The sequence below is a fragment of the Triticum aestivum genome, chromosome 7D (assembly GCF_018294505.1).
Source record: "Triticum aestivum cultivar Chinese Spring chromosome 7D, IWGSC CS RefSeq v2.1, whole genome shotgun sequence".
Lineage (NCBI taxonomy): Eukaryota > Viridiplantae > Streptophyta > Magnoliopsida > Poales > Poaceae > Triticum > Triticum aestivum.
Window position 1 is genome coordinate 418,324,947 of NC_057814.1, and position 72,089 is coordinate 418,397,035.

A 72,089-nucleotide genomic window follows, 5' to 3' on the forward strand; every position below is an offset into this window, starting at 1 on the left:
CGTCTGCTGCCTCCTCCTCATCCTCATCTGCATCCACGTCCATGGAAGCCGCAGTATCAGCACGAGAGGTAGTGTTGGCCCACTGAGGCTTGATACGGAGGTTGATGGGCTCATGCCGGATCCAACCAGGGGCCTCAAACTCATCCTGAGGGTAGACCCGCTCCCAAGTAGCCGAGATCAACTGAAACAAATAAGGTCCATAGATGGGGACCTTGCGGTTGTAGACCGCAAACCGAAGCTCATGCCACATGATATGTGAGACATCAAGTGGTAGTGTCTGAGAGTTGCGAGCATCTTCACACAGGAGCATCATATCCACCAGACAGGCATGCACCTTGTCCTTGTCCCCAATGCGTGGGAAGAGAGTGTTGCGGAAGATCCGGTGCATGATGTCAAGAAAGGAGTTGAGTACCCAAGATGACTTGCCATTGGAGAGCCTCTTCTCCACATAGTAGGGCATAAGCTTGTTCTTGTTGGCAGACTCAGGATTGGCATGAGGGCGAACACCTTGGGGTGTGGCGAGCCCCTCATCCGGAACCCCAAGCAAAGTCATGAATTCCTTCCAAGTAGCAGTCAGCTGCCGACCATTGGTCAACCAAGTCATGGTCCTTTCCTCATTGGGATGAAAATGCACTGAGGCAAAGAACTGAGCAAGGATCTCAGGATCATAGTCTTTGTGGAATGAGATGATATGCTCAATGCCAAATTGCTCCACTAGGTCTAAAGCCTCACCAAAGTATTCCCGGTGCGCCTCTTTTCGCATGTGATGCAAGTTGATCCACTTCACCTCCACATAGGTGTTTTGCTTGGCCTTGATGACATCCAGATAAATGAGATTGTACTGCTTGGTCCAGAATAGCTCATTCCCTCGAAAGTTGGCACGAGGGTTTCCATATGGATTGATCTTCCTCCGAGAGATGAACTCAGCAAGCGGTATCTCATCCATACCCTTGGCGGGTTCCTTCTCTTTGGTGGCGGTGGTCTTGGTTCTGCGTTGGGGGGCATTGGAGCCCTCTGCTGCCTCTGTGTTGCGCATACGCTTGGATCACGTGTCACGACTTGGATTGGAGCGGCGAGCCGGAGCACCTGAGCCACCACCTAAAACACACACCACAAAACAAACACGCACGAAATGCGAGAAGGATCAATGCAAAGACCACAGCAAGGCAGGTGAAACAAGTAGACATGGCACGTGAGAAGTGCCACAAGAGGGATTTGAGACAACGGTAGTATCGTGTGTTGCGCCACGTGCGGTAGTACAGCTCTAAGGAGCGGTAGTACCGTAGACACGGTAGTACCGCACCAGCAGGGCGGTAGTACCGGACGTGCGGTAGTACCGCACCTGAGGAGCGGTAGTACCGCACGGTGCAGATCTGAAACAACCATGGAGATCTGAGCACAACCGCGTCAACACGCGGTACTACGGTCGATCAAATCCATCACGGGACAACTATAGCAGGTACCATCACTACACAAAACTACTCTCCTACATCCTACTCTTGCATAGATTTGGCCTAAAATCTCAAGAACAACTTGCATCTCCCCAAAACCTAAAAACAACAAGACGAACAAGAAAAAGGGAGGGATTGGGGAGAAACCTTGTTCCATGGCAAGAGGGAGTGGTGGGGAACGATCCCACCGGTCGGAATCCGAGGAGAGCGTCCGGCGACGGAGATCCGGCGAGGACCTCCGGCGCCGTTCTTGAGCGAGAGAGAGAGAGACGGAGTGGGGAGAGAGACGAATGGGTATGGGGGAGTTAGAACTCCCCCTACCCGTGTTTAACCCCCACGCGCCCTCGACCGCACGGTAGTACCGCATATCATCGCGGTACTACCGCCCCGGGCAGAAGTACCGCACCGTGACTTTAGGACCGCTCCCCCAGGCGGCAGTAAAAGATTACTGCCGCGCTGGGTGCAGAAGTACCGTGCGCTCCTCACGCGGTAGTACCGCCCAGGCGGAAATACCGCACAGAGGCCGTAGTACCGCTCCCCCAGGCGGCAGTAAAAAAATTACTGCCGCGCTGGGTGCGGAAGTACCGCGCCCTCCCCTTGCGGTAGTACCGTGGCAGGCCGCGGTAGTACCGTGAGCTCAAGAAAAGACAGTTTCAACCAAAATAGAGAACACCAAAGCACGTAACCTTCAAGCGAGAGACCACACCAAAGAGCTAACACACTGGACACCATAAGCACAAGCTCGACACGAAGGAAGAGAGCCAAGAGACAACACAGACCAAAAACGAGACACAAACTCTCCAAGGAGAGGGCGGTGGCCGGAGCCACCTATGTTTGAGTCAATTGGTATGGCACCGTGAAGAATTATCCTTGGGCCCATGACCAAAACTTGTCTTTGAAGCACAAGTACCATAAAAAATGGCTAATGTGAAAGAGTTGATCACTTTATGCATAATGGGGGGAGGGAGAGTTCATTGAGAGAACAACACTCCCCCTATGTCCATGCCTACACCTAGATTAGACAACAAGTTGAGTGTGGTGGGGTGTGCAAGGGTTCAAGCAACATTGCTCGAATCAATGATATTTAGCTCATGCCTTAACTCGCGAAATCTTGCTTCATCCAAAGGCTTCGTGGAAATATCTGCAAGGTTATCATGGGTGTTGACATAGTTGAGCTCGATCTCCCCTCGCCTAATGTGATCTCGGATGAAGTGATACCGAATCTCAATATGCTTCGTCTTGAAGTGTTGCACGGGGTTGAGTGAAATATTGATGGCACTTTCATTATCACACCAAAGAGGCACTTTGTCACAAATGACACTGTAATCCTTTAAAGTTGTGCACAACAACTGCCGGCCGCCACATACTCCGCTTCGGTGGATGAGAGAGACACACAACTTTGCTTTTTAGAAGACCAACTTACCAAAGAGCAACCAAGGAATTGGCACCCTCCGGAAGTGGACTTCATATCCACTTTGTCTCCCGCCCAATCGGAGTCCGAATACCCTACAAGCTTGAAGTTTGCTCCTCATGGGTACCATAAGCCAAAGTTTGGGGTATGAGCCAAATATCGAAAGATTCGCTTGACCGCCACAAAGTGGCTTTCCTTAGGTACGGCTTGAAACCGTGCACAAATTCCCACACTCAACATGATATCCGGTCTAGATGCACAAAGGTAAAGCAAGGAACCAATCATGGAGCGATATACCTTTTGATCCACCGCTTTACCATTGGGATCGATGTCAAGTTGGCACTTGGTGGGCATTGGAGTGGACGCCGGCTTGACATCACTTAGCTTGAATCTCTTGAGCATGTCTTGAGTGTATTTGGCTTGGTTGATGAAGGTTCCTTCTCTTCTTTGCTTTACTTCGAAACCAAGAAAGAACTTCAACTCTCCCATGGAAGACATCTTGAACTTTGAGGTCATGAGTGTGGCAAATTCCTCATTGAAAGCTTTGTTAGGGGAACCAAAGATAATGTCATCACCATATAGTTGGCACACAAACAACTCCCCTTTGACCTTCTTAGTAAAAAGAGTGGGGTCGATTAGCCCAACTTCAAACCCACGATCTTGTAACAACTCGGTAAGGTGGTCATACCACACACGTGGGGCTTGTTTAAGGCCATAGAGTGCCTTATCGAGTTAATACACATCGGGAAATTAGGGATCCTCGAACCCGGGGGGTTGTTTGACATAAACCAACTCATTAATAGGACCATTAAGAAAAGCACTCTTCACATCCATTTGTTGCAACTTAAAGTTGTGATGAGAAGCATAAGCAATCAACGAACGAATAGATTCAAGGCGAGCAACGGGAGCAAAGGTTTCACCGTAGTCGATACCCTTGACTTGGGAGTAGCCTTGTGCCACCAATCGTGCCTTGTTGCGGATGATGGTCCCATGATCATCTTGCTTGTTCTTGAATATCCACTTGGTTCCAATGACATTGTGGTTTCCCATTGGCCTTGGCACTAATCTCCACACCTTGTTGTACTCGAAGTTGTTGAGTTCTTCATGCATGGCATTAAGCCAATCCGGATCTTCGAGTGCTTCATATACCTTTTGGGGTTCAACACAAGAGAAAAACACGTGATGTTCACAATAGTTTGCCAATTGTCTACGAGTGCTTACCCCCTTTTGAATGCTTCCAAGCACATTCTTCATGAGATGACCCTTGGTGGAGAGCTTGGATGCAATTTTGGCGGCACGACGCTCCAATTCCTCCTCGGTGGTGAGTTGAGGAGCGGTCACTTGATCATCTTGAGCGCTGTCTTGAGCTTGTTCTTGATCTTGAACTTGCTCGGAGGAGAGAACTTGACCTTGGGCATCACTTGGAGTGTCAGCACCGTCTTGAGCATGATCTTGCCCTTGGTCTTGTTCATGAGGTTGAGGGCCTTCACTTTGTTCTTCGGAAGCGTGTGGGCCTTGGTTTGGTGATGGCTCCACTTGAGTGGAGCATTGTCCTTCTCCTTCGGCCATAAGGGGTTCCTCAATGGGTAGGATAAAACCAACACCCATTCTTCTTATGGCTTGAGGAGGAATTTCATCACCTACATCACAAGTGCCACTTTGCTCCACTTGGGAGCCGTTATTCTCATCAAACTCCACGTTACACGTCTCCTCAATAAGTCCCATGGATTTATTGAGGACACGGTAAGCATGAGAGTTTGTAGCATAACCAACAAATATGCCCTCATAAGCTCTAGCCACAAATTTAGACAACCGAACACCTTTCTTGAGAATGAAACACTTACACCCGAACACCCGAAAGTACTTGAGGTTGGGCTTGTTACCGGTGAGTATCTCATATGGAGTCTTGTTCAAGCCCTTGCGGAGGTAGAGCCGATTGGATGCATGACACGCGGTGTTGATGGCTTCGGCCCAAAAGTTGTATGGAGACTTGAACTCCGCCATCATGGTCCTTGCCGCATCCATCAACGTCCGGTTCTTCCTCTCCGCAACACCGTTTTGTTGAGGGGTGTAAGGTGCGGAATATTGATGCTTGATCCCCTCATCACTAAGAAACTCATCCAAGGTGTAGTTCTTGAACTCGGTGCCGTTGTCACTTCTTATTGTCAAGATCTTTGCATTGTGTTGACGTTGGGCTTCATTTGCAAAGTCAATGACGGTTTGTTGGGTCTCGCTCTTCCTCTTGAAGAAATACACCCAAGTGTATCTTGAATAGTCATCCACAATCACCAAGCAATACTTCCTACCCCCAAGACTATCAAAGGATGGAGGCCCAAAGAGATCCCAGTGAAGGAGCTCCAAAGGCCTCTTCGAGTAAATGATAGTCGTGGGAGGGTGAGCCTTCTCATGTAGCTTTCCTTCGATACAAGCACTGCAAGCACGATCTTTAGCAAAACTAACATTCGTTAGTCCACGAACATGGTCCCCCTTGAGAAGACTTTGCAAAGATCTCATATTGACATGGGCTAAATGGCGATGCCAAAGCCATCCCACGTCAACTTTAGCCATTAGGCTTGTCGCGGTCTTAGTGGGTTGCTCTGAAAAGTTAATCACATAGAGACCGTTCTCGACATGCCCAACAAAGGCTACCTTAAGAGTCTTGCTCCACAAGAGGGCCACGGTATCAATATCAAAGAAAGTGGCAAAGCCCATGATTGCAAGTTGACGAACGGAAAGTAAATTGTATGCAAGGGACTCAACAAGCATGACCTTCTCGATCGTGAGATCATGAGAAATGACAACTTTGCCGAGTCCCAATACCTTAGAAAACGAGGCATCACCCCACTCGACATTGGTGGGCATAGATGGAATCTTGTGCACGTCCACCACCAAGTCCTTGCTTCCGGTCATATGATTTGTAGCTCCACTATCGAGCAACCATGATCCCCCACCGGAAGCAAACACCTACAAGAGATCAATGCTTGGTTTTAGGTACCCATTTTGTAATGGGTCCTTTGATGTTAGTAACAAGGGTCTTAGGAACCCAAATAGACCATTCAATATACTCATGAGGAGAACCAACAAATTTGGCATAAACATGCCCATCACTAGCACGGCATAACATATAAGAAGGATTAAAGTCGCCGGCTTTGTTGGAAGGGGTGGCTTTGCCCTTCTTGACAACGCCACCCTTCGCATTGTTCTTCTTCTCCTTGGAAGCACCCTCTCCCTCCTTCACAAAAGTTTGCTTGAGAGGAGGAGGTCATTTGGTGTTGTCATTCTTCTTCTTGTTCTTGGGTTTGGGTGCGAACCCAATCCCCTCCTTGGCCACAACTTCCTTTTGATTGCTCAAAAGGTCGTTGAGGATCTTCTCACCTTGTATGCATGACACAAGGCCTTTCTCAAGTTGCTCCTTCAACTTAGCATTCTCCTCAACAAGATGCACATGCTCACAACAAGGGTTAGTAGCATTTGCATTATCAATTAACACCATATGAGGAAAGGTGGCTTTCTCCTTAGTTAGCTTCACTTGGAGTTGATCATGAGATTCCTTGAGGCTAGCATGAACACCCTTCAAGACTTTGTGAGCCTTGTCGAGAATGTCAAACTCTTCTTTGAGTCTAGCAAGATCACACCCAAGCTTTGCCTTCTCGGAGTTTAGCACACGAGACACGACAAGAGCATGATCAAGATCTTTCTTTAACTTAGCATGATCATCGTTGTGTGACTCCTCAAGAGCCAAACGAAGACCATGCTCTTCGTCAAGAGCATTGGAAAGATCCGAAATCTCATCGGCATAGTCACGACTATGCCCCTCCATCTTAGAGATGGTATCTTCGTGAGCCTCGATCATGTCATTGGCTTCACCAAGTTGTTCCAAGAGAGCAACAAAGTGCTTCTTGGATTTACCCTTGAGTTTACCCATAAAGGTCTTAAACTCATTCTCCTCCACATTTGTCCCCTCATGTTCATCAATGCTATCCGTCGAAGAAGGATGATTAATGATGGTAGTTTTGATGTTGGGGGTTACCTTGTTGGTGGCTTTAGCCATGAGGCACTTGGCGGTGATGTTCTCATTGGGTGAGTCGAAGAGAGACATCCGTGGAGTCATCGCAATGGAAACAGAGGCCATGGCAACCGACTCACCATCTTCATCATCGTCATCATCCTCATTGTACTCTTCTTGTACCACCAATGCCTTGGGAGGAGTCTTCTTGGTGAAGTTGCTCTTGTTGGGGAAAGACTTGGCCTTGTCCTTTCGGATGAGCTTGCCACCATTGTCTTCCCTCTTCTTGTAAGGGCACTCCACAACAAAGTGGCTCACATTGCCACAATTGAAGCAAGTCCTCACTTGTTGCTTGCCCTTTACACCACTTGAATTGTTCTTGTTGAAGTTTGGCCTTGAGTTCTTCTTGCTCCAAAATTGCCTTGAAGCAAGAGCCATGTGTTCATGATAGGCATACTTCGTATCTTTGAGGTTGCTCTCCTCTTCTTCCTCTTCATCCTCTTCCTCCATACTAACCTTGGCCTTTAGAGCAAGGTTGGGCTTCTTTACTCTTTGAGAGCGAAGAACCGCATTGTCGGCGGTCTTGTCCAAGATGCTCATAGCAACGAACTCATCCAACACTTCACTTGAGGACAAGGTGTGGAAGTCCGGCCTTTGACGAATGACGGAGGGCATGGCTTTGTGGTAGGGCATCATTGCCTTGAGGAATTTGCGCTTGATCCAATTGTCATCCATGTCCTTACTTCCATGATCTCGGAGAGAGACCGCGAGTTTGGTTACTCTCCGATAAAGCTCACGAGGTTCTTCATCTTCTTTCATAGCAAACTCATCGGCTTCATCTTGCACCACTTCATAGTTGGAGCGTTGAATGCTTGCGCTTCCCCGATAGAGGGAAACCACTTGGAGCCAAGCATCTTTGGCCACGGTGTAGGGCCGGAGATGAGGAAGATCTTCGGGTGGGATTGCTTCTTGGATGATGAAGAGAGCATTCTCATTGAATTGATGATCCACGACTTCTCTAGGAGTGAAGTTACTTCGGTCATGCGGATAGAAACCTTCTTCAATGATTCTCCAAAGATTAGTGTTCACATGATTTAAATGACGCTTAAAACGATAGACCCAAGAATCAAATTCTACATTCTTCTCAATCTTAGGGGCCGGGCCGGCATGATTCAAATGAGTGGAAGGAAGCGGTCCACCATAGACAAGTGGAGGTTCCACATGGGCAAAGATGTTGGTGCCATTTTTACCACTAGAAGAAGGAGCTTTCTCGCTAGTAGCTTCCCCCTTGTCGGAGGTAGCATCCGTCACCTTGTTGGCGGGATCACCCACTTTCAACGGTGCGGTGGAAAGTTTAAGCCCTTCTAAGAATTTATTAAACATGCTTTCGACCTCGGTCGTCATGGAGGTTTTCAATGTGTCCAACGCCACATTGAATTCCTCACGAGAGACCGCGGATCCCCCATCTCCCGTAGACGAGACCGGATTCACACCGGAGTGCTCCTCCACACTGTCTATGATGTCAACCATACTCTTCGGACGGTAAAGTCCTTAATAAAGAGACGAGGCTCTGATACCAATTGAAAGGATCGATATACTTGACTAGAGGGGGGGTGAATAGGCAACTAAATTTTTTTAGCTTTTCTTTACCAATTTAAACTTTGCATCAAAGTAGGCTGTCTAGATATGCAACTAGGTGAGCAACCTATATGATGCAACAACAATAAGCACACACGCAAGCAAGAGATAAAGCACAAATAAGCTTGCACAAGTAAAAGGCACGAGATAACCAAGAGTGGAGCCGGTGAAGACGAGGATGTGTTACCGAAGTTCCTTCCCTTTGAGAGGAAGTACGTCTCCGTTGGAGCGGTATGGAGGCACAATGCTCCCCAAGAAGCCACTAGGGCCACCATATTCTCCTCACGCCCTCACACAATGCGAGATGCCGTGATTCCACTATTGGTGCCCTTGGAGGCGGCGACCAAACCTTTACAAACAAGGTTGGGGCAATCTCCACAACTTAATTGGAGGCTCCCAACGATACCACGAAGCTTCACCACAATGGACTATGGCTCCGCGGTGACCTCAACCGTCTAGGGTGCTCAAACACCCAAGAGTAACAAGATCCACAAGGGATTAGTAGGGGGATTCAAATTTATCTTGGTGGAAGTGTAGATCGGGGCCTCCTCAACCAATCCCTAGAGAATCAACAAGTTTGATTGGCTAGGGAAGGAGATCGGGAGAAAATGGAGCGTGGAGCAACAATGGAGCTTGGAGGTGGAAGAGCTAGTCAACTAGAGGAGGAAGACACCCCTTATATAGTGGAAGAACAAATCCAACCGTTATCCACCAACTCAGCCTGCGCAGCGCGGTACTACCGCACCCGAGGCGCGGTACTACGCAGAGGCACGCGGTACTACCGCAGGGCCCCGCGGTACTACCGCCCACGCAGCAGAGACCAGAACAGCCAAAAATGCACTAAAGCAGAGGGCGGTAGTACTGCTGGCGCGGTACTACCACTCCCCGTTGCGGTACTACCGCAAGGCAGGGGCTGTCCAGGGATGGGAAGGCACGGATATAAAAATTACATCCGTGGTTACTTCCGCAGAGTTGGAGTCGATGCAAAACCCGACGCGGTAGTACCGTAAGCCAGCAGCAGTACTACCGCGCGAGGCGCGGATGTAAAAAATTACATCCGCCCCTTACTGCCACGTACTTGCGGAACTAAGTCAGAGACCACGGTACTACCGCTTACTAGAAGCGGTACTACCGTGGGTCCTTGCGGTACTACCGCACCAGCGGGCGGTACTACCGCAAGGTCCTGCGGTACTACCGCTTTAAGGAGCAGTACTACCGCACGCCCTAGTTTGGCAAGCAAGAGCAATATTTGCATAGACAAGGAAAACATAGGATGCTCCAAAGGCTAGAGGAAAGGAGGTGCAAAGAAAGATGTGTACGTGATGAATCCACCCAACCTTTCCAACGCGGACCCCCTCATAATAGTACGGCTTCCCTACGACTCAATACCACCGAAAAGAAACGAAGAGAAACGTCGTCTTCTATAGCCTTCGAGGGGAACTAAATCATCTTGTGCCTAGTCAATATATCTGAAATATTCGATGCACATGATTAGTCCGCAAAAGCATTGTCATCAATCACCAAAACCAACTAAGGGATAAAAATGCCCTTACAGTTGGCATAGATCAAGATTAGGATTTGTCACTCCGAGTATCGCAGAGGTATCTCTGGGCCCTCTCGATAATGCACATCATGATAAGCCTTGCAAGCAATGTGACTAATGAGTTAGTTACGGGATGATGCATTACGGAACGAGTAAAGAGACTTGCCGGTAACGAGATTGAACTAGGTATGAAGATACCGACGATCGAATCTCGCGCAAGTAACATCACTACAAAAAAATACACTTCCGTGATGATACGTGTTTGTCACAGTAGGTCGCGTTTTTTGTCATGCATGTACATCCATGACAAATTTATGACAGCAAGATAGTCATACCTATGCTGTCGTAGAAGTGTTCCATGACATTACCAAAATTATCATCACGGAAGTGTCCACTTCCATGACGATAAATCGCGCATCACAGAAGTGCTTTCGTCAAGGGTGAACGACGCGTGGCATCCACCGTAACGGAACGCCGTTAAGCTATCGGGTCGGGTTTTGGATCCGATAACCCGTTAACAGCCCCGACCAATGGGGATTTTCCATGTGTAAAATCATCATTGGCTGGAGGAGACACGTGTCAGGTCCGCGTTGGCACAGGTGTCACTCATCCAATGGGCGAGACGCGCCTATGATATGTCAACACGTGGACCGGCCCATCAAGTTTAAATGGGCCGGCCCAACTGAAGGCCCACAAGATTTTGCGGACCATAATGGGCCGGCCCAGCTAAAGGCCCACGAGATTTTGCGGACCATAATGGGCTGGCCCAGCTAAAGGCCCACAAGATTTTGCGGGCCATAATGGGCCGGCCCAGGTAAAGGCCCACAAGATTTTTGTGTGCCATAATGGGCCGGCCCAGGTAAAGGCCCACAAGATTCTTGCGGATCATAATGGGCCAGCCCAGCTAAAGGCCCACGAGATTTTGCCGACATTAATGGGCCGGCCCAGCTGTAGGCCCACAAGATTTTGAGGACCCTAGTAGTCCGACCCATTAACTGGCTGCCATGTTTTGGGCCAAATGCCGACCCATATTTGATCCGGTCCATTAATGGCCTGCCACGCTCCGGGCCTAATAGTGGCCCATATGAGATCCGACCCGTTAAAAGCCTACCACGTTCTGGGCCAAATTACGGTCCAGATCAGGTCCGGCCCTTTAACAGGCTTTGGGCTCAATTATGGCCCATATCAGATTCGGCCCGTCAACTGGACACTATGCTTTTGGGCCCACTTGCTAAAGGACCACTTAGTAATTCGGCCTCATATTAGTTTTGACCTGTTAAGGGCCCGTTTAACATTTCGGCCCTATATTAATTTCGGCATGTTAAAAGCCCGTCATATAGTTGGGCCTAACTACGGCCCGGTTTGCATCCGGCCTGCTCGCAGCCGATATCTGATTGGGCCAAACAAGGACCGAGACAATTTTGGCCTGTTAAAAGCCCGTGATTTGATTCGCACAATCATGGGCCGGGGTTCATTTCGGGCTGCTGCCGGCCCGTGAGCTGTTCGGCACGTTTCAGGCCCAACCTACATCGTGATTGCATGACGATCCGATATGTACCGTAATTTTATGGTTTGGCCGGTTTACTGCGAAGACAGGATATATATACAGTAAAATAACTGCAGCATCGTGAATAAGAAAAAACCTAGACTATACAATAAAGAAATTACGGCATATTACATCCACTGGGCATCAAAGTTCGCCACTATGATAATAAAGCACAAGCAGACAGCAGATTACATACACTGGGCATCAAAGATCGCCACCAGTGCAAATAAACACGCCGACAAAATAATATACAAAACCGACAGCACTTTAATAGAGTTCAAGAAAGGTTAGCCCTGCTAGGGAGCTGCAGCAAGTAGACAGATGACAGGTTTTGCACATAAAAGTATCAGTGCTGACAATTCATCACATTTCTTACTGACAAATAAAGTGACACAGTTTAAAATTGCATTAACACAATATGGTATTGTTCAGGTCAAGACATGGCAGGAAATGACATTGTGAAGGAGTTGGCAGCTTCACGACACCACTGGATTACAGATCAAGAACTCATAAGTATCAATGGTCAGTGTGCTGTCAATTTATACCATTTCAGATTGGCAAATAAAGAGACGGTTTAAATAATAGTAGAATGATATGACATTGTTCATAGTTAAAGCATTGCAGAATATGACATTGTGCTGTAGTCGGTAGGTTCACCACACCACTGGATTACGGATGAAGAACAGAAGCATACATGCAGTGCAAAAGAAGATCACTTGCTCTGTATAGTTTAATTTACATGGTATGAAGAAGGAACTTGGTTGTACAACTGAAAACTTAAATTGAGAAAGGACAAACTTTTTTTTATGAACTACATAATAAACTTTAAACAAGCAACTTGATGCAAACACCAAAAATAAACAGCTGTTGCAGTCATGCCTAACCAAATATATACAACAAAGTTTGAAGGCTTGAGATGGACAAACTTACATTATTGGTGAAGACAGGCTCTATAAAGGCCTTGTCCATGCTGATGGGGGGCAATTCAAGAAGTTTACCACAGAATCTTGTTCAAAAGCATTGCCTTTATTCTACATTTTGTTAAGAGTAAATATAGATGTGATAATATACGAAAAAATGGAGAATATTTAAGATAAGATGAAGAGTGATGCTACATAACCAAGTAGCTATAAATGTAAGTGCAGCGATACAGGCAAAAGGTACAGCCAAGAGCAATGCATAACTAAACTTCTTCAGTACCAACCTTATGGTAAGAGTAAATATAGATCTGATGTGTAGAAAATGGAGGGCAAAGGAAAATAAGCTGCAGAGTGATGGTACATGAACAACTACCTGTCATTATAAGTACACTGATAAAGGACAACATGTACTTACAAGAACAATGCAGAGCTAAAAAAACATTGGCATTGGATATATTCTACACTAATGTAACCATTCATACAGATCAGATAATTTGGAGCGAACAATTGATAAGCAAGCTATCATGCATACTGCTGTCACATAATGAACCAGGTATGTATGCAAGTACAGTGATACAGGACAACAGGTACTAACAAGAGCAAAGCAGCGGGCAGCATATTTGCGATATCCTGTCGTTCTTGTCAAACCGGAATTCTTCTTCGAGCAGATTTCCTGCAAAAAAGATCCGTAAGGCACATGCGGAAAAGTAGAAGTTCAAATTGTCATGTGATTTCATAGACAGTACCTCATCCTGGGAATGAGACCAGTGCATAACAAGGTTTTTCCATTCAATGTCTTCTAAATTTAGCACAGGAGACTTCACCGGAAATTCGTTTATAGACTTGCCATCAAAGTGTGATTTCCTCAGGTAACACCGATACTGCTGCAATGCTTCCTTGAAAAGCACAAGCAAGCTTTGATCGTCATGACTATCCAGATTGAACCTCGCCTAGTTACAACAATGTAATGTAAATCATTGATGTGTTCAATCAGCAGAAAACAGGAAAATAATAACCATGAATAATAGCACTTACACGTAAGTTGGACAGGAAGATGTGAAAATGGTGTTTGTCTTCACAATAATCTTCCCATGATGGGAATATATGCACGTAGTCCCTAACAACATTGAAGCATTGTCTTTTAAACTGGGAATAAATGGAATGGGGTTCCAATCTGCAGGAATTGGCCGTCTCTGCAGTTGGGATAGGTCTTCGGCCGGTGGACTTGTTGTACTTTTTGCTGGAGTGGGATTTTTCTGTGGCACAGCTGGTGCTATGGCAAATGAAATCGGTATACCTTTTGCTAGAGTGCAGGTCCTGTGTGGTGGGGCTAGTGGTGTGGCCAGTGAAGTATGGGTACAGTCTGCTGGAGTCGGTCCTACGTTTTGTGTCACTGGTTGTACAGCCAATATAAGTGGGGTGTTGTCTGATTTCTCCGGCACCACCACGTTTTTCAAGGACTTTGCTGGTGCTCCTTCAGGTTCGGCAATCACCCTCTTCCTTTTTGATGTCTGATGCACAAGAACAGCATTTGAGTGGAAAAACATGGTATGATGACAGATGGAATATGTATTGATAATGGATGGGCATGGCATCTCGACATATATGATGAGTAAACTAAGCAGATGGCGGTGCAACAAAGTAGAAGAAATGCAAGACAACATATGCAAGATACCCGCAATCAATAAAACATTGCCAAATTAGAACAGGCACCTTGATGGATGAACAGGATAGGCCATCTGTCTTTGACTCCTCGAGGTTAGAATAGTCATTAGGATCATATTCTGAACAATAATCAATAGGTGGGGAGCGTATGAGTTTCATTGCATCCAGAATGGCACTCAATGCCTTGGTGCCAATTTTGTAAGTCATTGCAGTGTTTAGCTTCAAGAGTGGACTGCTTCTAGTGCGACACAAAGCAGCTACACAGATCATAGTGTAGATATAACGGGAAAACCTTAAGCATCAGAGTAAAATCAGCAAAGTGGAACTTGCTGGAATATATGTGCTAGTATTGCCGGTACGGCTAGAAAGGCTTCGGATACCAGCTCTCTTCAAGTGAAGGTGCGGTACTGTTAATATCAGTGTAACTCTCAAAGGCGACACAGCTCCCCGCATTTCCTTGCTATTCTTATAGGATTCAAGTGGGCGGGCCACTACAAAACCTATTCCTATGTTTACAAGATCCTACGAATCAAAGAGGCTCAAAGTGTCCATCACAACCGATCGTATAGACCTCTACAAATGTCCCTGCTCATCTTCAGTACAAAGAACATACTGTACTACTATCATACTCCCTCCATTCCAAAATATAAGTCTTGGTAGAGATTTCCACTATGGATCACATACAGATGTATCCAGATACATTTTAGAGTGTAGATTCACTCATTTTGCTCCATATGTAGTCCATGGTGGAATCTATACAAAGACTTGTATTTAGGAACGGAGAGAGTGCATATTAAAGAAGAACGGAAGAGGAACATGGTAAAGAAGAGCAAGCATATTTTGGATAATAAAATGTTGGTTGCGCAGTGCCCACACATGATGAACCAGAGCGCATTAAGAATGCAACTCCCAGCTGTCTCTCGACCATTTCAAGCGGTTGGATGAAGATCCTACGTCTCCTAACCCTTCTTCTTCCTCGTCTCTGATTCTTCCCATACAGAACACCGCACGGGCCGCCGGCCGGACCACCGGCCCCCACCGCCTGTGTTCCTCCGCCACCCCCACCCCCGCCCCAACCCCCACCCACGTTGAGTTTTCTTCCTTCGGCGAGGCCCCACAACCACCCGAGCCCCTTCGATCGCACCGGCGAACTCCGGCGAGCTCTGAAAAATCGACTGACCCAATTTTGAAATTTAGTCTACTGTGATTTAACTAGTGTGGAATATAAAAGGGGAAAACCATAAGCATTGGGAGTATAGTGTTGAGCGTGCCATGGCGGATCTGAAGGTGCAAACCGGACAAAGGCAACTTCGACGTCTCCCTTGAGAAGTGTCACACTCTCCCTATCATTGTACATTACACGGTTTTCATTATCTCTCACGTCTCTACTGTTCTCTGGTATCACTCGGTACCTAAGCTTTCTTTTTCACCGCCACACACACAGTCTCCACTCGTCTTTCACTTTGTCTTTCTCTCTATGGGATTCTCTCACACACCCTATATGTCTCTACATATGACTCATACCACTAAAATTACTCTTTCTCTCTCCTGTAGACACAACATTTGTTGCGGTCTCCTTTTCGTCTCCATCCCAGACTGACATTATTCATTTGTTTACCGATCAGACAACCCCAACTACTGTCTCCTCTCTCTCTCTCACAGACACACAGACACAACTCCTGCTTCCACTCCCCTTCCCGACTACCGTCTCTCTCACACACACACAAAACTCTCGCTTTCGCACCCCGACTCGTATTTCTCTCACAAACATTTATCGACTAGCTAGCCTCTAGATAGGTTTATACACCCGCACACTCGTGCTTCCACCATCGCATACATGTATCTCTCCCGCTCCTTGTATCTATGTAGATTTTTCTTCCCTTCTTGAGACACGCCCTCTCGATTGTGCACACACACACTATCGCCTCATTTTAAGCCGATACCTATCGCACACACACTCCTTGTGTCTTTGTCACACATGCACTCCGTCCTCCTCCACTCTCCTCTCTCTCTCTCACACATGGGCTTTTTGCAACAACTAGCAAGATGCCCATGCGTTGCACGGAACATCAAGATGCATTTGTATGAGTAGTTTATCTTGTGGGGGAAAAGGATGAACGAGGGAAGGCCTTATTTGCAAATGTGGAGAGGGGTGTGGGTATCTTTTTGCAAAATTGCCATAGTTTCCTTCCTATCCGTCAGATATAGATCGGACGGCCTATATTGCAGGATGGCAGGCACACGATCATCACCGACAATGCTTTTTATAAGAGTAGGGATAAAAAATAGAGTTGGTGATGATGGTGGGCCTGCCATCCTGCAATGTAGGTCGTCCGATTTATATCTGACAGATAGGAAGGAAAATATGGCAATTTACCCGCACTCTTCACCACATTTGCAGGTAAGGCCTTCCCTCGTTCATCCTTTTCTCCCACAAGATCTTGATGTTCCGTGCAACGCACGGGCATCTTGCCAGTAAGAGTAGAAATTAGACATATACCACTTCTCGAATCTTGAAACCAACAACATTCCTCCCTTATCTCATCAAAACCGCCAAAGGAATATATTTTGAGTGAAACATAACATATTTTTAGTGATATACGTATTTCAAAACTAGAATTTTTTTTCTATCAAATCGGTGAATATGTATTACTCTACTTTGATCGTGTGGCAACGCATTGGCACATTGCTAGTAGTTATTATAATTTTTTGGACACCAGACAAATGGTGGAGTACATATACGAAGAGAAGAGGCGCACGCACGCAGTCGGCCTCTCATTGTCTCGCACACATGAGTGTTACGTAAAGGCACATTAACAAATAAACCCTAAAACCCTAGGTGCACGATTGCAACATTCGCGGGTACTGGGTACGTGGTGGAGCACCTTTGTAGGAATAGTCAGCTCGCGTGATAATTTGATTCGTAGGAGTTGATGGTCGGGACCACAGGTGAACGACTTGGAGCGCGGTGGCTCGCCAGTTTCCACAGATCGAGTAGCCACGTTTAAAATATCATTTTTTTAGCGGGGTTAAGAGTTCTGATTTTCAATGGCGCGTTATAAGTAGTAAGTAGTTTTTAGAACGATTGGTATGGAGAGAAAATGGAATTCATAGTACTACGTACCTCCTTGGCGTATGGTTGTATGGTTTTTTTGCGATGGAGGTTGTATGGGTTTATGTTGCGAGATGTTGAACCTGGTAGTTCTAGGGCAAATACTATGGTTTAGATTTAGATGCTGGTTTTCAGTAATGAAAATCGGAAGGGGAAACCCTTCTTTGATTAAAAAAACTACTACCTCCATTCTGGTTTACTAGTCCCCATCGTACTTTGGGTCAAAGTTTGTCCACGAATTTTACTTGTAAAATGTGAATGGAAAACGAGATTTTGTTATACCCAAACAAAAAAGGACTGGAGGGAGTGATTGCTCTAACACGGACGCGACCTCTCATAGCGCAGGCATTGAACCGGCGCGCCGGCCAAGAGGGCCGCACTCACTGCAGGCCCGGCTGAGCACGCCTCCTCGCCGCGTGCAACCAGCTTAAGACTGCCCCGCTTGCCTTCATTGAATCCGCGCGTGTGCCGGCAACACGTCCTTCCGTGAGCCGGCAGGCATTTTAGAACACAAAAAATGACTAAAATATTAATTGAGTTTCTGGACTTTTAATGTGCATAATCTAAATATGAATTGCATGCACATGCTCCGGTGCACCAAAGTGGGTTGAAAAATCACATGTGTGTCCTTGGTTGAATTTCTAGGTCCCATGGAAGAAATGAGAATGAAATTCAAACATCTGGGCGTCATGACTCGGCCGAGAACATCGAGAAACTTTGATTTTAAATTCATGTAAATCCAAACTCGCCTGGAAATCATGAAACTTGGCATGGTGTCATGTCATGGCACTAACATGTTGTGGTAAAAAATTGGGCCGATTTGGAAGCTCGTGGTTCTAAGAGGGAACGTGCCACCTTTGAGTGTGAAACGATATACGCTGCCCCCCCCCCCCCGCTTGAGTTTCTTAACAAAGGCAACATAGAACTACATTAGTACCCTGTTAAATTTTGGAATTATTCCGGGTTCATTTGTCGTTTTTATACATTAATTGATTTTCTGGTCATTTAATGTGCATAAGTCAAATTTGAACTACAAGCACATGCTCTCGTGCACCAAAGTTGGTTGAAAAATCACATTTGTGTCCTCGGGTGAATTTCTAGGTCCCATGCAAGAAATGAGAATAAAATTAAAACATCTGGGCATCGTGGCTCGGCCGAGAACATTGAGAAACTTGGTTTTAAAATTCTTGTAAATCCAGAACACGTCTGAAAATCATGAAACTTGGCATGGATGTCATGTCATGGTACTACCATGTTGTGGTAAAAAAATTGGCCGAATAGGAACAGATTTTGGTATAAGCTTCTTGCAAACCGAAGCTTCTCTCAAGAAGGCTCGTGGTTCTGAGAGGGAACGTGCCACCTTTGAGTGCGAAACGATATACGTTGTCCCCCTTGAGTTTATTTACAAAGGCAACATAGAACTACATGAGTGCCCTGTTAAATTTTGGAATTATTCCAGCTTCGTTTGGCCTTATTTACACATTAATTGAGTTTTTGGTCATTTAATGTGCATAATTCAAATTTGAACTACAAGCACATGCTCCCGTGCACCAAAGTTGGTTGAAAAATTACATTTGTGTCCTCAGGTGAATTTCTACTCCCTCCTTCCATCTATATAGGTCCTAATGCATTTTTTGAGGCTATCTTTGACCAAACGTTAGAGCAATAATATATGACATGCAACTTACACAAAGCATACCTTCAAATTTGTATGTCAAAGGAGCTTCAATAATATAATTTTCATAGTATACATCTCATGTGCTATTAATCTTGTCAATAGTCAAAGGTTGTCTTGAAAAACACATTAGGCCCTATATAGATGGAAGGAGGGAGTAGGTCCCATGCAAAAAATGAGAATAAAATTCAAACATCTGGGCATCGTGGCTCGGTCGAGAACATTGAGAAACTTGGTTTTAAAATCATGAAACTTGGCATGGTGTCATGTCATGGTAGTACCATGCCGTGGTAAAAAAAATTGGCGGAATAGGAACAAATTTTGGTATAAGCTTCTTGCAAATCGGAGCTTCTCTCAAGAAGGCTCGTGGTTCTGGGAGGGAACGTGTCACCTTTGTGTGCATAATTCAAATTTGAAATACAAGCACATGTTCCAGTGCACCAAAGTTGGTTGAAAAATCACATGTGTGTCCTCGGGTAAATTTCTAGGTTCCATGCAAGAAATGGGAATGAAATTCAAAATTCTGGGCGTCGTGGCTGGGTTGGAAACATTGAGAAACTTAGTTTTTTAATTCCTGTAAATCCAAAACACGCATGAAAATAATGAAACTTGGCTTGGTGCCATGACATGGCACCAACATGCTGTGGTAAATTTGCAGTCCGATTTGCGAAGGCGCACACATTAACAATCAACAAAGTCATTTTGGAACAAGTGATGTCACGTTACAATCGGAAACACAAGTATTATTGAAACCGTGGGCGTTCTACTTACTAGTACCATTTACGTGCCGCCACGCATCCCCATTTTTTATTAGCTAGGAGGCGCCGTGCAGGGTAGCTATTTGAGTACGAGAGGCGTGCGATCAGACCCCTGCGCGTGCTTATCGGGAGGAGAGCCCTTTGACCTCCATCTGCCGTCCACCTCTCTCCCAAGGTCTCCATTAATGGCGCCCGAGCCTCTGTTTAATGGCGTGGCTATGTCTCACTCGACTGAGATTTAAGAGAAAAAAGAAAATCTGAAAGCACGGATCTTGATGTAAGATCCGACGGACCTATATAGCATCTACTACGACTTATAGCAAGACTGATGAATATATAAGGACGATTAATTATTTTTTTGATCAAAGAAGGGCTTGCCCCTTCCGATTTTCATTACTGAAAACCACCACAATTCACAAGAAGTTCAGCAAAACTCGTTGAGAAACCACAATTCAAGGGGCGGAGGCACAAGGGGCAGTGGAGCACGGTGAGGTCCATCGAGACCTTAGAGAGCTCCATCGTCGGGTCCTGTTCGGTCTGCATGATCTCGCCCTCCTCGTGCACAACCATCTCTCGACTTGGGCCGGGGTATTACAAAGCTTTACTGTCACATATTTTATACTACTTCAAGGTGCATTAAATCAACACATGCAAGTATCAAAAGGAGAGTCACGGCATGCATGCATGCGTTGTAATTAATGCATCGGTAAACGCAAATTATTGAAATATATCGAGTGTAGTGCTTTGATGTGTCGCGTCAACTCGTATATCAACGAGAAGTTTGATTATCCTCTCCCTCGCAGACTTAACTGCACCTGCCTTTGGCTGTATGACAGGTTGGCCACACACCTGTCGGGCCCACCTGTCATACACGCAAAGGCAGGAGCGTCCCTCCCTCGCCCATGAGCGTGGTGGCTGGCAAGACTAGGAGAAGCTTTCGCTACACGCTCTCCCTCCCGCACGCGGTGGACATGCAGCAGTTCAATCGGTGTCAGATGGCCAGAAGCGTACTGTAGTACTCCTCCAGTGCAGTAGTACTCCATCATTGTTCGACATCCCGAAGAGGCGAAGAGCCAAGCGCAGCCCAGACGCTCGTGTGGCAGTTTCATGTGTAGAGTAGTCTAGGATAGCATGTACCGTGCCTGTAAGCTTAAAATTGTTGGGGTCGGCTCCATGCTATGTGGCCGTCTCGAAGTTTAAAAAAAAATTAAAATAGTCTTCTGGCCCTACCTGACACCCTGGTGATTGTAGTTTGCACGCTCATCTGGTCAAGACAAGAATATATATTTTAATTTGTTTTTTTTTCAAAAAGGGGTGACTCCCCGACCTCTGCATCAGAACGATGCATACGGCCACATATATTTTAATTTGTGGTGGGTAAATGTTAGAGGTTGCAGCAAATATATTGTACACTGCGGGTCTTTCAGCCAAGTTTAGAGGCAAGCATGTGGGGCCAATGCTATGATGTGTCGCATCAACTCGTACAACGAGGAGAAGCTTGATTTTACTACACGCCTTGTCCCTCACCCATGCGCGCGGTTGCTCGCAAACGAGGACAGGCTTTTGCTTAGTAGTACTTCTACAGCAAGCTATCCGTCCCGCTCACGGTGGACGGACATGCAGCAGTGGATTCGACACTGTAGAAGCAGTAGTAGTAACATCATTGTTCGTCTTCTCGAAGAGGCGAAGAGCCAAGCGCAAACTGAACGTTGCAGTTGCGAACATTGGAGCACGCATATAGCCAGGCTCTTGCATGAGACAAAATTGCTATGTGAGCCCACTATTGTACTAGTACGTACAACTACTTGCTAGTATAGCCCTGTAAACCAGAAAGGAGTATTTGCCCTTCTAGAGATTTCAACAAGTGACTAGACTACACCGAGACGGAGTACATATGGAGCAAAATGAGTGAATCTGCACCGTAAATAAATACGTACTAGTTCTATCGTTTTCCTCTCCGAGGTGCACAATATTGAGTATACTGACTAGTCTCTTTTTGACACGCATTTACGTTTTTTTACACAGTATAAACGCAAGCGCTCATATACACGCGCATACACTCACCCCTATGAACGCACACACGCACGACACTATCATCTTGAAATTTACAAAGTCACCATAGGCACCTCGTCGTCGACAATGTAGGAAAATTATGAGGGGGGTCTCTCCAACAGTGTTCCTTGGCTCGCACCTAGCATCACGGTGGTCGAACTTGGAGTCATTCATCTGGTACACGTGGCATCTCAGATCTGGACACAAGGTGACGTGACCTCTCACTTCCTCCGCCATTTGAAGCGGCGCGACGGTGGAGGGCTAGCATACTCCAATATTAGGTTGGCTCTATGTGATGTGGCAACTTCATATACTAACCGGATGCTGGCTATACTCCCTCTGTAAATAAATACATGGTATATTGTTTTATTCCTATCGGCGAGGTAACTTAATGTCTTTTTGCTACTTAATAGGATTACATGCAATGAACTAACCATCGCATGTGATGTTTGGTAGTCTCAAGTCATTGAAAGCATGCACGGGCACGGAGGGGGACACAGCTTCATTGACTTACTGCACCAGCCTTTGGGTGTATGACACGTGGGTCCAACGGGTGGCTGGCCAACCTGTCATACAGCCAATGGCAGGTGCAGTAGAGGGGCGAGGAGTAGATGTCCAACACCCACGTGAATTCAACGCAGTCTGCACTTCTCATATAAAGGCTCCCGCCAGTCCAATATACGAAATCCTACGCACCTACGCACCTAAGGGCAAGAGTGATCACTCCAATCGCAAGATCAGTTGACTAGAAGCTAGACCCATGGAGGCGATGAGCGCGAGCATCAGCCGGCTGTGCCAGATGGTCCACGACGCCGGCCTGCATCCTGGCACCGAGGAATGTCTCGAGGTAGTGCTTGAGGCCGCCAGGGCGAGGGTCCGCTTGGACGACAGCTTCGTCTCCTTGTTCGACGAGGTCCTCGTCGGCTTCCTCGACAAGTTCACCGTTGTCAAGAAGCTTGCGGATGACCTTGACGTACGCCTCCAGCCCACGCGCCCAGGCTCTGCGATGCCTGCCACCCTCAACAGCCTCTATGGTGACAACCTCTTCGACGCACTGGTGGCCCTGCGACTGCCCGCCATCGCGCCGAAGAATGTCCACCTCGAGGTCGCGCTCGCCGCGCAGCGCCTGGCGCAGCAAGACACCATCGACATAATCACCCACGTCTACGCGCAAATCATCCACAAGGACTACTACATGCAAGAGGAGGACGATAGGACGCTGGCCTTCTTGGACCGCAGGGCAACCTTGGACGGCATTGTTTAGAAGCACGTTGAGCTTGCCGCCAACGCCGCTGCTCCTCACACGTCGGTTGGTGACCCGGTGCACTAGGGCGTGAGGATGTCGTTGATGGATCCGTATGTATCTTTATCTTTCCGTCAAATCCATGTAGTAGTATATGGTACTACTAGTAATTATCTTACCTTTCGCATCAACTTCATAATTTTCCTACGTACTCCATGCATGAACCGTGCCAGAACCAAACTTCTCATTACTCTAGGGAAAATCATTATTTCTATCTATCGGTCGCCCCATGGAGCAGAACCAAATTTTACAAGTTACAAGTTCAAAAGGAAAAGCCTGCTGTGTTCGCGTCGCACCCCCACACGGTTTGTCCGGCACGCCGCTCAAGGGGGAATGCGTGCTGTGTTGCATTTTCACTTACAAGTGGGACCGCAGTTGAGCAAACCGACTATCGGCAAACCCCCACCCCGCCCACCGCGCGATGACTGAGACAACAGGAGGGAGAAGAGATGGCTATAGCTAGCACGGACTCCAAGAAAATTGGTGTCGGATGGGACTCGTGTGGGTGGCGTGTGCCGTACTGCGAGACATGAATGCTAGTTATGGCCCATGCCACCCCACTATATCGAGGTGCTGGTTACTCCACTATATCGAGTACGTAGAACAAATTTCCTGGAGTCCGTGCTCGGCCCTCCTCTATCTCTCTTCTCAGCCAGCCAGCAGACGCGCGGAGCCCATCGTCTGTTTGCTCATATGCGGTCCCACATGTCAGTGAAAACGCAAGAGGACCCACTGAACCTGCACATCTTTCACCTCGACGTGCTGGTGATGAAAAACAAATCCAATAAAGATCTTCGGTGGCCGCTTTTGGAGTTACTCAAGAGTAGTAAGATTCTATTTACAGTTTAACCCAAGATGCACATCACGTGGCTTCACCTACCACTATATTTTCTTGCATGACACGACCTGGATGCTGGATGTCCCACGTGTCGGCAAAAGGAGGAAGAACTCGACCAAATCTTCGGTTGTGCTCTCGGATTAGACTAGTTGTGCTAACTTAAACTTTTATTGTGTAGAATGGATGCAAGTTTTGGTATTGGGAAGAAGAGTACAATGATATATTTGTTGGGGAACGTAGCAGAAATTCAAAATTTTCTACACATCACGAAGATCAATCTATGGAGTAATCTAGCAACGAGGGGAAGGGGAGTGCATCTACATACCCTTGTAGATCGCGATGCGGAAGCGTTGCAAGAACGCGGATGAGGGAGTCATACTCATAGCGATTCAGATCGCGGTTGATTCCGATCTAAGCACCGAAGAACGGTGCCTCCGCGTTCAACACACGTGCAGCCCGGTGACGTCTCCCACGCCTTGATCCAGCAAGGAGAGAGGGAGAGGTTGGGGAAGACTCCATCCAGAAGCAGCACGATGGCGTGGTGGTGATGGAGGAGCGTGGCAATCCCGCAGGGCTTCGCCAAGCACCGCGGGAGAGGAGGAGGAGGGAGAGGGGTAGGGCTGCGCCGAAAGAGAGACGTTCTCGTGTCTTGGGCAGCCCCAAACCTCAACTATATATAGGGGGGGAGGGGGCTGCGCCCCCTCTAGGGTTCCCACCCCAAGGGGAGGCAGCCAGCCCTAGATCCCATCTAAGGGGGGCGGCCAAGGGGAGGAGAAGGGGGGGCGCCACTAGGGTGGGCCTTAAGGCCCATCTGGACCTAGGGTTTGCCCCCTCCCACTCTCCCATGCGCTTGGGCCTTGGTGGGGGGGCGCACCAGCCCACCTGGGGCTGGTCCCCTCCCACACTTGGCCCATGCAGCCTTCTGGGGCTGGTGGCCCCACTTGGTGGACCCCCGGGACCCTCCCGGTGGTCCCGGTACATTACCGATATCACCCGAAACTTTTCCGGTGACCAAAACAGGACTTCCCATATATAAATCTTTACTTACGGACCATTCCGGAACTCCTCGTGACGTCCGGGGTCTCATCCGGGACTCCGAACAACTTTCGGGTTACCGCATACTAATATCTCTATAACCCTAGCGTCACCGAACCTTAAGTGTGTAGACCCTACGGGTTCGGGAGACATGCAGACATGACCGAGACGACTCTCCGGTCAATAACCAACAGCGGAATCTGGATACCCATGTTGGCTCCCACATGCTCCTCGATGATCTCATCGGATGAACCATGATGTCGAGGATTCAATCAATCCCGTATCCAATTCCCTTTGTCAATCTGTATGGCACTTGCCCGAGATTCGATCGTCGGTATCCCGATACCTTGTTCAATCTCGTTACCGGCAAGTCTCTTTACTCGTTTCGTAACTCACATCATCCCGTGATCAACTCCTTGGTCACATTGTGCACATTATGATGATGTCCTACCGAGTGGGCCCAGAGATACCTCTCCGTTTACACGGAGTGACAAATCCCAGTCTCGATTCGTGCCAACCCAACAGACACTTTCGGAGATTCCTGTAGTGCACCTTTATAGCCACCCAGTTACGTTGTGACGTTTGTTACACCCAAAGCATTCCTACGGTATCCGGGAGTTGCACAATCTCATGGTCCAAGGAAATGATACTTGACATTAGAAAAGCTCTTAGCAAACGAACTACACGATCTTGTGCTAGGCTTAGGATTGGGTCTTGTCCATCACATCGTTCTCCTAATGATGTGATCCCGTTATCAACGACATCCAATGTCCATGGTCAGGAAACCGTAACCATCTATTGATCAACGAGCTAGTCAACTAGAGGCTTACTAGGGACATGGTGTTGTCTATATATCCACACATGTATCTGAGTTTCCTATCAATACATTCTAGCATGGATAATAAACGATTATCATGAACAAGGAAATATAATAATAACCAATTTATTATTGCCTCTAGGGCATATTTCCAACAATATTGGTAGAGCACAATTTAGTAGATGTTCTAGCACTTTTAGCTAGCATAGAGGCTAGAGATGAGACTAGTGCACTTGTTGATAGAATAGAGGCTAGACATGTCTACTTCTTTACACTCGAAGAAGAAAGAAGCACGCAAGATCGAGCCTCCGCAGATCAACAATGAATGCATCGAGAAGGCACTAATCCAACTTACAGGAGCAGTTATGGAAGTTGGATATCTTCTAAAATGTATTCTTGTGGTTCTTGTTTTCTTTGGTCTTGCTTTTCTAGTCAAAATTTTGGTGATGTATTTCCATGTACCAAAAAATCAATGATGAAAAAAAGATATGTGTTTGCAAAGAAAAATGTACGCGGCCGGGATGCGGTCGCGCGTTCGGCGCACGACCACCGCATCCGAGAAATGGCCCGGACACGACCCCATTGCCCTACCCAAACGGACAGAATCCGGGCAAAACAGAGGTCCATTTGGGGTCGTGCATTGGAGTTGGCCTTACAAGTGGGACCGCAGTTGAGGAAAGCGACTATCGGCAAACCCCCACCTCACCCACTGCGCGATGGCTGAGTTAGAGAAACGACTAGGTTGAAGAGATTGTTGTAGCACGGACTCCAAGAAATATGGTGTCAAATGGAAGTCGTGCTGGTGGTGTGTGCCGTACTCCTGGACGTGAATGCTTGTTCTGGCCCATGCCACCCTACTACTCCTAGTACTACTTATAGTAGTAGTATCGAGGATTCAAGGTGCTGGTTACGTACAGCGAACACATTAACATATGGCCCACCTCACACTGTGGCCAAATTTCCTCGAGTCTGTGCTAGGTTAAAAAGTGTTCTTTGTGAGGATGGGTGGCTGGTCTCAAGTTTAAAAATTGTTGTATTACATACGTAGACGTAGAGATAGTGCAGCATGTGAAGCTAGTACAAATAGTGTACTATTGTTGATTGGCCTCATCCGATAACCTGTTGCAATGCACGTACAATTATGTATTCGGAAAATATTTTTTTGCCTCGTCGCAGCACCCACTCAGAGAAGCGACTCGATAGCCATTCATAAATTTAGTAAGTTTATCACAGGCATATCATTTTATTACATAGAACAGGTCATCAACCCACAACAACAACGAGGATAGATTATAAATACTAAAGTTTTCATCACACAACAAATAACAAGCAATGAAATGAACTTCAACTCAACCAATCCTCGGCGTTGGAAACGCTTGCTTTGAACCACAAGTGATTCTCTGGGAAGGGCCAGCTATTGTAAATCTCGAGGCCAACGCAGGACTGATCATCTAGGCTGAAGCGGCCTACTATATCACGACCAGGGTAGGTAACCACCGAAATGTCCGACGTATAGATACAGTTGCTTCTCATAAATGGTAGTAACGTTGTGTCAACAGCAGCTGGATCGGCTTTCACCATCATTGGATAGTTTTGTCCAAGGAAGAGCGAGTTTACTCCAAGAGCGAGTTTACTCCAAGAGTACTAATAAATAACTTTGATGTGTCCCGTCAACTCGCAGAACGACGAGAAGCTTGCTTACTACGCCTTCTCCCTCGCCAACGCGTGCGCGGTGGCTCGCAGCACGAGGAGAAACTTTTGCTTACAAGCGGTGGACGTGCAGCAGTTCATTTGGTGTCAGATTGCCAGAAGTACTACTGTAGTACCATCATTATTGTTCGACTTCCGGAAGAGGAGAAGAGCCAAGCGCAAGGTCACCTACTAACCTAGTACAGTACTACTATAGCCAAAGCTGGTCCACCTTTTTAGAGCATGGTTAATAAATATAGGCGGCTCTTGCAGCGGCACATCATTTAGAGCAAGTACTCTCTTCGTAGGAACAAAGGAAGTGAAACAAAAGTTGGAGTGGATGCTAGATTGCCAATTAAAAGATGATTACATAGGAAAAAAATCCTATAGCATTCTATCCTATGAATCAAACGACCAATGTAGGAAAATTATGAGGGGGGTCTCTCCAACAGTGTTCCTGGGCTCGCACCTAACATCACGGTGGTCGAACTTGGAGTCATTCATCTGGTACACGTGGCATCTCAGATCTGGACACAAGGTGACGCGACCTCTCACTTCCTCCGCCATTTGAAGCGGCGCGCCGGTGGAGGGCTAGCATACTCCAATATTAGGTTGGCTCTATGTGATGTGGCAACTTCATATACTAACCGGATGCTGGCTATACTACTACGGTACTCACACTCCAAGAAGTGACTCGAAAACCATTCATAAATTGAGTCTATGACATGCATTCGCAACTGAAATGTACCATTCATTAAATACAACAAGTCATCAACACACAACGACAACGAGGATACATGTTGGATTATAGATTATTTCCAACAAAACATTCTAGCAAATACTAAAGTTTTCATCACACAACAAATAACAAGCAATGAAATGAACTTCAACTCAACCAATCCTCGGCGTTGGAAACGCTTGCTTTGAACCATAGGTGCTCTGGGAAGGGCCAGCTATTGTCAATATCGAGAGCAACGCAGGACTGATCATCCAGGCTGAAGCGGCATATATCAGGACCAGGGTAGGGAACCACCGAAATGTCCGAGGTATAGATACAGTTGCTTCTCATAAATGGTAGTAACGTTGTGTCAACAGCAGCTGGATCGCCTTTCACCATCATTGGATAGTTTGGTCCAAGGAAGAGCGAGTTTGTTCCAAGACTATCAATACTGAACCAGGGAGAAGGTGTTTGCGCTAGCACACTAGTATCCGTCCTGAATACCATGCAACGGGTGTTGGAATAGGTCAGGAGAGGGCGACCATGGGAGACAACACCTGCTTCCTCAGTAGTAACAGTCTGAGTGCACTGTATACAGACAAGAAGAGGTGATCCATCGGAATTAGTTGCCAGGCGCCACTGAGTATATAAGTTCTGCTCCTCCTCATGCTCGTGATCATCACCATCGTCATCTCCCCCTTGCTTATAAATTTTTTCAAGTATAGGTGGTGGAATGTTCACAGGACCTTGGAAACACAAGAAGAAGGTTAATTAGTAAAGGGAAACTTGCTAACCCGCATGCATGTGGATGAAACAATTATAATTACGGTGGAAGACAAACGTACCGAAACTACGAGGATCCCATGCAAAAACAGTGCCACGAGTGGTGGCAGCAAACACAAGATCCTCGTATTCAATTGCATCACAGTACACATCCGTGTATAGAAACTGATTTTTGAGCAATATCCATCCAGTCGAACCACGAAGGACGGCAACAAGCTTGTCGAAGATAGCAACAACTTGATAGTTCTTGTAATTCCAAGAGCGGTTGGGAACTCGACAAATTGCTATCTTCAGTAGACGACAGTCACCATGATCGTATTTGAACGTACGTAGATCATCTGTGTGCTCAACCTCAGGGCACTCGGAGATTTTTGGAAGTGGAATCCGCTGACGAGTGTACACATTCACAAGTTCCCACTCGCAATTGTACCCAATATAAACAACCCAATCTCCATTTGTGCCAGCCCAGGACTTACCCTTAAGCGATGGCATCTTGACATCACACGTATCATTATCAAGCGGCATCAACTTGCACAAGGCGAGGCCTCCGTCGTCCGCGCCCATGCGAACAGGCTTATAGCGAAGAAGATAAGGGAGATCAAACCGCTCCTGGACCCTTGGGTTCCTTGTAATGATGTTATTAGTTGAGTCGAGAATGGGCTTGAACGAACCTGCCATGCTAGCCGAGGTGATGACGTCGCACCGATCAATGAGTTCCCCCACCACGTCATCTTTCAGATCGGGGCAAGAATAACGGGGTCGTTTCCGGCTTGTTCCCTCCATGGAGAAGACGATCGAACAATGGCAGAAGGAAGGGTGAAGGCAAATGGAGGAGGGAGGAAGAGCGTGCGACAGCAGTTCCAAATCGAGAGGGAAAGGCGAAGAGTCGGTGGACGGTTGCCAGTTTGCCACGGTACACGAAGAGGCGCCCCGGCCTACACGTCCTTTCGGAAATTGTACAAAAGGACTCGCCGTCGTCTCACTGACATGTTGGAACGGGACCACATGTCAACGAAACATCGTGTGTAATTTCTCGTGCAAAATGCGATCTGGCCGCGTTGGCCCGAGGTGCCGCATTATTTCTCGACTTTATTTTTTAATGGCGTGCCGTTCAGTTTTGAAGCACGACTAACTGGTACTGTTTGCAGAGAAAATATAAACTACTCTACCACTACTCCACCTCTAGTACTAGTAGTATAAAAAAGATATATAGGCTGGAGCTTCAGAGCTTTCTTGCTAAGGGCTGCCCACTTGCTTCTCACACTATCACCCTCTCTCCAGATCTAAAAAAGACGGCCTCTCTCTCCCTCCTCACCGGTGGTCACAGATCCGCCGGGGAAGAAAAGGACGTGCAGTGTTGACGCACTCGTCGTCGGCGAGCGAGGTCACGCACTGACGACAAGGCCGTCCTCTCAGACCTAGCGCCCGCGCGGGATGGCCTCCGTCCCCAAGCTCGCTGTCGTAGTGCGTGTGGAGGACGATGACCACGAGCGAAGCCACTTCCCGCCGACCCTCAGGTATGCTACCTCTTTTCGAACCATACCCTTGTTCTATTGCCCCATCTGCCATGTCGCTGCATGTGGATCTTTTTCCACTCCACCATCTTCCCAATTTGCTATCCTCTGCTCTGCTGGTCACGCAGACGAAAACCTTAATTTGCACTATTAAAGGAAACCCTACTTCATGCAGACTAATCCATGTCTGGGTTGAATAAGGAAAGGAAGGGAGACTGTACTGTCCAAGAGAGTAGGCATCGAACCCGCATCTAGGTTGAGAAGGGGAAAATCAGTAGCTAAGGAACGAGTCTCGTGTCTCTTGGTTGAAGAAGGGTAGAAAGGCATGACAACGCAATAGAGAATGACCAGGTCGATCGGTTTGTTGTCCTCACATAGGAAAAAGGTGGCTAAACATAACAAAAATGGGACGTAATCCACATATGCTGCCTGGATATTTGTTGCTCTGGGCAACCATACCTCCCTCACCACTCTATGCGTCCGTGGAGGTACATCGTACTGGTGCGCCCACTGTCCGAATGGGCCTCGCATGCTCTTAGTCTAACTTTTTTGCTGTTAGTATAACGCCAGCAGTCAAGTCAAGCAATGCTACTGCTAAAGTGATGCCACATTTAACTAATGCCGCACTCAGTCTAATGCCACCGATAAATTTAAGCAATGCCATTTAATGTCACTGGATTATTTCAGGGTTAGCTGTTGATTGTGGATGTATTAAAGATTTTTCAACTAAGGCATTCTAATGATGTTGCACAGCCAGTATACCAACGATGAAACTTGTTACTACCTTCAGATTTTTGCACTGTTAATGCTTATAGATTACATACCTCACTTTCATGAGATAAGTTAATTTTTTTGTACAGTGTCACCAAAATGCCAAGGCGCTGATGTCATTTTATTTTGGTTAAACTGCACAAAAAATTATGAAGACAAGAGGAAAGGTTAAGAGTGGGCACCTCCTCCTCCGGCTGTTCTCTTGATTCGTTCGATCAAGTTTTTATGTTTGATCGATTATCAAGATTGGGATAGCAATTTTTAAGGTCCCCCCGAGTTCGAAATGATATTTACCTTGGAGGTACATGGTTTGCAATTTTTTTATACTGTCATTAGTTAATAATGCTAGTTACCTTCAGACTTTTGTATTTGGTTTAATGCTCATGCACAGCTAGTATACCAATGCTGAAACGTGTTACCTTTACATTTTGTATTGTTAATTCTTATAGAAATCTTCCAGTGCCAGAGTTTATTGAAATCTGTTCAGTAAAACCATTGTACTGTACCCTGTAATAAAATAACTACTCTACTGTTGCACTAGCCACTGGATTAGTGTATATTTGTAGTATTCGAAATTTCGAATGGTGTTGCATTAGCGTATGGACATAAATAAAGGGTGGCAAGCTTTCCCAGATATGTGCTCAAGAAAACTACTACCTGTTTTTCTAAATACTAGTAGACGTTTGGGTACTTTAAACTGAACCGCAAAAACCTCTTATATTAAGGAACAGAGGGTGTAGAGTTCACTCAAATTATCCCGGTAAAGCTAGTCACACCTTTGTTAAAATTAATGTTCATTATGTTATCGGAGGAGGTCTGTAAGTTTGTCTCTAATGCCTGTCGACTACATACCTGACATCATGATGTAATGTTAAGTCATTTCCTTTTGTACAGTGTCACTGAATTGTCAAGGCGGTGATGGCATTTTATTTTAGTTGAACTGCACAAAATATGCTTAAAAGAAGAGGAAAGGTCAGGAATCGATCATTCTTTCAGAAAGAACTATATATGCCTTTCTGACATCAGCCTCTGTTGCCTTATTTATTCCTTCAAAAAGGTGGTTAGAAACAGTCTTGCTACCTTTTCCCATTAAGAAATTGGAATGCTTATATTTGTGAGTCTATGCTTCAACTAGTGCCACTTTTATAGTAATCACACTTTCAATATCTATGCAAACAGGGATGCTCGAGTTTAGTGGAACTGCACAAAAAGTCCAACTGGTTCAACATTAGGAGCATGTTTTCTCCCAAACCTTTATATCCAATTGGTGGCACTATGAGCTGTTCATTAAGAAGGTACATGGTTTGCTACTATCTTGCTACTCTTTTTGTACTGTCATTAGATAGTAATACTAGTGGTTTGCATGTGAATTTATTGGCAGGGTGGACCTACATTGGAGGTGCAGGACATGATTCAATGACTGGATGCTCAATTTCGGTTGTATCGATTTCACCTCTTCCATCACTGCGAACATGGATATCCTTGGTCTGATGAAGAATAGGCGCTATATTTCTGCTCTGAACAAGCAAATCAATTCAGTATGAAATTGTCCAGGGCAAAACATGACTGTATCAAATTGTCCAGTGCAAAACATGACAGATCTAAGCGGAAGAGACATGTTTAAACCGAAAATACAAGGTGGGGTATATGTTTACTAGCTGCTTGATATTTGTGCAGACAGAGATGTCTGCCCGTTGCTATTTAGCAAACACACAAAGTGACCGCAATTTTGGTTGAACTGCACAAGAGAATAGTATAGTCACTGCATGCAGTGCCATTTGAAAATAGACACAGAAAGATTGGATAGTCACTTCATGGACTGCAGAAAAGTAGTACTGTACTATTTATTGGCCAACACTAGGTGCTTCATTGCTTTGGTCTGATTATACAATGGGCATCATTTTGCCTAAGTTAAAGTTTGTATTCCGAAAATAGTCTCGCCGTGTGATCAAGAGAAGACCAAATCATATTGCAGTGGATGTTCCTCCATCATGTGTGGTTCATTCCCATGGTTCCAGCTGTTGGTGAAACCACTTACGTTTGCAAGAGGAATTGTAGACTTCACAAACAAATTTGTCATTCAGTCTGTACTGAATGTTGGCCAAGAGAAGCATCCATGTTAGTAGGAAGAACATATGTTTTTTCTAGATCTTTGCTTTTGGAGCTACATATTTGTATATGATCTGTGAATCATTGAGATGCATTAACATGTTGATCTTATGTATGGGAATCGTACTAGTTGGTTTTAGTTGTGGCTGATCTTTGCTTTTGGAGCTACATATTTGTATATGATCTGTGAATCATTGAGATGCATTAACAGTTCCTTATATCTGTTCGCTCAGTGTTTACAAGTTACCGATCGATCACTAGCTAGCCTACTAATGCGCTCCTGGCTGTTTTAGTTGCGACGCAAGATCCGAAGTGGCAGTTTTTTGAATAGAAATGCCTACCTCTGAAGAAACTGACAAGCTGCTCTGAAGAAAATGCCATGCGAATCTGAAGAAACTGCTAGCAAAAACGTTCGCAAATGCCTTATCTCCCAGCTAAAGTTCATCAATTAATGCCCTCGGCTGCGACTCGTTGCATGCTGCTCCGCGTACTGGCTGCGAGCGATTTTGAGTGCCCGCATGCAGCCGGCCGTAATTAAGGCAGCTAACTGATGCGAAAAAAGATGCGCTTTAATTGTTGCGGGCCTTTTAAATCCGTGGAATCATTATTGACAAGGAGGGAGATGATTCGAGTGCACTCGTTTGACCGTAAGGCCGGCGTGCGACCCAGCACGGACGGGACGGGACGGCACAGTCAGAATTTCAGTTTCTCTAGTTTTCCACGGCAAGCTGGCGCGCTAAGCCATGCCTGCTTCATTATGCATTGAATTCCGATGACCGTCGCGCTACCTTCCGCTTATAAGTACTGTTTCTCGGCCTTCTATGGTGGCACCGTGACCCAACTCGCCCTATCCTCATAAGCCCCCACCGGCCCGACGTTGCTCGCCACTTATCCTCGCTCTCGCCACGTCCGCCATGCCCCCGCCCGTCCGCGATAGGCGTGGCCGGAGGCGGTCACCGCCGGAACTAGTGTTCGGTTTTTCACCGGAAGGCAGACGGAGGGAGGAGGCATTCTATCGGTCTTTAGATGGCAATGCGGAGATCGAGGACTTGTTGGAGCGCGACCGCCTGGCGGAGGAGCAGGAGTTGTTGGAGCGCGACCGCTTGGCGGATGAGCAGCGTATCGCCGATTTGCGCCGCCAGCGGGACATGGAGCAGCAGCGCACCGACGCTCTGAGTCGCGAGCAGAGCGCCCGCACGTGGGCCGACTACGTGGAGGCCGGCGCCCGGCAAATAGCCCTGGAGGCTGTCGGGCACGCACGCGTTCGCGACGCCGATTTTTACTACCAGCTCGTCAAGTGGGTTTCCCGCTTAGAAGCCGAAGCTTCGGTGGACCACGCCGGCATGGAAAGGGCCAACGCGCGCGAGCAACGCGCCCTATCGCACCTCTGGCAAGTCCGAGGCGAGGCGGAGGACGCCGGTGCCGGCGTTTAGCGTGTACCGCAGATGGCGGCCGGCATCGTCTAGTTAGCTAAGAGTAAGTTAGTACTTGTACGCTACTAGAGTATTAGTGGAAGTAGATAGTTAACTTGGCTATGATGGTTGTCAACGTGGAAGTTCAGTACTCTATATGTGGATCAGACCTGTTACTTTGCTCTGAATGTTGAACTTTCCGTTTGAACATATGGAATGGGCTGTTATTTTTTTAAATGGGTTGTATTTGTCCTCCACGGGTTTAGAGGCTGACTTGTGGGCCTACCAAGTTGACGCGTACACAACCAGGAGATGATTGTACGTGGAGAGGATGACAGCAGGGACCCGCCAAGGTCATGGCAGTACGCAAGCAAAGTGCCTCCTTATTTCAATCCAATAAAAAAATGGCTCCTCGTAATGGATTTCTGACATCTGGGTCCCATGCCATTGTCAACGTAGTCAATAAACGAGAGAGTTGCACAACGAGCGGCTGACATCAGGGACCCAGCAGCTCGCCCAGTTATTTTTGTTTTGGGTTAATTTGATAAATGCCACTCCAAATCTGGTGTTTCTAAGAAATGCCATTGCAATTTCCAAACTTTGAAAAATGCCATTTCATGCCATCCCCAGTGGCATTTTTCGAAGTCTGGAGTGGCGTTTTTCAAAGTTTGCAAATTGCAGTGGCGTTTTCCAAAGTTTGCAAAAATTGCAGTGGCATTTTTCAAAGTTTGGAAATTGCAGTGGCATTTTTATGAATCGCCATATTTGTTGTGGCATTTATCTAATTTGTTTTTGAGACGGAAGCAGGGTGTCAACTGGGCTGTGCGGGGCACTCTGGCATGTCTAGACAGCCTTCTCTTTTATGTTTACCACAGACCAGCCCAGTAGTTTTTTTTCTTTCTGAAAATGGCTAGCCCAGTTTTTTTGTGATTTGCCAAGTAAGTCGCTTTGTCAGGCCTATTGGGCTGCAAATCTTTCAAGACGAGGAGAGCTTCATTCGGCTGGACGAGAAAATGGCCTATCAGTAATGAGAAATGGGTTGTACATTTTTAAAACACATCAAACCGGCAATTACTTTCAAATTTCTTTTTTTCATTTCAAGATTTTAAATTGCATTAATTTTTATGCGTGGACAATTTGTTGGATTTTATATTGATATACATTTATTTTTAAAATCAGTTTGAATGTGACTCGAAATTTCGGGATTAAAAACAGTTCGGACCGCACCGAAATATGCAACATTTCGTATAATTTTTTAACCGTGGCCACAATATGGGCTGTAATGCTAACAAAAAGAATATGGGCTCCAAAAAAACCTTCAGAATTAGCAAATGGGCTGTAAATTATTAGAAATAATGGCAGATGGGTTGTATGCTGTTTTCCACAGATTTGAGGCTTTCCTAAAAAAAGGTTGACGCACAAGCAGTGACTGTTGGATGTCCATCCAACGGCCGTCGTGCTTCTTCAATCTCTGCTCTTCCTGCTCCAGCCGCTCAAACAAGCGCCGGCGGGACTGCCTGCTCCCTCCTCCCCGCGGCCGGCTGTGCTGCCGCGCAGGCTTCACCGCCCCACCGTACTCCCATCGCTGGCCTAGCCATCCCTCTACTCACCCACACCTGTTGTTATTCTCCGGCGACGGCAGACGAACCAGTAAACCCTCGTATAGTCGTACTCCCCTCCGCGTGGGAAACAACTGCCGAGTCTTCCCTGCCTCCGTGTCGTTCCCTTCCTAGGCCTCGCCGTCGTCCACCGCCCTGGTGCTCCCGGCGCGGCCTGGTCAACGTGGTCAACGACCGACATGCATCTGAAGTGGACTGTACGTGGAGAGGCTGACAGCTGGGTCCACGGCCGCACGCAAGGAAATGCCTCCTTATTACGCGCAAAATAATGATTCCTCCACCTGACATCTGGGACCCACCGAAAGGGCCTCTGTATTTCGCGAAAAAAAGTTACCGCCGCTGACAGCTCGGACCCACCAGCTATATCTTCGCACGCAAGGAAGTGCGTCCTTATTACGCACACAAAAAATGAATACTCCCCCTGCTAGCTGGGACCCAGTATAGTGGCAGGCTGACTTGTGGGCCTACTAAGTTGACGGGGACGGAGGGCTTTGTCAACTTAGTCAATATGCACGATTCTAGCTCCAGTGACCGTATGATGTCCATCCAACGGCCGTAGTGCTTCTTCAACCTCTGGTCTTGTTGCTCCAGCCGCCCAAAGCAGCGCCGGTCGTGCCGCATGCTCCTGCCTCCCGTGGCCGGCTGTGCTGCCGCGGAGAACTCACCGCCCCCTACTATTCCCACCGCTGGCCAGGCCCTGCGGCGACGGCAGCCTCACACCGCAGCCGAACCAGTGAACCCTCGTACTCCTCTCCGCGCGGGCTTCCACTGCCGCGTCTTCCCCGGCTCCGCGTCATCCCCTTCCTAGGCCTCGCCGTCGTCCACCGCCCTGGTGCTCTCGGCGCGGCGTGGTCAACGTGGTCAAGGAACGGCTTCCATCGGACGTGGACTGTACATGGAGAGGCTGACAGCTGGGTCCACAGCCGCAGCAAGGAAGTGCCTCCTTATTACGCGGAAAATAATTATTCCTCCACCTGACAGCGGGGACCCACCGGACGGGCCACCGTATTTCGCGAAAAAAACGTTTCCCCCTGACTGCGGGGACCCACCAGCTACATCTTCGCACGCAAGGAAGTGCGTCCGGGCAAAAAAAAACGATTCGCCCCCTGACTGCTGGGACCCACCAGCTACATCTTCGCAGGCAAGGAAGTGCCTGACAGTCGGGACCCACCTGGTCGAAGCGTACGTAGCATTGTCATTCTGGTCGCGAACGTGTACGTACATACTGGTCGATGTAGAGGCGCGCACGTGTCGTAGTAGAGGCGCGCACGTAGCATGTACACGTACGTACAGCGGCCAGTGTGCAAGAAAGAAAATACGGCCACGTACGTACATACGGGCAGGGTCTCGAACGCCTACTCGCGCATACGTACGGCCAGGGCTCGTGTACATGGCTGGGTCGGAACGGAGAAACAGCGTCGTCGTCGTGTTCATGGGGAGCCAACCGGCTGGGTCGGAACGGAATGCGTCGTCGTGTTCATCGGGAGGGCTTGGACGGAACAGCCGATGGAAACGAGGCCTGGCGTACCGCAGAACGGAGGAAACGGCCTTGTGTTCGACCGGCCACGTTTGAAACGGGATCCTGTTCATCGGGAGGGGTCTGGCGTACCGCAAAACGGAGGAAACGGACCTCCTACGGTCGAAACGGGGGTCCTGTTGATCGGGAGGGGTGTGGCGTACCGCAAAACGGAGGAAACGGACTTGTGTTGGAGCGCTACGGTCGAAACGGGGGTCCTGTTCATCGGGAGGGGTGTGGCGTACCGCAAAACGGGACTCCACGGGACACTGTTCATCTCCACCGTCGACCCCCTCCAGCCTCCACGGGCTACTGTTCATCCACCGTCGACCTCCTCCAGCCTCCACCTGCGACTGTTCATCCACGGGCTCCTGTTCATCCAGCCTCCACCACGCGCTACTCCACCGGCTACTGTTCAACCAGCCCTCTCCACGGGCTCCTATTCAACCACCCCTCCACGGGCTACTGTTCATCCAGCCCTCCACCGTCTACTGTTCATTCTGCCCTCCACGGGGTGGTCCTGTTCATCCTGCCCTCCACGGGGTCCTGTTCATCCAGCCCCAACCGGCTCGATCGATCGGGGTCCTGTTCATCCAGAGGCAACACCACGGGGTCCTGTTCATCCACCCCCACCGGGAACTGTTCATCCAAACCCCCCCAGCAACACTCACTGTTCATCCAGAGGCAGCATCGATCGGCTTCAGTTAGCAGCAGTAGCGAAGGAATCGCTCGATCGGGTTCAGTTAACAGCCATCGATCGATCGCTCGGGTTCAGTAACGCGTAGCCTGCAGTGCAATCACTCGGGTTCAGTTAGAGCCCAACGCCTCGCTCGGGTTCAGTTAGAGCCAACGCCTCGCACACACGCTCGTACGTGTACGAGAGAAACGCGCATCGCTCGGCCCCCGACCTCCCACAGTAACCGGGAACTCCCCAAAATTTTCCTCGCCCTCGCTTCTACCATGGTTTTTTCCATCATGGACGGCCCAATGAATGTCATGCAACTGCGTCTCCGGCCCGCCCAGGACGAAAAGCCAACTTTCTGTCATGATTTTTTGTCATAGAAGTAGGAGCCCACCACATCTATGATGATACCGGGTTTTGTCGCAATTATCGTCATAGAAGTGTCATATGTATGACAGAAAAAAAATTCGTTCGGCCCAAAATGTCACGGATGTGTCTTTTTTTTGTAGTGCATACTGATGACAAAGGGAATGACGTATGTTGTCATTGCGGTTTGACCGATAAAGATCTTCGTAGAATATGTAGGAACCAATATAAGCATCCAGGTTCCGCTATTGGCTATTGACCAGAGATGTGTCTCGGTCATGTCTACATAGTTCTCGAACCTGTAGGGTCCGCACACTTAACATTCGATGACGATTTGTATTATGAGTTATATTTTTGGTGACCGAAGATTGTTCGGAGTCTCGGATGAGATCATGGACATGACGAGGAATCTCGAAATGGTCGAGAGGTAAAGATTGATATATTGGACGATAGTATTCGGACACCGGAAGTGTTTTGGAATGTATCGGGTATGTATCAGAGTACCGGGGGGGTTACCGAGACCCCCCCCCCCCCCCCGGGGGGGAGATATGGGCCATATGGGCCATAGGAGGGAGGCAAGGCAGCCCACAAGGGGTGCCCCCCCATGGGGAGTCTGAATTGGACTAGGGGAGGGGGGCCGGCCCCCCTTTCCTTCTCCTCCTCCCTCTCCTTCCCCCTTTCCCCTTCCAGTAAAAGGAGAGGGGGGCGAATTGGACTACGAGTCCATGTGGGATTCCTCCCACTTGACACGCCATAGGTCGGCCTCCTCCCCCTCTCCCTCCTTTATATACGGGAGCAGGGGGCACCACTAAGACACATCAATTATTCTTAGCCGTGTGCGGTGACCCCCTCCACCGTTTACTCCTCCGGTCATATTGTCGTAGTGGTTAGGCGAAGCCCTCCGCGGATCACTTCACCATCACTGTCACCACGCCATCGTGCTGACGAAACTCTCCCTCGACATTTTGCTGGATCAAGAGTTCGAGGGACGTCATCGAGCTGAACGTGTGTAGAACTCAGAGGTGTCGTACGTTCGGTACTTGATCGGTTGAATCGAGAAGACGTTCGACTACATCAACCGCGTTAAACTAACGCTTCCGCTTTCGGTCTACGAGGCTACGTGGACACACTCTCCCCCTCTTGTTGATATGCATCTCCTAGATAGATCTTGCGTGAGCGTAGGAATTTTTTTGAAATTGCATGCTACGTTCCCCAACAGGATGTCCGGGTGAGGGAGAAAGAGCTCACGTTGTTGGGCTACATCGTGAGGGACAACAAGGACAGCCACTCCACGTCCATGGTTGATGCGGCTTGAATCTACGTCGGTATTTCCCCAAAGAGGAAGGGATGATGCAGCACAGTAGCGGTAGGTATTTCCCTCAGTGATGAAACCAAGGTTATCGAACCAGTAGGAGAACCAAGCAACACAACGTAAACAGCACCTGCACACAAATAACAAATACTCGCAACCCAACGTGTAAAAGGGGTTGTCAATCCCTTTCGGGTAGCGGCGCCCAAGATAGGCAAATGGACGCGAGAGAGTTGTAAATATTGATACATCGAACGCCAAATAAAATAAATTGCAGCAATGTATTTTTGTATTTTTGGTTTAATAGATCTGAAAATAAAAGGCAAATAAAATAGATCGCAAAGGCAAATAATATGAGAAAGAGACCCAGGGGCCGTAGGTTTCACTAGTGGCTTCTCTCAAGAAAATAGCAAATGGTGGGTGAACAAATTACTGTTGGGTAATTGATAGAACTTCAAATAATCATGACGATATCCAGGCAATGATCATTATATAGGCATCACGTCCAAGATTAGTAGACCGAGTCCTGCCTGCATCTACTACTATTACTCCACACATCGACCGCTATCCAGCATGCATCTAGTGTATTAAGTTCATGGAGAAACGGAGTAATGCAATAATAATGATGACATGATGTAGACAAGATCTATTTATGTAGAAATAGACCCCATCGTTTTATCCTTAGTAGCAATGATACATATGTGTCGGTTCCCCTTCTGTCACTGGGATCAAGCATCGTAAGATCGAACCCACTACAAAGCACCTCTTCCCATTGCAGGATAAATAGATCAAGTTGGCCAAACAAAACCCAAATATCGGAGAAGAAATACGAGGCTATAAGCAATCATGCATATAAGAGATCAAAGAAGACTCAAATAACTTTCATGGATAAAAAGATAGATCTGATCAAAAACTCAAAGTTCATCTGATCCCAACAAACACACCGCAAAAAGAGTTACATCATATGGATCTCCAAGAGACCATTGTATTGATAATCAAAAAAGAGAGAGAGGAAGCCATCTAGCTACTAACTACGGACCCGGAGGTCTACAAAGAACTACTCACGCATCATCAGAGAGGCACCAATGGAAGTGGTGAACCCCTCTGTGGTGGTGTCTAGATTGGATCTGGTGGTTCTGCACTCTGCGGCGGCTGGAATTGATTTTCGTCGACTCCCCTAGGGTTTCTGGAATATTGGGGTATTTGTAGAGCAAAGAGTCGGTTCAAGGGGCACCCGAGGTGGGCACAACCCACCAGGGCGCACCTGGGCCTCCTGGCGCGCCCTGGTGGGTTGTGCTCCCCTTGGAGCACCCCTTAGGCGCTTCTTCGGCCCACTAGATGTCTTCTGGTCCAAAGAAAATCTCCAAAAAGTTTTTCTGCGTTTGGACTCCGTTTGGCATTGATTTCCTGCAATGTAAAAAACATGAAGAAAACAGCAACTGGCACTTGGCACTGTCTCAATAGGTTAGTACCAAAAATGATATAAAATGACTATAAAATGATTATAAAACATCCAAGAATGATAATATAACAGCATGGAACAATCAAAAATTATAGATACGTTGGAGACGTATCAATGGTCGTTGCTTCGCACATCGTGACAGAGTTAGCACCAAGGTAAAGAAAGTTCGACCGTTCGAGTAACTAGCTAGTAGTAGAATTGAAATGACAATGTGAGACATTGACCGTACACTGGGGAGGGTCTAGAGGGGTGATTAAACTCTTAACAAGTAAAAGTGGCAATTTTTAGATTCTTCAAGTTAAGATTGAGTTTAGCACATGTTAATGGGCACATGATACATTTTACACAAGCATAGCAAGATTATGGGTAGTGGAAAGAGTAAAGCATGCATGTGCAAGAATGTAAAGGGATTGGAATTGGAGAGTGCAAATGTAATGGAGATGAGGAGAATTTTTGTCGTGGTTCCGATAGGTGGTGTTATCGTACATCCACGTTGATGGAGACTTCAACCCACGAAGGGTAACGGTTGCGCGATTCCATGGAGGGCTCCACCCAATAAGGGTCCACTAAGAAGCAACCTTGTCTATCCCACCATGGCCATCGTCCACGAAGGACTTGCCTCACTCGGGTAGATCTTCACGAAGTAGGCGATCTCCTTGCCCTTACAAACTTCTTGGTTCAACTCCACATCATGTCGGAGGCTCCCAAGCGACACCTAACCAATCTAGGAGACACCACTCTCCAAAAGGTAATAGACGGTGTGTTGATGATGAACTCCTTGCTCTTGTGCTTCAAATGATAGTCTCACGGATTTGGCTATGGCAGAAGAAGGATTTGCGTGAAAAGTAACTTGGGGAGGGCTAGAAATCAAGGTTCAAATGGTAGGAATGAAATCTCTTGATCTCAACACATGAGTAGGTTGTTCTCTTTCAGAAAATGAGTAGTGGAAGTGTAGGCACGTTCTGATGGATCTCTTACTGAGTAAGAGGGGGTGGAGGGGTATAAATAGCCTCCGCACAAAATCCAACTGTTACACACTTTTGACCCAACTCGGTGGCACCGGTCAGAAATCTCGACTGCACCGACCTGTGTGAAAGATATGAACATTAGAAATCTCAGTGGGACCAACTGGAACAACTTGGATGGACTGATGTGCAATGGTTAGGGCAAGCCTCATTTTGGTGGCACCGATTGCATCAACTCGGTAGGACCAAAGTGAAGCAATAAGGCAACAGAAAGGTTGGCACGCCGTCTCGATGGGATTGATTGCAAGACTCGGTGAGACCAAAATTATTGCAACGAGTTACAGAAGGTTTGCCAAGCTGTCTCGGTGGGACCGATTGCAAAACTCGGTGGGACTGAAATAATTGCAAGTGGTTACAGAAGGTTGGGCAAGCAAAACCGGTGGGACCGAGAACCATACCGGTGGATCTGATTTGTTAGGGTTTGGCAGTGGCTATGTCTAGATGAACTTGGTGGGTCCGGATAGGGAAATTTCAGTGGGGCCGAGTTGGAATGAAGGGTTTTGGACATATTTGGATGGAGAAAGTGGTTGAGGGTTTTGGAGCAATATCACTAAGAACTTGAGCAAATAGATCATAATCAAACCCTCATCCCCTTTTAATAGCATTGGCTTTCATATGGTCTCAATGTGATCTTGGATCACTTAACCAAAAATGTAGAGTCTCGAGCTTTTGCCAATCCATGTCCTTAGCATTTTGAAGGGGTCCACAATCCTCTTGTCCTTGCCATGCCACTGTTGAACTTGTCTAAAATATACTAGATAAAACTATTAGTCCAAGAAAAGATATGTTGACATTAATTACCAAAACCACCAAGGGAGCACTTGTGCTTTCATCTAGCAGTCCTTGCCATGAACGATACCACCATTGTTTTTTATTTGATAAGAGCGAAAAGTGCATTTGGCCTTTGCATCGATGTATGCATGCAACCATTTTTAGTGTTGCTCCAGAACTTTGCAAGGTAGATTGCCCTCTGACTGAGTAATCCTTATGAGGAGCGTCCTTCAGAAGAGTGGGAGGTTTTTTAGCAACCGGTAGGAGCGCTACCTTTTCATTAAGAAGGGGGGTTACTTCTATAAAGGGTGCTAGAATACCCGCCTCCCTAGGCTCTCCGCGGGCGAAAAATGAATGATACCGGTAAAAATAATTCTCTGTGGGAGGATTACTTCTATTAGGAGTCTAGCGGTCCTTGCCATGAACGATACCACCATTATTTTTTCTTCGAAGGGCAACAAATGCCTCTGGCCTTTGCATCGATCTATGTCATGCAACCATTTTAATTGCAATTATTTTAATATTTATAAGCAAATGGAACTAAAAGAAACTTGAAGGGAATCGAGCACAACCCATTTTGTCCGCGAAGTCATTTTTACCGATAAGAAATCTGTCGTTCCTGAATGTTTGAGGATCAGCTCATGGGCCACATGTTTCTCCTCATTCTTTTCCTATAAGAAACGAATATCAAACCAAGTACGGTGGAGGTCCCACCCACGTCAATGTTCTTCACATGCAGGCATCCAGTAATGTGCCAGACGCAATCTCTCTCTTTTCTCATACATGATCCCTGACGGGAACAGATATCGACTGTGTCTCTCGGCTCCTATAAAAGTATCCGAGGGGCTCCTCCCCCTCTAGACTCCTTTCCCTTTTTCTTTTATCATACAATAAATTAAACATTTTATTTCACCTTGGCTAATTTAAACCATCCATATCTTTGAAATCATATGTTTGTTTTTGAATCTTCTTATATATTTGAACTCCTCGTGCCAAAGCCTTTAGAATAGGATAAATCTTGGATACTTTTCAAACATGTTTAAATTTCTTTTTGGAGTGCTGCTGATGGAGACCGTCAACGGCAAGAGCAGCTCCAGGAGCCTCCATTTATCCGACGAGGGGACAAGGTGTTGTGGAGAGGGCGTGGGAGCTCTACAAGGCCGCCAACCTCATGAAGAAGATCGGCCCGACGATTGAAGACATGTGCAATGAGGAGGAGGCTGTGAGGTACATGAAGGTGGCGTTGTTTTGCACGCAAGCGACGCCACTGCGGCGGTCGTCGATGTCGTTGGTGCTAGAGATGCTGAGATGGAGGATATCTGGGTGAGGGAGACAGAGCTCACGCCGCCGGGCTACGTCGCCAGGGACAACAAGGACATCCACTCCATGTCCATGGTCGTTGCTTCCCACACCGTGACGGAATTGGCGTCAAGGTGAAGAAGGGCAACTAGGTAGAAGCTTCGACCATTCAAGTAACTAGCTAGTTCTAGAAATAATGCTCTACCTATGGACAATTTGATACGGGAGTCTCATATGGACGTACGTGGCGTCAAGTAGAAACTATACATAAGTGTAGCATTGTTGTTAGTTCTAGGATTGAACTGACAATCTGTGACATCAACCACAATGGGAGAGTGTCTCTTTTGTTTCTCTTCCGAACCATAAGAGCACGGAAGAAAATTCTATGGGATGGGGCCTCATAGTCTCCCGCCCGAGGCCTCTCTCCAGATTTTGGCACTTCACCCTTTGCGCAGATCTCAAAGCTACTTAAAACTCCCTAACCACAATATACTTACCTAGGAAGAGTTGCTTCAGTATATATACGATACACTATCAATTGGATCGATATTTTATATGACGGGGGAAAAGTTAAGACAGTGGACGAGATTATTTTCACGGTCCAAAGGTACTTACTGGAGTTTGCAGTCGATCTCCTTCCACACAACCAAGTTGCTTCTCCTACTGCACATAGATGGGAGCGACCGAGGTTCGAGTTTGTCAAAGTTAACTTTGATGCAACTTTCAAGCAGGGTCACGAGATGGGGCGTTTGGCTATGTTTTGCGATCAGATGAGCGAGAATTCCATGCTGTTGGGACGGGTACGCTTGAGCATGTTAAAAGTGCTTTGCAAGCTGAAGGAGAGGCATGTCGAGCGGCAATTGAGGGAGCGCATGAGCAATACTGGTGATGTTGGAAATATGCCCTAGAGGCAATAATAGATTGTTATTATCATATTTCTCGTTCATGATAAATGTTTATTATTCATGCTAGAATTGTATTGACCGGAAACTTAAATACATGTTTGAATACATAAACTACATCGTGTCCCTAGTAAGCCTCTACTAGACTAGCTCGATGATCAATGATGGTTAAGGTTTCCTAACCATAGACATGAGTTGTCATTTGATAGTGGGATCACATCATTAGGAGAATGATGTTATGGATAGACCCAACTGTTATGGATAGTGGGATCACATCATTAGCATCGGATTGTTTAGTTATTTGCTATAGCTTTCTTCATGTCAAGTATCAGTTCCTTAGACCATGAGATCATTCCACTCCCGGACACCGGAGGAATACTTTGTGTGCTATCAAATGTCACTTCATAACTAGGTGATCATAAAGGTGCTCTACAGATATCTCCTGAAGGAAATATGCCCTAGAGGCAATAATAAAGTTGTTATTTATATTTGCTTATATCATGATAAGTGTTTATTATACATGCTAGAATTGTATTAACCGGAAACTTAGTACATGTGTGAATACATAGACAAAACAGAGTGTCCCTAGTATGCCTCTACTTGACTAGCTCGTTGATCAAAGATGGTTATGTTTCCTGACCATAGACATGTGTTGTCATTTGATGAACGGGATCACATCATTAGAAAATGATGTGATGGACAAGACACATCCGTTAGCTTAGCATAATGATTGTTAAGTTTTATTGCTATTGCTTTCTTCATGACTTATACATATACCTCTGACTATGAGATTATGCAACTCCCGGATACCGGAGGAACACCTTGTGTGTTACCAAACGTCACAACATAACTAGGTGATTATAAAGATGATCTACAGGTATCTCCGAATGTGTTTGTTGGGTTGGCATAGATCGAGATTACGATTTGTCACTCCGAGTATCGGAGAGGTATCTCTGGGCCCTCTCGGTAATGCACATCACTGTAAGCCTTGCAAGCAATGTGACGAATGAGTTAGTTGCGGGATGATGCATTACAGAACGAGTAAAGAGACTTGCCGGTAACGAGATTGAACTAGGTATGATGATACCGACGATCGAATCTCGGGCAAGTAACATACCGATGACAAAGGGAATAACGTATGTTGTCATGCGGTTTGACCGATAAAGATCTTCGTAGAATATTTAGGAACCAATATGAGCATCCATGTTCCACTATTGGTTATTGACCAGAGATGTGTCTCGGTCATGTCTACATAGTTCTCGAACCCGTAGAGTCCGCACGCTTAACGTTCGATGATGATTTGTATTATGAGTTGTGTGTTTTGGTGACCGAAGATTGTTCGAAGTCCTAGATGAGATCACGGACATGACGAGGAGTCTCGTAATGGTCGAGAGGTAAAGATTGATATATTGGAAGGTTATGTACGGACACCGGAATGGTTCCGAAGAGGTTCGGGGATTTTTTGGAGTACCGGGAGGTTACCGGATCCCCCCGGGAAAGTTAATGGGCCTCATGGGCCATAGTGGAGAGAGGGAGGCAGGCCACAAGAGGTGGCGCGCGCCTCCCCTATGGCCAATACGAATTGGACAAGGGGTGGGGCGTGTCCCCCCTTTCCTTCTCCCTCTCCCCCTCTTTCCCCTTTACCCCTCTCCGTTGGAAGGAAGGGGGGAGCCGACTAGGACTAGGAGTCCTAGTGGGACTCCCCCCCCCACTTGGCACGCCCCTAGGGCCGGCCGGCCTCCCCTCTCCTCCTTATATACGGGGGCGGGGGGCACCCCAAAGGCACATCAATTGTTCTCTTAGCCGTGTGCGGCGCCCCCCCCCCACAGTTTACTCCTCCGTTCATAGCGTCGTAGTGCTTAGGCGAAACCCTGCGCGGATCACATCACCATCACCGTCACCACGCCATCGTGCTGACAAAACTCTCCCTCGACACTTTGCTGGATCAAGACTTCGAGGGATGTCATCAAGCTGAACGTGTGCAGAACTCGGAGGTGCCGTATGTTCGGTACTTGATCAGTTGAATCGAGAAGACGTTCGAATACATCAACCGCGTTAAACTAATGCTTCCGCTTTCGGTCTACGAGGGTACGTGGACACACTCTCCCCCTCTCGTTGATATGCATCTCCTAGATAGATCTTGCGTGAGCGTAGGAATTTTTTTGAAATTGCATGCAACGTTCCCCAACAGTGGCATCCGAGCCAGGTTTATGTGTAAATGATACGCACGAGTAGACCACAAAGAGTTGTGGGCAATAATAGTCATACTGCTTACCACCAACGTCTTACTTTGATTCGGCGGTATTGTTGGATGAAGCGGCCCGGACCAACATTACATGACCACGTTCATGAGACCGGTTCTACCGACGTGCTTTGCACATAGGTGGCTGGCCGGTGTCTGTTTCTCCAACTTCAGTTGAATCGAGTTTGACTACGGCCGGTCCCTGTTGAAGGTTAAAACAGCACACTTGACGAAAAATCATTGTGGTTTTGAAGCGTAGGTAAGAACTGTTCTTGCTAGAAGTCCGTAGCACCCACGTAAAACTTGCAACAACAAAGTAGAGGACGTCTAACTTGTTTTTTCAGGGGCCTTATGGTTGTCGCTTTATTGTATGAAATGCAATCGCCATGTAATTGCTTTACTTTATCACTATGCGGTAGCGATAGTTGTAGAAGCAATAGTTGGCGAGACGACAACGACGCTACGATGGAGATCAAGGTGTCAAGCCGGTGATGATGGAGATCATGACGGTGCTTTGGATCTGGAGATCAAAGGCACAAGATGATGATGGCCATATCATGTCACATATTTTGATTGCATGTGATGTTTATCTTTTATGCCTCTTATTTTGCTTAGTACGGCGGTAGCATTATAAGACGATCCCTCACTAAATTTCAAGGTATAAGTGTTCTCCCTGAGTATGCACCGTTGCTACAGTTCGTCGTGCCGAGACACCACGTGATGATTTGGTGTGATAAGCTCTACATTCACATACAACGGGTGCAAGCCAGTTTTGCACGTGCAGAATACTTGGGTTAAACTTGACGAGCCTAGCATATGCAGATATGGCCTCGGAACACTAAGACCGAAAGGTCGAACGTGAATCATATAGTAGATATGATCAACATAGAGATGTTCACCATTGAATACTACTCCATCTCATGTGATAATCGGACATGGTTTAGTTGATATGGATCACATGATTATTTAGATGACTAGAGGGATGTCTATCTGAGTGGGAGTTCTTAAGTAATATGATTAATTGAACTTTAATTTAGCATGAACTTAGTACCTGATAGCTTTTGCATATCTATGTAGATCAATGGCCCGTGCTACTGTTCCCTTGAATTTTAATGCGTTCCTAGAGAAATCTAAGTTGAAAGATGATGGTAGCAACTACACGGACTGGGTCCGTAACTTGAGGATTATCCTCATTGCTGCACAGAAGAATTACGTCCTGCTAGCACCGCTAGGTGCAAGGCCCGCTGCAGGAGCAACTCCAGACGATATGAACGCCTGGCAGACTAAAGCTGATGACTACTCGATAGTTCAGTGTGCCATGATTTACGGCTTAGAATCGGGACTTCAAAGACGTTTTGAACGTCATGGAGCATATGAGATGTTCCAGGAGTTGAATTTAATATTTCAAGCAAATGCCCGAGTTGAGAGATATGAAGTCTCCAACAAGTTCTATAGCTGCAAGATGGAGGAGAATAGTTCTGTCAGTGAACACATACTCAGAATGTCTGGGTACCATAACCACTTGACTCGGCTAGGAGTTAATCTTCCTGATGATAGTGTCATTGACGGAGTTCTTCAATCACTTCCACCAAGCTATAAAGGCTTCGTGATGAACTATAATATGCAAGGGATGGAAAATACAATTCCCGACCTCTTCGCGATGCTAAAGGCTGCGGAGGTGGAAATCAAGAAGGCGCATCAAGTGTTGATGGTTAACAAGATCACTAGTTTCAAGAAAAAGGGCAAAGGGAAGAAGGGGAACTTCAAGAGGAATAGCAAGCAAGTTGCTGCTAAAGCGAAGAAGCCCAAGTCTGGACCTAAGCCTGAGACTGAGCGCTTCTACTGCAAAGGGACTGGTCACTGGAAGCGGAACTGCCCCAAGTATTTGGCGGATAAGAAGGATGGCAAAGTGAAAGGTATATTTGATATACATGTTATTGATGTGTACCTTACTAATGCTCATAGTAGCGCCTGGGTATTTGATACTGGTTCTGTTGCTCATATTTGCAACTCGAAACAGGGGCTAAGGATTAAACGAAGATTGGCTAAGGACGAGGTAACGATGCGCGTCGGAAATGGTTCCAAAGTCGATGTGATCGCCGTCGGCACGCTACCTCTACATCTACCTTCGGGATTAGTTTTAGACCTAAATAATTGTTATTTGACGCTAGCGTTAAGCATGAACATTATAACTAGATCTTGTTTGATGTGAGACGGTTATTCATTTAAATTAGAGAATAGTGGTTGTTCTATTTATATGAGTAATATCTTTTATGGTCATGCACCCTTGATGAGTGATATATTTTTGTTGAATCTCGATTGTAGTGATACACATGTTCATAATATTGAAGCCAAAAGATGCAAAGTTAGTAATGATAGTGCAACTTATTTATGGCACTGCCGTTCAGGTCATATTGGTGTAAAGCGCATGAAGAAACTCCATGCTAATGGGCTTTTGGAATCACTTGATCCTTGCGAACAATGCCTCGTGGGCAAGATGACTAAGACTCCGTTCTCCGGGACAATAGAGCGAGCAACTGACTTATTGGAAATAATACATACTGGTGTATGCAGTCCAATGAGTGTTGAGGCTCACGGCGGGTATCGTTATTTTCTGACCTTCACGGATGATTTGAGCGGATATGGGTATATCTACTTCAAATTTCAGAGTGAAGTGAAAAATCATCATAACAAGAAAATAAAATTTCTACGATCTGATCATGGAGGTGAATATTTGAGTTATGAGTTTGGTCTTCATTTGAAACAATGTGGAATAGTTTTGCAACTCACGCCACCTGGAACACCACAGTGTAATGGTGTGTCCGAACATCGTAACCGTACTATATGGTGCGATCTATGATGTCTTTTATCGATTTACCACTATCATTTTGGGGTTATGCTTTAGAGACGGCTGCATTCACGTTAAATAGGGCACCATCTAAATACGTTGAGACAACACCATATGAACTGTGGTTTGGCAAGAAACCTAAGTTGTCGTTTCTTAAAGTTTGGCGCTGTGATGCTTATGTGAAAAAACTTCAACCTGATAAGCTCGAACCCAAATCGGAGAAGTACGTCTTCATAGCATACCCGAAAGAAACTGTTGGATACACCTTCTATCACAGATCCGAAGGCAAAACATTTGTTGCTAAGAATGGATCCTTTCTAGAGAAGGAGCTTCTCTCGAATCAAGTGAGTGGGAGGAAAGTAGAACTTGATGAGGTAATTGTACCTTCTCCCGAATTGGAAAGTAGTTCATCACAGAAATCAGTTCGAGTGATGCCTACACCAATTAGTGAGGAAGTTAATGATGATGATCATGAAACTTCAGTTCAAGTTACTACCGAACCTCGTAGGTCAACCAGAGTACGTTTCGCACCAGAGTGGTATGGTAATCCTGTTCTGGAGGTCATGTTACTAGACCATGACGAACCTGCGAACTATGAGGAAGCGATAATGAGCCCAGATTCCGTGAAATGTCTTGAGGCCATGAAATCTGAGATGGGATCCATGTATGAGAACAAAGTGTGGACTTTGGTTGACTTGCCCGATGATCGGCAAGCCATAGAGAATAAATGGATCTTCAAGAAGAATACTGACGCTGATGGTAATGTTACTGTCTACAAAGCTCGACTTGTTGCGAAAGGTTTTCGACAAGTTCAAGGAGTTGACTACGATGAGACCTTCTCACCCGTAGCGATGCTTAAATCTGTCCGAAACATGTTAGCAATTGCCGCATTTTATGATTATGAAATTTGGCAAATGGATGTCAAAACCGCATTCCTTAATGGATTTCTTAAAGAAGAGTTGTATATGATGCAACCAGAAGGTTTTGTCGATCCTAAAGGTGCTAACAAAGTGTGCAAGCTCCAGCGATCCATTTATGGACTGGTGCAAGCATCTCGGAGTTGGAATATACACTTTGATAGTGTGATCGAAGCATATGGTTGTTGGGGAACGTAGCAGAAATTCAAAATTTTCTACGCATCACCAAGATCAATCTATGGAGTAATCTAGCAACGAGGGGAAGGCGAGTGCATCTACATACCATTGTAGATCGTGATGCGGAAGCGTTGCAAGAACGCGGATGAAGGAGTCGTACTCGTAGCGATTTAGATCGCGGTTGATTCCGATCTAAGCGCCGAACCACGGCGCCTCCGCGTTCAACACACGTGCAGCCCGGTGACGTCTCCCACGCCTTGATCCAGCAAGGAGAGAGGGAGAGGTTGGGGAAGACTCCGTCCAGCAGCAGCACGACGGCGTGGTGGTGATGGAGGAGCGTGGCAATCCTGCAGGGCTTCGCCAAGCACCGCGGGAGAGGAGGAGGGAGAGGGGTAGGGCTGCGCCAAGCGAGAGATGTTCTCATGTGTATGGCAACCCCAAAACCCCCAATATATATAGGGGAGGGGGAGGGGCTGCGCCCCCATCTAGGGTCCCCCCCCAAGGGGTGCGGCCAGCCCTAGATTGGACTTGGGGGCGGCCAAGGGGGGGAGAGAGGGGGCGCCCCACTAGATGGGCCTTAGGCCCATCTGAGCCTAGGGTTTCCCCCCTTCCCCCCTTCCTGCGCCCTGGGCCCCTTGTGGGAGGCGCACCAGCCCACCTAGGGGCTGGTCCCTTCCCACACTTGGCCCACGCAGCCCTCTGGAGCCGGTGGCCCCACCTGGTGGACCCCCGGGACCCTCCCGGTGGTCCCGGTACATTACCGATAGTACCCGAAACTTTTCCGGTGACCAAAACAGGACTTCCCATATATAAATCTTTACCTCCGGACCATTCCGGAACTCCTCGTGACGTCCGGGATCTCATCCGAGACTCCGAACAACATTCGGTAACCACGTATATCTATTCCCTATAACCCTAGCGTCATCAAACCTTAAGTGTATAGACCCTACGGGTTCGGGAACCACGCAGACATGACCGAGACGTTCTCCGGCCAATAACCAACAGCGGGATCTGGATACCCATGCTGGCTCCCACATGTTCCACGATGATCTCATCGGATGAACCACGATGTCGGGGATTCAATCAATCCCGTATACAATTCCCTTTGTCTATCGGTATGGTACTTGCCCGAGATTCGATCGTCGGTATCCCGATACCTTGTTCAATCTCGTTACCGGCAAGTCTCTTTACTCGTTCTGTAACACATCATCCCGTGATCAACTCCTTGGTCACATTGTGCACATTATGATGATTGTCCTACCGAGTGGGCCCAGAGATACCTCTCCGTTTACACAGAGTGACAAATCCCAGTCTCGATTCGTGCCAACCCAACAGACACTTTTGGAGATACCTGTAGTGCACCTTTATAGCCACCCAGTTACGTTGTGACGTTTGGTACACCCAAAGCATTCCTACGGTATCCGGGAGTTGCACAATCTCATGGTCTAAGGAAATGATACTTGACATTAGAAAAGCTCTTAGCAAACGAACTACACGATCTTGTGCTAGGCTTAGGATTGGGTCTTGTCCATCACATCATTCTCCTAATGAAGTGATCCCGTTATCAACGACATCCAATGTCCATGGTCAGGAAACCATAACCATCCATTGATCAACGAGCTAGTCAACTAGAGGCTTACTAGGGACATGGTGTTGTCTATGTATCCACACATGTATGTGAGTTTCCTATCAATACAATTTTAGCATGGATAATAAACGATTATCATGAACAAGTAAATATAATAATAACCAATTTATTATTGCCTCTAGGGCATATTTCCAACAGTCTCCCACTTGCACTAGAGTCAATAATCTAGTTCACATCACCATGTGGTTAACACTCACAGGTCACATCACCATGTGACCAACATCCAAGAGTTTACTAGAGTCAACAATCTAGTTCAGATCACTATGTGATTACCACTCAATGAGTTCTGGTTTGATCATGTTATGCTTGTGAGAGAGGTTATTAGTCAATGGGTCTGAACCTTTCAGATCCGTGTGTGCTTTACGAATATCTATGTCATCTTGTGGATGCTACCACGCGCTACTTGGAGCCATTTCAAATAACTGCTCTACTATACGAATCCGGTCTACTACTCAGAGTCATCCGGATTAGTGTCAAAGTTCGCATCGACGTAACCCTTTACGACGAACTCCTTTTCACCTCCATAATCGAGAAAATTCCTTAGTCCACTAGATACTAAGGATAAGTTCGACCGCTGTCATGTGATCCATTCCCGGATCACTATTGTACCCCTTGACCAACTCATGGCAAGGCACACTTCATGTGCGGTACACAGCATAGCATACTGTAGAGCCTACGTCTAAAGCATAGGGGACGACCTTCGTCCTTTCTCTCTCTTCTGCTGTGGTCAGGTCTTGAGTCTTACTCAATACTCACACCTTGTAACACAGCCAAGAACTCCTTCTTTGCTGATCTATTTTGAACTCTTTCAAAATCATGTCAAGGTGTGCGTTCTTTGAAAGTATCATCAGGCGTCTTGATCTATCTCTATAGATCTTGATGCCCAATATGTAAGCAGCTTTATCCAGGTCTTCCTTTGAAAAACTCCTTTCAAACAACCCTTTATGCTTTCCAGAAATTTTACATCATTTCGGATCAACAATATGTCATTCACATATACTTATCAGAAATGTTGTAGCGCTCCCACTCACTTTATTGTAAATACAAGTTTCTAACAAACTTTGTATAAACCCAAAAACTTTGATCACTCCATCAAAGCGTATATTCTGACTCCGAGATGCTTGCTCTAGTCCATGGAAGGATCGCTGGAGCTAGCATACCTTTTAGCATCCTTAGGATCGACAAAACCTTTCTGATTGTATCACATACAACCTTTCCTTACGAAAACTGGTAAGGAAACTTGTTTTGACATCCATCTGCCAGATTTCATAAATGCAGCTAATGCTAACATGATTCCGACGGACTTAAGCATCGCTACGGATGAGAAAATCTCATCGTAGTCAACTCCTTGAACTTGTGAAAATTCTCTTTGCCACAAGTCGAGCTTCATAGACGGTAACATTACCGTCCATGTCCGTCTTCTTCTTAAAGATCCATTTATCTCAATGGCTTGCCGATCATCGGGCAAGTTCACCAAAGTCCATGCTTTGTTCTGATACATGGATTCTATCTCGGATTTCATGGCCTCGAGCCATTCGTCGGAATCCGGGCCCACCATCGCTTCTCCACAGCTCATAGGTTCATCGTTGTCCAACAACATGACTTCCAAGACAGGATTACGCATTACTCTGAAGTAGTACGCATCCTCGTCGTCCTACGAGGTTTGGTAGTGACTTGATCCGAAGTTTCATGATCACTATCATAAGCTTCCACTTCAATTGGTGTAGGTGCCACAGGAACAACTTCCTGTGCCCTGCTACACACTAGTTGAAGTGACGGTTCAATAACCTTATCAAGTCTCCACCATCCTCCCACTCAATTCTTTCGAGAGAAACTTTTCCTCGAGAAAGGACTCGTTTCTAGAAGCAATTACTTTTGCTTCCAGATCTGAAATAGGAGGTATACCCAACTGTTTTGGGTATTCTATGAAGATGCATTTATCCGCTTTGGGTTCGAGCTTATCAGCCTGAAACTTTTTCACATAAGCATCGCAGCCCCAAACTTTTAAGAAACGACAACTTAGGTTTCTCTAAACGGTGTCGTCTCAACGGAATTGCGTGGTGCCCCTTTTAAAGTGAATGCGGTTATCTCTAATGCCTAACCCATAAACGATAGTGGTAATTCGATAAGAGACATCATGGTATGCACCATATCCAATAGGGTGCAGTTATGATGTTCGGACACACCATCACACTGTGGTGTTCCAGGCGGTATAATTGTGAAACACTTTTCCACAATGTCTTAATTGTGTGCCAAACTCGTAACTCAGATATCTCTATGATCATATCATAGACATTTTATCCTCTTGTCACGACGATCTTCAACTTCACTCTGAAATTACTTGAACCTTTCAATAATTCAGACTTGTGTTTCATCAAGTAAATACACTCAGCATCTACTCAAATCATCTGTGAAGTAAGACCATAACGATATCCACTGCATGCCTCAGCACTCATTGGACTGCACACATCAAATGTATTACTTCCAACAAGTTGCTCTCTTGTTCCATCTTATTGAAAAACGAGGCCTTTCAGTCATCTTGCCCATGTGGTATGATTTGCATGTCTCAAGTGATTCAAAATCAAGTGAGTCCAAACGATCCATCTGCATGGAGTTTCTTCATGCTTATATACCAATAGACATGGTTCGCATGTCTCAATCTTTTCAAAAACGAGTGAGTCCAAAGATCCATCTACATGGAGCTTCTTCATGCGTTCTATACCAATATGACTCAAATGGCAGTGCCACAAGTATGTGGTACTATCATCACTATTTTATATCTTTTGGCACGAACATGTGTATCACTGCGATCGAGATTCATTTTAGGTGCAAGACCATTGAAGGTATTATTCAAATAAACAGAGTAACCATTATTCTCCTTAAATGAATAACCGTATTGCGATAAACATAATCCAATCATGTTTATGCAAACACCAAATAACAATTATTTAGGTTTAACACCAATCTCGATGGTAGAGGGAGCGTGCGATGCTTGATCACATCAACCTTGGAAACACTTCCAACACATATCGTCATCTCACCTTTAGCTAGTCTCCGTTTTTCCCGCAGCTTTTATTTCGAGTTACTAACACTTAGCCAACGAACCGGTATCTAATACCCTGGTGCTGCTAGGAGTACTAGTAAAGTACACATTCATATAATGTATATCCAATATACTTCTGTCGACCTTGCCTGCCTTCTCATCTACCAAGTATCTAGGGTCGTTCTGCTTCAGTGACCGTTCCCCTCATTACAGAAGCACTTAGTCTCGGGTTTGGGTTCAACCTTGGGATTCTCCACTAGAGCAGCAAATGATTTGTTGTTTCATGAAGTATCCCTTTTGCCCTTGCCCTTCTGGAAACTAGTGGTTTTACTAACCATCAACAATTGATGCTCCTACTTGATTTCTACTTTCGCGGTGTCAAACATCGCGAGTTGCTCAAGGATCATCATGTTTATCCCTGATATGTTATAGTTCATCACGAAGCTCTAATAGCTTGGTGTCAGTGACTATGGAGAACCATCACTATCTCATCTGGAAGATTAACTCCCACTCGATTCAAGCGATTGTGGTACTCAGACAATCTGAGCACATGCTCAACGATTGAGCTTTTCTCCCTTAGTTTGCAGGCTTAAGAAACTTGTCAGAGGTCTCATAACTCTTGACGTGGGCATTAGTCTGAAATCCCAATTTCAGTCTTCGGAACATCTCACATGTTCTGCGACGTTTCAAAAACGTCTTTGGTGCCACAATTCTAAACCGTTAGCATTACGCACTGAACTATCACGAAGTCATCAAAACGTGTATGTCAGATGTTTCGCAACATCTACAGACGATGCTGAGGTTCAGCACACCGAGCGGTGCATTAAGGACATAAGCCTTCTGTGCAGCAATGAGGACAATCCTCAGTTAACGGACCCAGTCCACATAATTGCTACTACCAACTTTCAACTAAATTTTCTCTAGGAACATATCTTAAACAGTAGAACTTAAGCGCAAGCTATGACATAATTTGCAAAGACCTTTTGACTATGTTCATGATAACTGAGTTCATATGATTAATGAACTCCCACTCAGATAGACATCCCTCTAGTCATCTAAGTGATACATGATCCGAGTCAAACTAGGCCGTGTCCGATCATCACGTGAGACGGACTAGTCATCATCGGTGAACATCTCCATGTTGATCGTATCATCTATACGACTCATGCTCGACCTTTCGGTCCTCCGTGTTCCGAGGCCATGTCTGTACATGCTAGGCTCGTCAAGTCAACCTAAGTGTATTGCGTGTGTTCCGAGGCCATGTCTGTACATGCTAGGCTCGTCAACACCCGTTGTATGCGAACGTTAGAATCTATCACACCCGATCATCACGTGGTGCTTCGAAACAACGAACCTTCCCAACGGTGCACAGTTAGGGGGAACACTTTCTTGAAATTATTATAAGGGATCATCTTACTTACTACCGTCGTTCTAAGCAAATAAGATGCAAAACATGATAAACATCACATGCAATCAAATAGTGACATGATATGGCCAATATCATTTTGCTCCTTTGATCTCCATCTTCGGGGCACCATGATCATCTTCGTCACCGGCATGACACCATGATCTCCATCATCATGATCTCCATCATCGTGTCTTTATGAAGTTGTCTCGCCAACTATTACTTCTACTACTATGGCTAACGGTTAGCAATAAAGTAAAGTAATTACATGGCATTTTTCATTGCCATGCAGGTCATACAATAAATTAAGACAACTCCTATGGCTCTTGCCGGTTGTCATACTCATCGACATGCAAGTCGTGATTCCTATTACAAGAACATGATCAATCTCATACATCACATATATCATTCATCACATCCTTTTGGCCATATCACATCACATAGCATACCCTGCAAAAACAAGTTAGACGTTCTCTAATTGTTGTTGCATGTTTTACGTGGCTGCTATGGGTTTCTAGCAAGAACGTTTCTTACCTACGCAAAAACCACAACGTGATATGCCAATTTCTATTTACCCTTCATAAGGACCCTTTTCATCGAATCCGATCCAACTAAAGTGGGAGAGACAGACACCCGCTAGCCACCTTATGCAACTAGTGCATGTCAGTCGGTGGAACCTGTCTCACGTAAGAGTACGTGTAAGGTCGGTCCAGGCCGCTTCATCCCACGATGCCGCCGAATCAATATAAGACTAGTAACGGCAAGTAAATTGACAAAATCGATGCCCACAACTACTTTGTGTTCTACTCGTGCATAGAAACTACGCATAGACCTAGCTCATGATGCCACTGTTGGGGAACGTAGCAGAAATTCAAAATTTTCTACGCATCACCAAGATCAATCTATGGAGTAATCTAGCAACGAGGGTAAGGGGAGTGCATCTACATACCATTGTAGATCACGATGCAGAAGCGTTGCAAGAACGCGGATGAAGGAGTCGTACTCGTAGCGATTCAGATCGCGGTTGATTCCGATCTAAGCGCCGAACCACGGCGCCTCCGCGTTCAACACACGTGTAGCCCGGTGACGTCTCCCACGCCTTGATCCAGCAAGGAGAGAGGGAGAGGTTGGGGAAGACTCCGTCCAGCAGCAGCACGACGGCGTGGTGGTGATGGAGGAGCGTGGCAATCCTGCGGGGCTTCGCCAAGCACCGCGGGAGAGGAGGAGGGAGAGGGGTAGGGCTGCGCCAAGAGAGAGATGTTCTCATGTGTATGGCAGCCCCAAAACCCCCAATATATATAGGGGAGGGGAAGGGGCTGTGCCCCCATCTAGGGTCCCCCCCCAAGGGGTGCGGCCAGCCCTAGATTGGACTTGGGGGCGGCCAAGGGGGGAGAGAGGGGGCGCCCCACTAGATGGGCCTTAGGCCCATTTTAGCCTAGGGTTTCCCCCTTCCCCCCCTTCCTGCGCCCTGGGCCCCTTGTGGGAGGCGCACCAGCCCACCTAGGGGCTGGTCCCTTCCCACACTTGGCCCACGCAGCCCTCTGGAGCCGGTGGCCCCACCTGGTGGACCCCCGGGACCTTCCCGGTGGTCCCGGTACATTACCGATAGTACCCGAAACTTTTCCGGTGACCAAAACAGGACTTCCCATATATAAATCTTTACCTCCGGACCATTCCGGAACTCCTCGTGACGTCCGGGATCTCATCCGGGACTCCGAACAACATTCGGTAACCACGTATATCTATTCCCTATAACCCTAGCGTCATCGAACCTTAAGTGTGTAGACCCTACGGGTTCGGGAACCATGCAGACATGACCGAGACGTTCTCCGGCCAATAACCAACAGCGGGATCTGGATACCCATGTTGGCTCCCACATGTTCCACGATGATCTCATTGGATGAACCACGATGTCGGGGATTCAATCAATCCCGTATACAATTCCCTTTGTCTATCGGTATGGTACTTGCCCGAGATTCGATCGTCGGTATCCCGATACCTTGTTCAATCTCGTTACCGGCAAGTCTCTTTACTCGTTCCGTAACACATCATCTCGTGATCAACTCCTTGGTCACATTGTGCACATTATGATGATGTCCTACCAAGTGGGCCCAGAGATACCTCTCCGTTTACACGGAGTGACAAATCCCAGTCTCGATTCGTGCCAACCCAACAGACACTTTTGGAGATACCTGTAGTGCACCTTTATAGCCACCCAGTTACGTTGTGACGTTTGGTACACCCAAAGCATTCCTACGGTATCCGGGAGTTGCACAATCTCATGGTCTAAGGAAATGGTACTTGACATTAGAAAAGCTCTTAGCAAACAAACTACACGATCTTGTGCTAGGCTTAGGATTGGGTCTTGTCCATCACATCATTCTCCTAATGAAGTGATCCCGTTATCAACGACATCCAATGTCCATGGTCAGGAAACCGTAACCATCCATTGATCAACGAGCTACTCAACTAGAGGCTTACTAGGGACATGGTGTTGTCTATGTATCCACACATGTATCTGAGTTTCCTATCAATACAATTTTAGCATGGATAATAAACGATTATCATGAATAAGGAAATATAATAATAACCAATTTATTATTGCCTCTAGGGCATATTTCCAACAGTGGTTTTATACAGACTTTTGGAGAATCCTGTATTTAAGAAAATGAGTGGGAGCTCTATAGCATTTCTGATATTATATGTGGATGACATATTGTTGATTGGAAATAATACAGAATTTCTGGATAGCATAAAAGGATACTTAAATAAGAATTTTTCAAAGAAAGACCTCGGTGTAGCTGCTTATATATTGGGCATCAAGATCTATAGAGATAGATCAAGAAGCTTAATTGGACTTTCACAAAACACATACCTTGATAAGGTTTTGAAGAAGTTCAAAATGGATCAGTCAAAGAAAGGGTTCTTGCCTGTGTTACAAGGTGTGAAGTTGAGTCAGACTCGATGCCCGACCACTGCAGAAGATAGAGAGAAAATGAAAGTCATTCCCTATGCCTCAGCCATAGTTTCTATCATGTATGCAATGCTGTGTACCAGACCTGATGTGTGCCTTGCTATAAGTTTAGCAGGGAGGTACCAAAGTAATCCATGAATGGATCACTGGACAGCGGTCAAGAACATCCTAAAATACCTGAAAAGTACTAAGGATATGTTTCTCGTTTATGGAGGTGACAAAGAGCTTGTCATAAATGGTTACGTCGATGCAAGCTTTGACAATAATCTGGATGACTCTAAATCACAAACCGGATACGTATTTATATTGAATGGTGGAGCTGTAAGTTGGTGCAGTTCCAAGCAGAGCGTCGGGGCGGGATCTACGTGTGAAGCGGAATACATAGCTTCTTCGGAAGCAGCAAATGAAGGAGTCTGGATGAAGGAGTTCATATCCGATCTAGGTGTAATTGCGTCGGGTCCAATGAAAATCTTTTGTGACAATAATGGAGCAATTGCCTTAGCTAAGGAATCCAGATTTCACAAGAGAACCATACACATCAAGAGACGCTTCAATTCCATCCTCGATCAAGTCAAGGAGGGAGACATAGAGATTTGCAAAATTCATACAGATCTGAATGTTGCAGACCCGTTGACTAAACCTCTTCCACGAGAAAAACATGATCAGCACCAAGACTACATGGGTGTTAGAATCATTACTATGTAATCTAGATTACTGACTCTAGTGCAAGTGGGAGATTGAAGGAAATATGCCCTAGAGGCAATAATAAAGTTGTTATTTATATTTCCTTATATCATGATAAATGTTTATTATTCATGCTAGAATTGTATTAACCGGAAACTTAGTACATGTGTGAATAGATAGACAAAACAGAGTGTCCCTAGTATGCCTCTACTTGACTAGCTCATTGATCAAAGATGGTTATGTTTCCTGACCATAGACATGTGTTGTCATTTGATGAACGGGATCACATCATTAGAGAATGATGTGATGGATAGGACCCATCCGTTAGCTTAGCATAATGATCGTTCAGTTTTATTGCTATTGCTTTCTTCATGACTTATACATATTCCTCTGACTATGAGATTATGCAACTCCCGAATACCAGAGGAACACCTTGTGTGCTATCAAACGTCACAACATAACTGGGTGATTATAAAGATGCTCTACAGGTGTCTCCGAAGGTGTTTGTTGGGTTGGCATAGATCAAGATTAGGATTTGTCACTCTGAGTATCGGAGAGGTATCTCTGGGCCCTCTCGGTAATGCAGATCACTATAAGCCTTGCAAGCAATGTGACTAATGAGTTAGTTGCGGGATGATGCATTACGAAACGAGTAAAGAGACATGCCAGTAACGAGATTGAACTAGGTATGACGATACCAATGATCGAATCTCGGGCAAGTAACATACCGATGACAAAGGGAATAACGTATGTTGTCATGCGGTTTGACCGATAAAGATCTTCGTAGAATATGTAGGAACCAATATGAGCATCCAGGTTCCGCTATTGTTTATTGACCGAAGATGTGTCTCGGTCATGTCTACATATAGTTCTCGAACCCGTAGGGTTCGCACACTTAACGTTCGATGACGGTTTGTATTATGAGTTGTGTGTTTTGGTGACCAAAGTTTGTTCGTAGTCCCGGATGAGATCACGGACATGACGAGGAGTCTCGAAATGGTCTAGAGGTAAAGATTGATATATTGGAAGGTTATGTACGGACACCGGAATGGTTCTGAAGAGGTTCGGGGATTTTTCGGAGTACCGGGAGGTTACCGGAACCCCCCGGGAAAGTTAATGGGCCTCATGGGCCATAGTGGAGAGAGGGAGGCAGACCACAAGAGGTGGCGCGCGCCCCCCTATGGCCAATCCGAATTGGACAAGGGGTGGGGGCGCGTCCCCCCTTTCCTTCTCCCTCCCCCTCTTTCCCCTTTCCCCCTCTCCGTTCGAACGAAGGGGGAGTCGACTAGGACTAAGAGTCCTAGTGGGACTCCCCCCCACTTGGCGCGCCCCTAGGGCCGGCCGGCCTCCCCTCTCCTCCTTTATATACGGGGGCGGGGGGCACCCCAAAGGTACATCAATTGTTCTCTTAGCCATGTGCGGTGCCCCCCTCCACAGTTTACTCCTCCGGTCATAGCGCTGTAGTGCTTAGGCGAAGCCCTGCGCGGATCACATCACCATCACCGTCACCACGCCATCGTGCTGACGAAACTCTCCCTCGACACTTAGCTGGATCAAGAGTTCGAGGGACGTCATCGAGCTGAACGTGTGCAGAACTCGGAGGTGTCGTACGTTCGGCACTTGATATGTTGGATCATGAAGACGTTCAACTACATCAACTGCGTTAACCTAATGGTTCCGCTTTCGGTCTACGAGGGTACATGGACACACTCTTCCCCACTCGTTGCTATGCATCTCCTAGATATATAGATCTTGCGTGAGCATAGGAATTTTTTTGAAATTGCATGCTACGTTCCCCAACATCTCCGAAGGTGTATGTTGGGTTGCATGGATCGAGACTGGGATTTGTCACTTCGTGTGACAGAGAGATATCTCTGGGCCCTCTCGGTAATACAACATCATAAGAAGCTTAATGTGACTAATGAGTTTAGTCATGGGATCTTGTATTATGGAACGAGTAAAGAGACTTGCCGGTAACAAGATTGAACTAGGTATGGAGATACCGACGATCGAATCTCGAGCAAGTAACATATCGCCGGACAAAGGGGATTGCATACGGGATTGACTGAATCCTTGACATCATGGTTCAACCGATAAAGATCTTCATTGAATATTTAGGAATCAATACGGGCATCCAGGTCCCACTATTGATTATTGATCAGAGAGGAGTCTCGGTCATGTCTGCTTGTTCCCGAACCCGTAGGGTCGCACGCTTAACGTTCGGTAGCGCCAAGGTAGTATTGAGATATTAATAGTGGAAAGTTCGAAGGTTGTTCGGAGTCCTAGATGGGATCTAGGATATATCACGAGGAGCTCTGGAATGGCCCGGAGGTAAAGATTCATATATGGGAAGTCCTGTTTTGGCCACCGGAAAAGTTCAGGGGCGTACCGGCAAGTGTACCGGAGGCACCGAAGGGGTCCAGGGATCCACCAAGGGGGTCCACCAGCCCCGGGGACCCACGTGGGCTGTAGAGGGGTGCCCTAGCCAAGATGGGCCAGGCGCAACAGCCCCCACTAGGCCCATGCGCTTAGGGAGGGCAAACCCTAGGGGTGGGAGGCGCCCCCAATGGCATGGGGCCAAGTCACCCCCTAGGGCCGCCGCCCCCTCCCTTGGAGGAGGGGCTAGGGCCGTCGCCCCTCCCCCTCACCCCTATATAGTGGGGAGGTGGGAGGGCAGCCGCATGCCTCCATCCTTGCCCTTCGTCTCTCCCAACTCGTCCACCTTTCCTCCGGTACGCGGTTGGTGAAGCCCTACCGGAATTCTGCTGCTGCCACCACCACCATACCGCCGTGCTGGTTTCGATCTCATCTACCTCCTCTCCCTCGCTTGCTGGATCAAGAAGGAGATGACGCGATCGAGCTGAACGTTGCGCTAATCTCGGAGGTGTCGTCTGTTCGGCACTAGATCAGATTGAATCACGATTGGATCGTGAAGAGTACGACTACATTAACCATGTTACGATACTAACGTTTTCGGTCTACAAGGGTATGTAGACATACTCCCCTCTCGTAGCTATGCATCTCCTAGATTGGATCTTGGGTGTTTCGTAGGAACTTTTTTGATTTTCATGCTTCGTTCCCCATCAGGTGCCTATTGTACAATGTTGGAATCTCACTCTTTGTCTTTGGTACAAGCTCTCAACTCTGGAGATTTCGGCGATGCAAAGTTCGGTTTCCTCTACCATGAAGCTAGGAGTAGTTGCATTCTTCGGTTCCATTCTTCTGAATTCATCTTTTGTCCTAGGACTTGTAATTCTATGGTGCATTCCTTGGTGCACTGTGGTTATCATGCGACTGTGCCATCCATTGTGTGGTTGGATCATATGCCAAATTTTGTTCAAGAATTGGTTGCTAGTAGTTTAGCTACACCCGTTGGTTAATGGAAAGTTTTTTCCGCATAATAGAAGATTTTAGCCGTCCTTCCATGAATGGTGTCATCTTGGTCTGGACCATGTGGCGCGGCTATCCGAGCAGTGAGTGTGGTGCTGCAACACATCTATGACGAGGGGAGCATCTCGAGTGCCGCATCACTTTTCACAGATACACACTTTGGGTCCTAGTATATGCATGTAGGTGTTGTAGCCGTTCTCGGATTTCCTTCTATGAGCATGATACGTCTATCAGGATGTATTCTTGATTTGTTTTTTTTTCAAAGAGCGAAAAATGCATCTGGCTTTTTTTGCATCGATGTGTACATGCAACCATTTTTATTGCAATTTTTTATAAAATATAAGCGGAAAATCTTCTATTAAGAGACTATAAGAACATCTCCAAAGCGGACCCATAAACCTCCCGCAACCGTCCAGATCGGGCTGTCCGGACCGCGAAAGCAATCCAAAGCCGACCTGTATCGGTCCGTGGAGCGGTACGAACGCGATTTCTCCCGCGAGTCAAAAGACAAACGTGGGGGAGGTTTGCGGGAGTCCGGACACGCGAAAGGTCGCTCTCCACCCCGAGCCCACCCAAAAGGAGGGCTGAGCCCATGCCTTTGTAGCATCCCGCATTGTTTCCGTGCCAAAATCTCCCACTCTCTTCTTCCACTCCCTGCCGCTCTCCGCCCAATTCCCACTCTTTTTTCTGTTGGAAATATGCCCTAGAGGCAATAATAAAATGGTTATTATTGTATTTCCTTGTTCATGATAATTGTCTATTGTTCATGCTATAATTGTATTAACTGGAAACTGTAATACATGTGTGAATACATAGACCACAACATGTCCCTAGTAAGCCTCTAGTTGACTAGCTCGTTGATCAATAGATGGTTATGGTTTCCTGACCATGGACATTGGATGTCATTGATAACGGGATCACATCATTAGGAGAATGATGTGATGGACAAGACCCAATCCTAAGCATAGCACAAGATCGTGTAGTTCGTTTGCTAAGAGCTTTTCTAATGTCAAGTATCATTTCCTTAGACCATGAGATTGTGCAACTCCCGGATACCGTAGGAATGCTTTGGGTGTACCAAACGTCACAACGTAACTGGGTGGCTATAAAGGTGCACTACAGGTATCTCCGAAAGTGTCTGTTGGGTTGGCACGAATCGAGACTGGGATTTGTCACTCCGTATGACGGAGAGGTATCTCTGGGCCCACTCGGTAATGCATCATCATAATGAGCTCAATGTGACTAATGAGTTAGCCACGGGATCATGCGTTACGGAACGAGTAAAGAGACTTGCCGGTAACGAGATTGAACGAGGTATTGGGATACCGACGATCGAATCTCGGGCAAGTAACATACCGATAGACAAAGGGAATTGTATACGGGATTGATTGAATCCCCGACATCGTGGTTCATCCGATGAGATCATCGTGGAACATGTGGGAGCCAATATGGGTATCCAGATCCCGCTATTGGTTATTGGCCGGAGAGGTGTCTCGGTCATGTCTGCATGGTTCCCGAACCCGTAGGGTCTACACACTTAAGGTTCGGTGACGCTAGAGTTGTTATGGGAAATAGTATGTGGTTACCGAAGGTTGTTCGGAGTCCCGGATGAGATCCCGGACATGACGAGGAGCTCCGGAATGGTCCGGAGGTGAAGATCGGTATATTGGACGAAGGGTATTGGAGTCCGGAATTGTTCCGGGGGTACCAGGCTATGGCCAGCATGTCCGAAAGGGGTTTCGGAGGCCCCGGCAAGCGTTGGGGGGCCTTATGGGCCAAGGGGAAGGGGCAAACCAGCCCACTAAGGGGCTGTGCGCCCCTCCCAACCCCTCTCACGTAACCAGGAGAGGTGGGGGCGCCACCCCTAGGGCAGCCGCCCCTCCCGGCTTGGGGGGCAAGTTTCCTAGGGGGTGGGGGCGCCCAAACCCATCTAGGGTTTCCCCTGGCCGCCGCCTCCTCCTCTAGATCCATCTAGAGGGGCCGGCCCCCTCTCCCCTTCCCCCTATATATAGTGAGGGGGTGGGAGGGCAGCCATACCCTTCCCTTGGCGCAGCCCCTTCCTCCTCATACATCTCCTCCTCCTCCGTAGTGCTTGGCGAAGCTCTGCCGGAGAACCACGAGCTCCATTGCCACCATGCCGTCGTGCTGCTGGAGTTCTCCCTCAACTTCTCCTCTCCCCTTGCTGGATCAAGAAGGAGGAGACGTCCCCGGGCTGTACGTGTGTTGAACGCGGAGGCGCCGTCCGTTCGGCGCTAGATCGGATCTTCTGCGATTTGAATCGCCGCGAGTACGACTCCATCAGCTGCGTTCTTGTAACGCTTCCGCTTAGCGATCTTCAAGGGTATGAAGATGCACTCCCTCTCTCTCGTTGCTAGCATCTCCTAGATTGATCTTGGTGACACGTAGGAAAATTTTGAATTATTGCTACGTTCCCCAACAGTGGCATCATGAGCTAGGTCTATGCGTAGATTCTATGCACGAGTAGAACACAAAGTAGTTGTGGGCGATGATTTGTTCAATTTGCTTACCGTTACTAGTCTTATCTTGATTCGGCGGCATTGTGGGATGAAGCGGCCCGGACCGACCTTACACGTACTCTTACGTGAGACAGGTTCCACCGACTGACATGCACTTGATGCATAAGGTGGCTAGCGGGTGTCTGTCTCTCCCACTTTAGTCGGATCGGATTCGATGAAGAGGGTCCTTATGAAGGGTAAATAGCAATTGGCATATCACCGTTGTGGCTTTTGCGTAGGTAAGAAACGTTCTTGCTAGAAACCCATAGCAGCCACGTAAAACATGCAACAACAATTAGAGGACGTCTAACTTGTTTTTGCAGGGTATGCTATGTGATGTGATATGGCCAAAAGGATGTGATGAATTATATATATGTGATGTATGAGATTGATCATGTTCTTGTAATAGGAATCACGACTTGCATGTCGATGAGTATGACAACCGGCAGGAGCCATAGGAGTTGTCTTAATTTATTGTATGACCTGCGTGTCAATGAAAAACGCCATGTAATTACTTTACTTTATTGCTAACCGTTAGCCATAGTAGTAGAAGTAATAGTTGGCGAGACAACTTCATGAAGACACGATGATGGAGATCATGGTGTCATGCCGGTGACGAAGGTGATCATGCCGCGCCTCGAAGATGGAGATCAAAAGGCGCAAGATGATATTGGCCATATCATGTCACTTTATGATTTGCATGTGATGTTTGTCATGTTTACATCTTATTTGCTTAGAACGACGGTAGCATAAATAAGATGATCCCTCACTAAAATTTCAAGAGATGTGTTCCCCCTAACTGTGCACCGTTGCGAAGGTTCGTTGTTTCGAAGCACCACGTGATGATCGGGTGTGATAGATTCTAACGTTCGCATACAACGGGTGTAAGCCAGATTTACACATGCGAAACACTTAGGTTGACTTGACGAGCCTAGCATGTACAGACATGGCCTCGGAACACAAGAGACCGAAAGGTCGAACATGAGTCGTATAGTAGATACGATCAACATGGAGATGTTCACCGTTGATGACTAGTCCGTCTCACGTGATGATCGGACACGGTCTAGTCGATTCGGATCATGTATCACTTAGATGACTAGAGGGATGTCTATCTAAGTGGGAGTTCATTAAATAATCAGATGAACTTAATTATCATGAACATAGTCAAAAGGTCTTTGCAAATTATGTCATAGCTTACGCTTTGGTTCTACTGTTTAAGATATGTTCCTAGAGAAAATTTAGTTGAAAGTTGATAGTAGAAATTATGCGGACTGGGTCCGTAAACTGAGGATTATCCTCATTGCTGCGCAGAAGGCTTATGTCCTTAATGCACCGCTCGGTGTGCTGAACCTCGAGCGTCGTCTGTGGATGTTGCGAACATCTGACATACACGTTTTGATGACTACGTGATAGTTCAGTGCGTAATGCTAACGGTTTAGAATTGAGGCGCCAAAGACGTTTTTGAAACGTCGCAGAACATATGAGATGTTCCAAAGACTGAAATTGGGATTTCAGACTAGTGCCCACGTCAAGAGGTATGAGACCTCTGACAAGTTTCTTAAGCCTGCAAACTAAGGGAGAAAAGCTCAATCGTTGAGCATGTGCTCAGATTGTCTGAGTACTACAATCGCTTGAATCGAGTGGGAGTTAATCTTCCAGATGAGATAGTGATGGTTCTCCATAGTCACTGCCACCAAGCTATTAGAGCTTCGTGATGAACTATAACATATCAGGGATAGACATGATGATCCTTGAGCAACTCGCGATGTTTGACACCGCGAAAGTAGAAATCAAGTAGGAGCATCAATTGTTGATGGTTAGTAAAACCACTAGTTTCAAGAAGGGCAAGGGAAAGAAGGGATACTTCATGAAACGGCAAATCAGTTGCTGCTCTAGTGAAGAAACCCAAGGTTGAACCCAAACCCGAGACTAAGTGCTTCTGTAATGAGGGGAACGGTCACTGAAGCAGAACTACCCTAGATACTTGGTAGATGAGAAGGCAGGCAAGGTCGACAGAAGTATATTGGATATACATTATATTAATGTGTACTTTACTAGTACTCCTAGTAGCACCAGGGTATTAGATACCGGTTCGGTTGCTAAGTGTTGGTAACTCGAAATAAAAGGCTACGGAATAAACGGAGACTAGCTAAAGGTGAGATGACGATATGTGTTGGAAGTGTTTCCAAGGTTGATGTGATCAAGCATCGCATGCTCCCTCTACCATCGAGATTGGTGTTAAACCTAAATAATTGTTATTTGGTGTTTGCGTTGAGCATAGACATGATTGGATTATGTTTATCGCAATACGGTTATTCATTTAAGGAGAATAATGGTTACTCTGTCTATTTGAATAATACCTTCAATGGTCTTGCACCTAAAATGAATGGTTTATTGAATCTCGATCGTAGTGATACACATGTTCATGCCAAAAGATATAAGATAGTAATGATAGTACCACATACTTGTGGCACTGCCATTTGAGTCATATTGGTATAAAACGCATGAAGAAGCTCCATGTTGATGGATCTTTGGACTCACTCGTTTTTGAAAAGATTGAGACATGCGAACCATGTCTATTGGTATATATGCATGAAGAAACTCCATACAGATGGATCGTTTGGACTCACTTGATTTTGAATCACTTGAGACATGCAAATCATACCACATGGGCAAGATGACTGAAAGGCCTCGTTTTCAGTAAGATGGAACAAGAAAGCAACTTGTTGGAAGTAATACATTTTGATGTGTGCAGTCCAATGAGTGCTGAGGCACGCAGTGGATATCGTTATGTTCTTACTTCACAGATGATTTGAGTAGATGCTGAGTATATTTACTTGATGAAACACAAGTCTGAATTATTGAAAGGTTCAAGTAATTTCAGAGTGAAGTTGAAGATCGTCGTGACAAGAGGATAAAATGTCTATGATATGATCATAGAGATGAATATCTGAGTTACGAGTTTGGCACACAATTAAGACATTGTGGAAATTGTTTCACAACTAATACCGCCTGGAACACCATAGTGTGATGGTGTGTCCGAACATCATAACTGCACCCTATTGGATATGGTGCATACCATGATGTCTCTTATCGAATTACCACTATCGTTTATGGGTTAGGCATTAGAGACAACCGCATTCACTTTAAATAGGGCACCACGCAATTCCGTTGAGACGACACCGTATGAACTATGGTTTAGAGAAACCTAAGCTGTCGTTTCTTAAAAGTTTGGGGCTGCGACGCTTATGTGAAAAAGTTTCAGGCTGATAAGCTCGAACCCAAAGCGGATAAATGCATCTTCATAGAATACCCAAAACAGTTGGGTATACCTCCTATTTCAGATCTGGAAGCAAAAGTGATTGTTTCTAGAAACGGGTCCTTTCTCGAGGAAAAGTTTCTCTCGAAAGAATTGAGTGGGAGGATGGTGGAGACTTGATGAGGTTATTGAACCGTCACTTCAACTAGTGTGTAGCAGGGCACAGGAAGTTGTTCCTGTGGCACCTACACCAATTGAAGTGGAAGCTTATGATAGTGATCATGAAACTTCGGATCAAGTCACTACCAAACCTCGTAGGTCGACAAGGATGCGTACTACTTCAGAGTGGTACGTAATCCTGTCTTGGAAGTCATGTTGCTAGACAACAATGAACCTACGAGCTATGGAGAAGCGATGGTGGGCCCGGATTCCGACGAATGGCTCGAGGCCATAAAATCCGAGAGAGGATCCATGTATAAAAACAAAGTATAGACTTTGGAAGAACTACTTGATGGTCGTAAGGCTGTTGGGTGCAGATGGATTTTAAAAGGAAGACGGACAATGATGGTAAGTGTCACCATTAAGAAAGCTCGACTTGTCGTTAAGATGTTTTCCGACAAGTTCAAGGAGTTGACTACGATGAGACTTTCTCACTCGTAGCGATGCTAAGAGTCTGTTGGAATTATATTAGCAGTTACTGCATTATTTATGAAATCTTGCAGATAGGATGTCAAAACATTGTTTCCTCGACGATTTTCTTGAGGAAAGGTTGTATGTGATACAACCAGAAGGTTTTGTCAATCCTGAAAGATGCTAACAAGTATGCAAAGCTCCAGCAATCCTTCTAAGGACTGGAGTAAGCATCTCGGAGTTGGAATGTACGCTTTGATGAGATGATCAAAGATTTTGGGTTTATACAAAGTTTATGAGAAACTTGTATTTCCAAAGAAGTGAGTGGGAGCACTATAGAATTTTTGATGAGTATATGTTGTTAACATATTGTTGATCAGAAATGATGTAGAATTTCTGGAAAGCATACAGGGTTATTTGAAAAGTGTTTTTCAATGGAAAACCTGGATTAAGCTACTTGAACATTGAGCATCAAGATCTATAAGGATAGATCAAAAACGCTTAATAGTACTTTCAAATGAATACATACCGTGACAAGATTTTGAAGGAGTTCAAAATAGATCAGCAAAGAAGGAGTTCTTGGCTGTGTTACAAGGTGTGAGTATTGAGTAAGACTCAAGACCTGACCACGGCAGAAGA